Raw genomic sequence first — 60,948 nt, forward strand, 5'->3', positions numbered from 1 at the left:
TAAGAGAGGTAGAAGAAAAATGGGGAAATGAAATGAGAGTGATGCAAGAGAATTATGAAAAAACACTCAACAGCTTGGAAAACTGCTTAAAAAGTAGAACTGCCCAGATGGAAAAGGAGATACAAAAATCCACTGAAGAAAACAACTCCTTAAAGAGTACAATTGGCCAAATGGAAAAGAAAGTGCAAAAGCTAACTGAGGAAAACAACACCTTAAAAGTTAGAATTGGGCAAGTGGAAGTGAGTGACTCTACGAGACATCGTAAATCAATCAAACAAATTCAAAAGAATGAAAAAAAAAGTAAGAAAATGTAAAATGCCTTATGGGAAAAACAACCTGGAAAATAGATCCAGGAGAGACAATATCAGAATCATTGGACTACCTGAAAGCCATAATCAAAAGGAGGACCTGAACAGCATCTTTCAAGAAATTACCAAGGAAAACTGCCTTGATGGACCCCAAGGGCAGAATAGATATTGAAAGAATACACTGATTGATCCAACCACTTTGGAGAGCAATTTGGAACTATGCCCAAAGGGTTATAAAAATGTGTATACCCTTTGACCCAGCAATAGCACTCCTAGGATTATATCCCAGAGAGATCATACAAATGGAAAAAGGACCTACAGGTACAAAGATATTTACAGCAGCTCTTTTTGTGGTGACAAAGAATTGGAAATTGAGAGGAAGCCCATCAATTGGGGAATGGCTGAACAAGTTGTGGTATATGAATGTAATGGAATACTATTGTGCTATAAGAAATGATGAACAGGCAGACTTCAGAAAAACTTGGAAAGACTTGTATGGTCTGATGCTGAGTGAAGTGAGCAGAACCAGGAGAATGTTGTACACAATAACAGCCACATTGTGTGATGACTAATATTGATAGGCTTAACCCTTCTCAGCAATACATAGATCTAAGACATCTTCAAAGGCCTCATGATGGAAAATGCTCTCCACATCCAAAGAAAGAACTATGGAGTTTGAATGTAGATCAAAGCATACTACTTGCTATTTTTTTCTTCTGTTGTGTTTTGTTTCCTATTTCTGGTGGTTCCTCCTATTGGTTCTAATTCTTACCTACAACATCACTAATGTGAAAATATGTTTAATAGGAATATATCTGTATAGCCTATATCACATTGTGCACTGTTTTGGGGAGGGAGGTGGAGAGGGAGGGGGAGAAAAATTTAAAACTCAAAAGCTTATGGAAGTGATTGTTGATCATTCAAAATAAATTACTTAAAAATTTTTTTAAAAGAAATGAAAGAAAGAAAAAAAATAAAAACAAATGTAAAAGAAGAACCCACTGATCACCTCAGGAGAGAGATCCCAAAATAAAACCCCCCAAGTAACATTAAAGCCAAATTACAGAACTGTCAGGTCAAGGAAAAAATACCGCAAGTGGCCAGAAAAACATTTCAAATATCAGGGAGTCACAATCAGGATCACACAGGACTTGGCAGCTGCAACATTAAATGATCAGAGGTCATGGAACATGATATTCTGGAGGACAAAGGAGCTAGGACTACAACCAAGAATCATTTACCTGGCAAAATTAAGCATAATACATCAAGGGGGAAAAAAAAACATTCATTCAACAAAATAGAAGGATTTCAAGCCTTCATAAGGAGAAGACCAGAACTAAAACAAAAATTTGACCTCCAATAGCAAGACACAAGAGAAGCATAAAGAGGTTAGAAGGGAAAAGAAAACAGAAGAGACTCAACAGAGCTAAACTATTTACATTCCTACATGGGAAGATGATACTTGTAATTTTTAAAAATTATATCACTAACAGTACAGACAAAAGGAATAAACATAGACAGAGGGTATGGGTATAAGGCATATTTGAGGGAATGACATAAAAAAATAAGGGACAAGAAAGAGGAATAAAATGGGTGCAAAGGAAGGGAGAGCTACAATGGGGTAAATTATCTCACATGAAGAGAAGAGGAAGACTTATTACAGTGGAGGGGAAAATGGGGTGAGCGATGGGCATCACTTGAACCTTACTCTCATTGGTATTGGCTCAAAGAAGAAATAATATACACAATCAGATGAATATAAAAATCTATCTTACCAAAGGGGAGGAGATTAAATAAAAGCATGGGGGGGGACTGACAGAAGGGAGGGCAGATCAGGGGAGGTAGTAGACAGAAGCAAAACATTGGTGAGTTAGGAAAGTGTGAAAAAAGAGAGAGAACAAACAGGAGGAAGAATAGGATGGAGGAAAATACACAGGTAATCATAATGGTGAATGTGAATGGGATGAACTCTCCCATAAAATGGAAGTGGATAGCAGAGTGGGTCCAAAAACCAGTATCCTACAATATGTTGCTTACAAGAAACACAGTTGAAGCAGAGAGACACACAAAGGAAAACCTGGAAAGACTTGTATGAACTGATGCAAAGTGAAATGAGCAGAACCGGGGAAACACTGTACACAGTGTCAACAACATCATGTGATGATCAACTACCAATGACTCAGCTCTTCTCAGCAACACAATGATCCAAGACAAGTACAAAAGACTCATGAAGGAAAATGCTATCCATATCCAGATAAAGAACCGATGGACTCTGAAAGCAGATTGAAATATTTTTTCACCTACTTTATTCTTTCTCATGGTTTTTTTTATTTTTGATCTCTTTCTTCTTCTACAGTTGTGATGAATATGGAAATATATTTTACACTATAGCATATGTATAAAGTATATCAAACTGCCTGCCATTTTCAGAAGAGGGGAGGGGAGGGAGAAAAATTTGGAACTCAAACTCTTCTAAAAACGAATGCCAAACATTTTCTTGATTTGTAATTACAGGGGGAAATAGAATGCTATTTAAAGCAAAATTTAAAAAAAGAAAACAAAAACCAAAAGACATATTTGGTAACTTTGGAGAAAGTAATTTCAATTGTATGGTGAAGTTGGAAGCCACACTGGAGAGAGTTAAGAAAAGAGTGAGAAGAAAGGAAGTGTAAGTACCTACAGCTTCCTCAAGAAGTTTAGCCACAAAAGGGAGGTTACTATAGCTACTGGGGAGTTTTTGAGGATAAGGAGACAGAGGCAGTAGGGAAGCAGCCTATATAGAGGGAGAGATGGGAGATAACTGAGAGATTAAAAATAATCAAGGGGCAATTGGCTGGGGAAGATAGGATAGAATGGGATTGCTAGTGCTTTGCTTTGGCAAGGAGAAGGGCCACCTCTTTATGTGAGATAAGGATGAAAGAGAAGATAATGGCAGAAGGTATCTGAGTCCCATAAAATGGAAGCAGGTAGCAAAATGGATTAGAAACCAGAAGCCAACATATTGTTTACAAGAGACATACTTGAAACAGAAAGACACAGATAGAGTTAAAATAAAGGGCTAGAGTAGAACCTATTATGCTTCAGCTGAAGTTAAAAAAGGCAGGAGTAGCAATCATGATCTCAGATAAAGCAAAATAAATATTAGATCTAATTAAAAGAGATAGTCAAGGAGACTATATTTTGTTAAAAGGTACCATAGACAATGAAATAATGTCAAAAATTTTTACAATAAGTTTCTCCAGTAAAAACTTAATTCCTCAAATACCCTGAATATACAGCCTGAGTACAGAACTGGATCAAATCCATAAAAGTAAGAGCCATCCCCCAAATGATAAATTGTCAAAGGATATGAACAGGCAATTTTCAGAAATCAAAGCTATCTATGGTCATATGAAAAAATGCTCTAAGTTACTATGGATTAGAGAAAGGTAAATTAAAATAACTCTGAGGTACCTGTCAGAAATGAGAAATGCTAGAGGGGATGAGGGGAAATTGATACACTAATGAATGACTGGTGAAGTAGTGAATTCATCCAACCATTGTGGATAAAAATTTAGAACTATCCCCAAATGGCTATAAAATTGTACATACCCTTTGACCCAGCAATACCAATACTAGGTCTGTATCCCAAAGAGATCAAAGAAAAAGGGAAATGACCTATATATACAAAAATATTTATAGCAATTCTTTTCCATTTCCAAAGAATTGGAAATCAAGGAGATTCTCATCAATTGGGGAATGACTGAACAAGTTGTGGCATATAATTGTGGAGCATTTTTGTGCTATAAGAAAAGATAAGAGGAATGGTTTCAAAAAAAACATGGCAAAATTTGTATAACTGATGCAAAATGGATTGAGAACCAGAACATCATTGTGCACAGTAATAACAATGTTGTAATGATAATCAGCTACCCTGATCAATACAATGATCCAAGACAATTCCAAAGGACTCATGATGGAAAAAATGCTATGCACTTCTAGAGAGAGAACTGATGAACTGAGTGCAAATTGAAGTATAATTTTCTTACTTTCTTTTTCTTGCTTTAAAAAAGATGGCTAAAGCTGTAAATTTTTTTTCAAACTGTTTCTTCTTTAACAATATGACTAATATGGAAATATGTTTTACATGATTGCACATATATAACCTATATCAAATTGCTTACCATCTTAGGGAGGGGAGAGGGAAAGGAGAGAGGGAGAAAACTTGGCACTCAAAATTGTATTTAAAATGAATGTTAAAATTGTCTTTACATGTATTGGAAAATATAAAATACTATTTTTTAAAATATAGCTAATAAAGAAATGTTTTGCATTAGTTCACATGTATAATTGATATCATATTGCTTGCCTTCTCAGTGAATGCAGTAGGGAATGGGAGGGAGGGAGAGAATTTGAAATTCAAAATTTAAAAAGAAAAGAATATTAAAATGCTTTAAAAAAAGGTAGGCATCTGAGCAATGTGAAATGAGGAGAGAAGAAGAGGAAGTTCTTGGTGAGTGACATCAACTTTTTCAGTGAAACATGAGACAAGGTTCTCAACCGAGAGAGTGTGGGTAGGGGGATCATGGGAAGTTTGAGGAGAGATGAAAAAGTTTAGAAAAGTTGCTGTGGTGATGAAGATACAGGAGATAGTGAATTGATTAGGAAGGTACAAAAGAATTGCCTCATGGAAATAAGGACCTACTTGAGATCATAGAATATAAATTTGTAATTGACCCAGTCAGCATAGCTTTGTGATTTTCTCCATCTCTGTTCAGCAACATGAAGCTAAAGCAGCAGATGGTGCAAATAGTTGAAGGCTGAGACTTGGTAGAGCAAGACGAATGATCAGAAAGTAGGGCAAGGGACTGAGAGAAAAGGACATAGTAGAGTTGAAATGGCTCATCAAGGAGTCAAGATGGTCTGAGAAAGAACTGAGGGGTGGAAGCACTGGAAGTCAAGGCAAGGTCAAAGAACAAGGTTTGGATGGGTAGAATGACAACAGGTCTTCAGATAAAAGAATTTTAGAAATAATGAACATGGAAGAATACAATGAAAATATTCTTCTCAATTAAAATAACACTGAAGAAGATGTATTACTACCTGTTTGGTGGCTATGTTGTAAGGACCATCGGGACTTTCCATTCTACTTGCAACTGAGACCTACTTGTGTTGTCTCCCCCTATTAGAAAGTGAGCTGCTTGGGACCAAGGACAGTCTTAATATTCTGTTTGTATCCCCGGCACTTAGCATAAGGCTTTGCACATGGTAATTCCCTTACTAAATGCTTTTTCATTCAGTCATTGATCTATATATCTAGCCCCAGTCTCCTTATTGAACTCCAATCCCACATTACTAACTGTCATTGGACATGTCAAATTGTAAGCTGCTAAAACCAATATGTCCAAAACAAAACTCACTATTTTCCCACCTCCAAACTTCTCTATTGCTGTCAAGGGCAATACTTTCCTCTCATTTACCCAGTTTTAAAACCTCACACTCATTATCCTTTCTACACTCTCATTTACTCATCCCACATACCCAGGAAGCTGCCAAATCCTGTCATTTTTTTATCCGCTACATGCCTCACACATGTCTCCTCCTCAGCAATCACACAACCACCACCCTGGTTTGGGTACTCATTTCCACTCTTCTGGACAATTACGATAGCCTTCTATTTGATCTCCCTGTTTTTGCCCATTTCAAACCATCCTCCATGGAGCTGCCCAAGTGATTTTCCTAAATCATAAGCCTAATTGTATTACCCTTTTTCTCATTGGCTCCATTTCAAATTCCTCTACTTGACAGTTAAATCTCTTCATAACCTAACTTTCTGCATTTCCAGTCTGTTTGTACCTTGCTCCCCTTATCAAACTCTTCCATTCAGCTGTACTGAATGCTTGCTATGCTATACCCACAGTACTCCAATACCCCCATTTCTGCACTTTGCACTACTATTCTCCATGCATTCCCTCTGTGATCTTAGAATCCCTGGGTTTTCCTTCAAGATGCAACTCAAGCACTGCTGTCAACATGAAGTCTTTTCCTGCTACTCCCATGCCGCTGTAGCCCTACTAGTGCTAATGGTATGTGCATGTAAATACAAATATACACACACATATACACACACATGCATGTATATGTACATATATACATATATATACACGTACACATACATATACATACACACATATATCCTATATGGCCTAGTAACGTATGGTGAACCTGCAAGACTGATTTACCATTACTTATGCTAACTGGTTTAATGGAAACATTAAAATTAGAATATGCTTCTCAAAGCTAGTAATCAAACTTTACTAAACAAATACATGCAAACATCAGCTTATATTGTGTACCTATTAGACAATAAAAATATTAACCCCACTAGGAACAAGCCACCACCCTAATTTCCAAGTGTTTTCCAGTAAGCATGTCTCATACTGATACTCAGTGATAGGGTTATTTACCAAATTTTCCCGTTGGTGACCTATCTGTCCTTTTTGGGGATTCCATATATTTGCTAGTTGTTTATGAATACATGTGATATTTACCAACCTATACCACAATTACACTTACCTTAATATTGCAAAAACAAATCATACGAAACAAACATCAAGACATTTCATCTGAAAATAGTGGTCCAGCACAAAATGGAGCCACTTATGTCAAGGCAACAAACTTATTCTAATTACAATCCCTATTTATATACTCCCATGTCATCCTCCCCATTAGAATGCAAGCTCCTTGAGGTCAGGTACTGTTTCACTTTTTTCACTGTATCTCCAGAATTGACACATAGTAAGCACTTAATAAATTCTTGCTCCTTGATTAAATCCAGGCCTAGAGGACAGGCAGCCTGTGCAATGGTGTGGAGGCAAAAGATAAAATGTCTTCTGCAAGGGACAGTAAGTAAGCCATGTAAGTACAGGTAGCACAGGCAGCTCAGCTGCATAGCATTTAAGGCACTGTACATTTGTCAGGAAGACCTGACAAATCAAATGCAGCCCCTGACACTTACTAGCTGGGCGATCCTGAGCAAACCACTTAATCTCTGTCTGCCTCCGTTTCCTTGTCTGGAAATGGGGATCATAACAGTACCTATCTCTCAGAATTGATGTGAAAAAAAAATGAGATAATATTTGTAAAGCATTTTATAAATGTTAGTTATTGTTACTAAGCAAGTTTGCTGAAACATAGAGGGTGTATAGGGGAATAATGAAGAAATCAGTTTGGAAAAACAGTTGGAAGGTAGATCATGAAAGGTTTTAAATGTCCATTACAGGAGTTTGTTTTTTAATATTAGAAACAAGAAAGAGCCCCTAGAGTTTCCTAAGCATAGGAGTAATAAGATCGAAGTCGTGCTTCACTCAGTCAACAAATGTGAAAGGGATTATGCTAGGCACAGTGGGCCCAAAAAGAAGTATAGACATGGTCCCTATTCTCAAGAAATTTGCAACCAATTTGAGGTAATGGGCAGTGCAAAATGACAGATAATAAGTATCATAAGAGGTCAGGGGTGGTGGTGAATTAGGGTGGTCAAGGAAGGATATCGCTTAAGTGAGAATTTAGCTTCATGTTGAAGGATGGGTAAGAATTAGGCAGAAGAGAAGGGATTCTAGAAAAGGGAAATTATGTGAGCAAAATTGTTATGGGGAGAGTGTATGTTTGGGTACAGTGACTAAATAGAGTGCTTGGAGAATTTTTATAAGTAGGGAGAAAAAAGGTGAAGAGGACACAAGTCACTTGAGTTGGAAAATAACATAAGCAAAGGCGCAAAGGCTCAAAGGCTCAAAGGCAGGACCTGCAAGGTTCTTTTTCTTCCTTCCTTCTTTTCCCTTCCTCCCTCCCTTCTTTCTTCCCTTCCTTCCTTCCTTCCATCCTTCTTTCCTTCTTTCTTTCCTTTATCTGGGTTGCCCAATATTGCCTAGGCTAGAAGTACAGGGGCCACTCACAGTTCATCTGATCAGCACAGGAGCTATCACCTATTCCATTTTTCTAACTTGATCCAGTTCAGTCTTCCTTGGGCAGCTTGCTGGCCCCTCCACTCCCAGGGCTCATCGTAACAGTGCCAAACGTAGTGCATACACCAACCACCTTTAGCCACACTGTAACTCAGAATTCCAGAACTCAAGCTTGTCCTCAGCCTCCGCCTCACCAGCAACAAGGGCTACAGACAACTGCCTCCATACCAGTCTGAAAGGTTTTGTTTGTTTGTTTGGTTTTTTAAAGCAACATAAGCTTCAGCAAAACGCAGTCTCCCTCTGCAGCTCAAGCAAACATTCTGGATTCAGCCACAATATTCATGCTATGTAACTTTAATAAAGGTTATTTGTGTCTAATGGGTCTCCCTGAAATCCATCACCCAGAATTACATCTTCTGAATGGTCCGCCCTCAAATTTGTTTGTACTAAATAATAATTGTCCCAGGAAAAAAAAGATAGCTGATATTTATATAGCACTTTAAAATTTGAAAAACACTCCATGATCTATTATCTCTTTTGAGCAGTACAACAACAATTTAGCAAGATAAATGTTATAGATATCTACATTTTACAAATAAGTGAATTGACGTTGAGAAAAATTAAGTGACTTGCCTATGGTCAAACAGATAACAAAGATTCTACCACAAGTCTCTGCTGACTTCAGGACCACTGCTCTTCCTGTTACTTGCCTCTCATAAATCACCATTACTTCTCCACACTTTTAAAACCTGTTACAGTAAAGCACCATACAGCAGAACATTGGTCCTTCATTACCTGTGATGAGTCGTGAAGACAGACCAGGTGACTTCCCCCCAAATATGACTACCTCACAGCAGGACAGGGCCAGTAAATTCTAAAGCCAGGTGTTGAACCTATATGAAGAAGTTACCTCCTACACTATAAAAAGGTGTTCACTATTTATGAGACAGTTTGGGGTCCCTCTTTCTCTACTACTTACCCTTCCAGAAAGGAGGAAAGGGAATAACACTACTTTTCATGGAATAGTGGAAAGAAAGAGTCCTAGAATCAAGAAGAAATGGGTCCACACCCCTCCCTCCCCCTGCCAGCCACTACCACATTAGCAGTGTGACTATAAATCCAGTTCTAAATCTATAATTATATTACCCCATCCCTATCAGGGCTGCACCCTTCCCCCTCTTCTAATACTTCTAATTCGGGCTTTGCTCATATATCTAAATGTTGACTAGACTCGGGGCTAGAGGTTTCTTTCTTCATTTACTCAACACATATTTATCAAGCTCCAAGCACAGCATCGTGCTGGAGCTGAGGGGAATAAAAACTAAAACAAAGACCTGGTTCCTGGCCTGGAGAAGCTTACAGTTAAGTAGGAAAGATAGAATATTTGGAGTAAATTCAGGAAGCAAAGATCTTTTTCAAAAACATTTAATATGCGGAAGGCATTGATTTTGTATACACTGATAGAGAGGTGGGATAGAGGACCCAAACCTCATCTCCTGTTCCCTCATTCCCATCTGTGAAAGAACTCATGTTTGCCAGCATATTTTTTTTAATGCAGCTTCTTCCCTCCCCCACTGTCTCCCACTCCTCCCCCTACCCTCCCACCCCACCACACACACATCATGGAGAGTCCCAGGTCTCTCTTCCTTTCCCAAGAAATAACTTTCCTTAAAAGGAAACAAAGCTGTCTGCTGGGACTTGATTGGTTCAAGTCTCTCTTGACAAAACTTCTTTCCTCCCTCTCCCATCAGGAGACAGGCTCATGCTCTTCTTGGGACAGGGACTAGTTTTCCCTGAAAGGAGGATGAAGCTATTCTGGGACATGATTGGCCCTGCCTTCTCTGGTGAAGCTTGCTCATCATCGCTCAAAGGCCTAAAAACTTCAGCCGTGTAGAGTGTAGGCCTCTCAGAATTGATAGGTGCCTGAGAACATTCAAGTCACTATGTCCTTTACCCAGGAGTAAATGTTTAACTGGTTCTTCCAAAAGAAAATGTTTTGTTTTGTTTTGTTTTGGCCATTTCTATAGGGAGCCTAGGGAGAACACATGCAGAAAAAATGGTACCACTGTAACCTTGTTGCTTATCCTTGCTGTGGTAGGGCAAGAGAAACTTTCTTTTGTAAACTGTAAATTGTGTGTCTCATTTCTGAACTGAGAGTGTTGTCAAAGCCACCTCCCACACTATCTTCCTCAACCCTACTCCACCTATGTTCTACTCTAACCATGTCCACCCCTTCTATGGTGCCCTCGGGAATCTCCTTTCCATAGGGAATGGACTTCCCTTTATTCCCTTTATTCTAGACCTCATATACTTTCCATCTACTTGCTTTCAGAGATCTGGCTTCCCCTAAATAACACTTCATCCCTAGCCATTCTCTCCAGTACTGGCTGTACCTTTAACATACACTGCTAACACTCCGGCCCTGGAGGGGGAGTTAGAATACCCACTCTCACTACCAGACTCTGCCTTTTCTGCCATCACTCAGCATGCAGTCACTCCTACTTTGGAACTCACCTTATAAAAATTGTCCATTCTATTCAGTTCATGGTGGCTATTATATACTGGCCCCTAGGTCATTGTCTCCTATCTCAAGGATTTCAGGTCACAGCTCACTGTTTTCTTCTCCTCCCTAACTTTTATCTTTATTGAGGAGATTTCAATGGTGATGTTCCTGTAAATTCCTTACTCTCCCAACTTTTCAATCTCCTCAAATTCCATGACCAAATTACATTCCACCTCAACCATGCATAGGGATTGTCCCATTCTGGATCTCACAACTGCCTACAATTGTCCTATTTCCTTGATCAAAAACATTGAGGTTCTTCTGACTCTAACCTTTTATCATTTCATTTCTCCCTATGCCTCACCCCTCCTAAATTTATTTTGTGTCACCCTCATGACCTCCAACATTTCTACCTCTCAATACTTTTTCAGGCCATTACACCTGCCTTGATCCCACTTTTTTTCCCCTCCCCATCTTGATCCTGTGGTTAACCAATTCAACTCCACCTGCCTTTACTCTCAAATATCTTGCAGCTCATCCCTTGCTAAAACCCAGCTCTGGACTACTTCCACCATCCACTTCTGCTTCTACTCATGTGCTTCTAAATAGAAATAAAGCAACTCACATAACCATACTAATTGAATACACTATAAGTTTGTAATTATTTAACTTTAATTGGGTCCTCACTGCAGCAAAGCATTCCCTTTTTTCCTTCATAATTCCCTTTTACTTCCCACAGAAGCAAATCTAACCATTTTCTTTTCTCCTTAAGCTTCCCACACCTCCCCCCTCATCCCACCCTCTCACTTGAGAATGATTTATTTTACTGAGAAAGTTGAGGCTATTTGTCATGAGCTTCCTAATCTCCCTTTCTCTTCATTTCAACCCCCACCCTTGACATCATCCCCAACTCTCTCCCAATTATCAAAAGACCCAGTCTCTCAATAATTAGGCATCCCTTCTCCTTGCCAAGGCCAATTCCTCTACATCCACCTTTGATTGCATTCCCGTTGGTCTTTGCCAGCAAATTGCTTAATCAATCATTCCCTCACCATCTCTAACCTTAAAATTCTTCCTATTTAATGGTTCCTTCCCTCCTGCCTTCATACACATGCAAAATTTCCCCTAATTAAAAAAAATCCCTCCTAATTAGACCCTACCATCCTCTCAAACTTTCATTCCATATCTCTCTTCCCTTTCTCAGCCAATTTCCTAGATAAAGCTGGCTACACTCATAGCTTCTATTTACTCTTCCCTCATCCTCTTAGTCCCGTATAACCAGGCTCTTGCCTCATCACTCAACGTGATTGTTCTCTCAAAGTCACCTTAATTGTCTAATTAATAGTCTCTTAAAGTCATCCCTTAATTGCTAAATCTCATAGTCTTTTCTCAGTCCTTATCCTGTCTGACTTCTGCTGCCATCTGACACTATTTACCACGTACTCTTTCTAGATGTTCTCTCCTCTCTGGGTTTTAGGAATTTTACTCTCTTTAGCCCTAGTTCTTTGCCAGTTTGACTGCTTCTCAGTTGTGCAATCATTGTCTCAGTCATGCATCTTAATTGTAGGTGCTTCAGGCTCTGTCTTGGGCTTTGTTCTCTTCTCTCCCTGCACTGCCTTGGTGACCTACAAGCTCCCATGGGTTTGATTATCATCTCTATGCCATGACTCACAGATCCAGCCCCAGTTTCTCCCATTTAATCATGCAACACTAACTGCCTATTGGACATTGACAATTGAATGTCTCATAGAAATCTCAAAAGCAATATGTCCAAAATAGAATTCATTATCTATCATTTCTCTCATCCTGCCCTTCTTCCAAATTTCCCTATTTCTGTTGAAGGTAACACTAGTTTTCCAGTCTCCTAGGTTTGTAATCTTAGCATTATCCTCAATGACTCACTCTTCCTCATTCCACATATCCAATCAATTGCTAAATCTTGTTTCTACCTCCATAATATCACTTACAATTGACTTCTCTTTATTCACACAACTATGACCTTGGTTCATGCCCTAATAAGCTCTCATCTAGACTACTGCAAAGGTCTTCCTGCCACAAGTCTCTCTCCATTTCAAACCAATGTCTACACAACTGCAAAAGTGCTTTTCTTTACTCAAAAACCATCTTTCCCCTGTTCAATCAATTCCAGTGATTCCCTATTGCCTCTGGGATCAAATGTGAAATCTTCTGTTTATATATAAAAACTAATTCCAAGCTATCTTTCCAGACTTATTATACATTACTTCCTTTCCCCTGAGCTATGATCCAGGTAAACTGGTATTTTCTCTGTTCTTCATATATAACATTCAATCTTCCATCTTCCAACTCTGTGCATTCATACTGCCATCCCTCATACCTGGCATGCAGACCCTCCTCACCTCTACCTCACAGAATCCCTCACTTCCTTTAAGGTAAAGCTCATGTATCATCTTCTACATGAAGCCTAATTTCCAGTAATTAGTACCATCTCCCCCACTATCTTATATTTAACTACCTTCTATTTATTAATATTTATTATCTTTAGTTTTTTATTTATTCATTTATACTCACTACCAATTGACCAAAGTCTTTGGAATTGTTAAATGGCTCAATGTCAGAAATAGAAATGGTTTTACTAATGGAAATGACACCAAAAGAGATGCATCACCCTCTACCTTGCCACTGTATCCTAAGGACCACTGAACTTTTCCATCTGTCTTAAAGCTGAAGTCTCCTATGTATGGCACCATCATATTAGAATGTGAGTTCTTTGGGACCAGGCACTATCTTGCTTTTCTAGTTGCATTCTCAGTTGTTGTTGTTGTTGTTGTTGTTGTTGTTCAGCCATTTCAGTCATGTCAGACTTTTTGTGACATCATTGGGTGTTTTCTTGGCGAAGAAACTAGAGTGGTTTGTCCTTTCCTTCTCCAGCTCATTTTACAGATGAGGAAACTGAGGCAAATAGGGTTAAGTGACTTGTCCAGGGTCACAAAACTAGTAAGTATCTGAGGCTGGATTTGAACTCATGAAGATAAGTCTTCCTGGTTCTAGGCCCGGCACTTTATCCACTGTGCCATGTAGTTACCATTCTAAGGATTTAATAAATATTTATTCATTCTTTTATTTACATTCATTCTGTATATATTGATACATAAATACTTGTCTCCCGTGTTAGAATATCTGAGAGTAGGGATTATGTGATTTTTTTTATTTGTATCCCTAGCATGTTACTAGTAACAAAGTAGGACTTAATAAATGATTGTTGATTGAACTTTTCATGATCTGAGATGCACTCCTCTGAACAGTTTATCAATGTCCTTTCTGAAATGTGGCAACCAGAACTAAACATAGTACTTCAAATATGGTCAGACTAGAGTCAAATGAGACTATCACCTCCTGATACTTCTCTTAATGCAGTTTAAGATTACATTAGCTTTCTTAGCTGCTACAGAATATTGCTGACAAATATTAAGTTTGCAGTCCAGTAAAATCCTCAGATCTTTCTCAGAACAACTGTTACCTAATCATGCCTCCCTCATATCTTGTACTTGTGGGCTTAATTTTTTTGAGCCCATATAAGACATCACATTTATTCTATTTTTTTTCCTGTTCTTAACTTAAATACCAAATAAGATGAAAATTTCCATATATATCATAGAACAGGAAAGAACTTTCTACTAAACTGTGAATCTCTATTATGTAAAGCTTTTCAAGTATATAATCAATTTAACATGTAACTTTCAAATTTGTTCTGCCTTTCTGTGATTCCTTCTGGCTTACCCTGTATTCTCTTCCATTTGGGGGGAGTATCCTAATGATAGACCCTTCCTACTTGCCATTCATCCTCCAACTGAAAAGTAAAACTTTCATAACAAATATATAAGGGCAAGCAAATTTCCACATCGTCCATGTCCAAAAATGTATGCCTCACTCTGAATCTATGAATCTTGAGTCTATCACCACTCTTTCAGGAGATGTCTAGCATGCTTCATCATTGACATTTTGGAATTCTTAAGTCTTTCAAAGTTATTTTACTCACTCTACTTTGTATCAGTTCACATAAAACTTCCCAGGATTCTCTGAAACTATCTCTTTCATATTCCATTATGGTAATATATCATAATTTGTTCAGCATTCCTCAATTGATAATAGGTTCTTAAGTTTTTTCAAGTTTTTATGCTTACTCTGCTCTACATCAGTTCACACATGTCTTCCCAGGATTCTCTGAAACTGTTCCTTTCATAATTTCTTACGGCAAAATAGTATTCCATTACATTCACATATCACAATTTGTTCAACCATTTCCCAGTTGATGGGGATTAGTCTTCAATCCTTTGTCACTAGAAAAAGAGATGCTATAAATATTTTTGTAACTATGGTTCCTTTCGCTCCTTTGATTTCTAGGAGTATGGCCTAGTGTATCCAAGGGCATGCACAGGTTAGTGGCTTCTTGGGCAAAGTTTAAATTGCTTTTCAGAATGGCTAGACCAATTCACAGTTAAAGCATCGAGCATTTATTAAGCACTATGCTAAGTGCTAAGGGATACAAAGAAAGAAAAAAACCAATCCCTTCTCTCAAGGAATTTATTAATCTAATGGGAAGACAACATGCTAACAACTAGGTACAAACAAAATAAATTAATGATAATCTCAGAGAGAAGGCACCAACGTCAAGAAGGACTGGGAAAGGCTTCTTGAAGAAGGTAAGATTTTGGCTCATATTTGAAGGAAGCCAGAGAAGCCAGGGAAGCCAGGAGGTGGAGATGAGAAGGGAAAACATTCTAGTCATGAGGAACTACCAGTGAAAATGCATAGAGTGAGGAGCTGGAATATAGTGTGTGTTCACTCAGGTGTTTGAAACATCAAAGAAGCCAGTGTTACCGGATTGTAGAGTATGCAAATGTGTAAGAGTGGAAAGGTAGAAGGAGGGCCACATTGTGAAGGGCTTTAAAAGCCAGGGTATTTTATGTTTTATCCTAGAAGTAATAGGGAGCCATCTGAGTTTATTGATTAGGGGAAGGGGAGTGACATAGTAAGACCTGAGCTTTAGGACGATCACTTCGATAGCTGAATGGAGGACGGATTGGGGTTCGAATAGACTGGAGTACAAAGATAGGAGATAGGTCCACCAACAATACACCAATCTAGACATTCTCCCACAGTCCCTCTAACATTGGTCATTTTACTTTTTTTTCACCTTTGCCAATTAGTAGGGGTGAGCTGGAACCTCAGTTACTTTAATTTGTTTTTCTGTAATTTTTAGTGATTTGGAGTATATTCTCACATGGTCACAACCTAGAATTTCATCATTTGAAAATGTTGTTCATATCATTGGATTGTTTACCAAATGTTTTTATAAATATGAATTAGTTCCATATATTTTGCAAATGAGTCCACTATCCGAGAATCTTTCTGAAAAGATTTTCTACCAGTTAACTATACTGATTTTACTTATGCAAAAACTTTAAACAAATAAAACTGTCTAAAATATCCCCTGTGATGCTTTCTACCCCTTGCTCAGTTATATACTGTTTCCCTACCTAATAGAACAGAAAGGTAATTTCTTCCCTGCCCCTTTAACTTGTTTCTGATGTGACCTTTTACATCTAAGTCATTTACCGGCTTGGAGTTATCTTGGTTGATATATCACATGAGATGTTGATCCATACCTAATTTCTGCCAATCCCTATTAGATTTAATATTATTTGATTTGCCCAACAATTTAGTCTGTCAAGCTTTTTTTAAATCTTGATTGTCATACAAAATCTTAGCACTCAGCCTTGTGCCATATGCAGGTTTGAAGAGCATGCTATCTCTGTCTTTATCTAAGTTACTGATAAAAATGTTCAACAGCTGAGTCAAGTATAAATCTCTTTGGCAACTTCTCTTGAAGCTTCCTCCACACTGATAATCAAATCATTCTGACTAGTGTTTGAGTCCAACTATTCAACCAATTCTGAATCCAGTTAGCCCATATTTCTGACTCTGTTCCATAAGAACAGTAAGAATTTTACCAAATGCTTTCCTTAAAATCTAAGTAAACTATATCTACAGCATTCCTTTGAATCACATAAATTTTATATTTGGAAGTGTGGACTTCAACAGACATCTAATGCAACTCAATTGCACAATTCCAAAGATTCCTTTGAACACCCTCCAGCTTATCTACCAGCTTAGTAACCTTATTCCCAAATAAATAAACAAATAAATAAGATTAATTTGATGTGAACTGTTTGATAAAGCCACGCTTACTTTTGACGATCAATACTTCCTTTTCTAAATATTCTCTAACCATCTCTTTAATAATATCTTCTAGAAGTGAGCTATAAATTAAAGTTAAACTCAATAACTTATAGTTTGCCGATTCTATTCATTTCCCTGTTTTGAAATTCTGAAATTTGTCATCTTCCAGTCCTGTAGCAGCCACTCTATTCTCCACCATCTCTCAGATTTCACTGACAGTAGCTCAGCAATCACATCTGTCAGTTTTTTCAGTAACCTAAGGTCAAGGTCGAGTGATTTGCATTCATCAAGGACAGTTGCCAAGTACTCCCTTACTATTTGTTGATCTTGGGTTATCAGCTCTCTGTGAGCCATTTTTGTTTTGTTTTGTCCTTTTCAGTTCAAAGATCATTGTCTTTGGCAGAGAAAACAGAAGCTGAGTAAAAGCTGAATAGCACTGCTTTGGCTCAGTCATGTTCATCCCATGCACCCTGGGTAGCATGATCTTATCTAGATCTTACTATCTTTTCCACCAAATACCTTAATTTCTTTTCTTAACCTTAGGTTTTCTTGCCCACCTCAGCCAATTCTGAGCTTTCACACTCTTGACACTATTTTTTTTTTTGCTTTTTGGTGAGGCAATCGGGGTTAAGTGACTTGGCCATGGTCACACAGCTAGTGTTAAATGTCTGAGGCTGGATTTGAACTCAGGTCCTCCTGACTCCAAGGCCAGAGCTCTATTCACTGCGCCACCTAGCTGCCCCTCTCAACATTATTCTTAATAAGACCATGCCATACTCTTGTTATTTGTCCTGCAACTTGCCCTTGCTTCTGTCTTCTGTACTTTTAAAAAATCTAGGTTGGTTGATGAACTCCCTATGTAGCCACACAAAGTCTCTTTAGACAAAGGGAAGAAGGTTCAAAAAAGAAGGGTGGAGACATTACCACAGCTTTTATGGACCACAAAGAAGAAAAGTTTCTCTACAAGAGTCAGTCCTTCCTAATACTCAGTTATTATTTTATTTGTTTTCATCAGTCAAGATCTGCCTTCTCACCTTCTCTCTCTAACACCCCTCTAACCTAAATGAGAACACATGAAAAACAAAACCCATTACAAATGTGTAATCATGAAAATAAATTTCCACATCAGCCATGTCAAAAAAAATTTGCCTTATTCTACATTTCAAGTCTTTTACCTCTCTTTCAAGAAGTGGGAAATGTGCTTCTTCATTAGTCTTTTGGAGTCCTGGTTGGTCATTATGTTAATAAGAGTTCAGCATAATAGTATTCTATCACATTTATATACCATATCTTGCTCATACATTCCAAAATTTATGAACATCCATTCAGATTCCCATTCTTTGCCACCTCAAAAAGTTATATTTCTGTATATCCTTAGAATGTTTTGCCTAGGACTAATCCCTCCCTTAAATGTACCCTCACTCTCCTATTTTTCTGTTGAGTGAAATATATTTCTGTACCCAACAATATGTGGCATGTATACTTCTGTATACTTCTTCTTTTAACCAGTTTAGATGAGAATATGGTTGAATGGTAGCCACTTCTTTTCATCACCTTCTTTTTGTATAGATGTCTACTTGGGAACCCTAATTATAAGATAATTTTCCCTATCCTTCCTTTCTCTCTCCCACTCCCTTCCTCTCTTTCCACTCTTTTCCCTTAAAAAAAAGTATTTGTTTATTTTTTAGTTTTCAACATTCACTTCCATGAGATTTTGAGTTCCAAATTTTCTTCCCATCTCTCCCCTACCCCTACCCCAAGACAGCATGCAGTCTGATATAGGCTCTACATATACATTCATATTGAACCTATTTTCACATTTGTCATGTTGTAAAGAAGAATTAGAACCAATGAAAGAAACCATAAACCAAAAAAAAGGGAAAAAAAGAGATCAAATAATGTGCTTTGATCCGCATGCAGACTCCATAGTTCTGTTTCTGGATATGGACAGCATTTTCCATCATAAGTCCTTTGGAGCTGTCTTGGATCCTTGCATTGCTTATAGGAGATAAGTCTGTCAAAGTTAGTCATTGCATATTGTGACTGTTACTGTGTACAATGTTCTCCTGGTTCTACTCATTTCACTCAGCATCAGTTCATGTAGGTCTTTCCAGGCCTAGTCTGATCTGACTACCCCCACATACCCTGATGATGATAGGATTCAGAGGAACCAGTACCATTTCCCCATATTTGAATGCAAACAGTTTATTCTTGTTTAGTCCTTTATCGTCATTTATTTATGCTTACCATTTTATATTTCCCTTCACTCCTCAATTTGAACTCGAAAGTTTCTCCACAGCTCTGGTCTTTTCATCAGGAATGCTTGGAAATCCTCTATTTCATTAAAGGTCCATTTTTTCCCCATAGCATTATATGCAGTTTTGCTTGGTAAGTTATTATTGGCTACTGTAAGTCCATATCATTTGGCTTCTAAAATATCAAATTCCAAATTCTCCACTCCTTTATAGTAGTGGATGCTAAGCTGTTTATAATCTTTACTACGGCTCCTCAGTACTTGATTTCTCTCTTTCTGACAGTATATATGTATGTATATACACATTCATATGCACATACATACATATATATATATATATATATACACTCACATATATACTACATATGTGTGTGTGTATATGTATATATGGTGACCAATGGATTCTAATTATTTCCATTTTACCCTCAGGTTCTAAAAGATCTTGGCAGTTTTCTTTTAAGATTTCATGAAATATGATGCTTAGGTGGGAGAGGGATAGGAGGGAAGGAGAGAATTTGGAACTCAATATTTTTAAAAATAAATGTTTAAATTTTTTTACATGTAATTGGGAAATATTTAACAAAAGAAATAAGAAATAGGTTTTTTAAAAAAGAAATACATCTAGGCTCTTTTTTTGGTCATAGCATTCAGATAGTCCAATGATTTTTAAGTTTTTTTCTCTTCAGTCTATTTCCAGGATAGTTGTTTTTGCTATGAGATCCCTTATGTTTTCTTCTATTTGTTCAGTCTTTTCATTTTGTTTTAATGTTTCTTGTTGCCTCATGACAACGTTGGCTTCCATTTGGTCTATTCTAATTTTGAAGGAGTTTGTTGCTTGGGCGAGGTTTGGTACCTCTTGTGCCAAACTTTTTATTCTTTTTTCAAATCTTTCTTCCATAGCTCTCATTTCTTTTCCAATTTTTTTCTAAAGTACTTTCATTCCATTTATAAAAACATTTATCTCTTGCTTCATTTTTTCCAGGAATTCTAGCTGAGTTTGTGCCCCAGCTGTGTGTGTGTGTGTGTGTGTGTGTGTGTTTTCCTAGATACTGCTTGTAAATTTATTGGAGTCATTCTCTTCTGAGTCTTGTGTGTCTTTGCTCATTACAGAGCAGGATTATTTTTTTTGTTTGCCCATTCTTCCAGTCTACTTCCTGACTTTGCACTTGATGTTAGGGGCTGGGTTTCACCCCACTTCTGGAGAGAAAGTCTGTTGCTGCTTTCTTGGGAGTACTGAATATTGTGTTATTCCAGGATTTCAGAGACAGAAACTGCAAGTGTTCAGTGCTCCTTAAGTGGTCTGGTCCAGGGCAAAGTCTGGTTACTCCAACCCTGGTGGTCTCAGCTCCCCAAGTTCCTGACCTGGGTTTGGTTCTGTGCAAAACTGGGGTAGACTGTGCATACTAGATTAAACTTGTCCCTTCTCAGCTATCTGGAAAAGTTGATTCAGAGGGGCAGAATTACAGACTCCCCTTTGTTCTGTGATTCCTGCCCTGATCATTTCTCTGTAGGCTGGGCTAGATACTGGAAACGGGGCCACTTGGGGTCTGAGCCACTCTGCTTGCTTCTAAACTACTAGCTACTAGCATCTCTTTTCTCTGTACACTGCTTAGGGTCTCCCTATCTAAGAACACCACCTCCCCCCATAGGCCTTCTTCTCAGTTTGACCTAAATCTGTGACCCAGAACTGGGTAGTGGATGAAAAAGCTGCCAGTTGGTACCGTCCCTGGCACAGTGCTCCTGCGTGGGTCTAGAACCTTGCTTCCCCTCATGCACAACCTTCCCCTGGGCACTGGGATGCTTGAATGCAGCATGCTCAGTGTAGCCCTGTCTCCTTATGCCAAGATGGCCTGGACAAATGAGTCACTCTTTTTCTGGATGTCCCTAAACAAGATGTAGTTTAGTGCATTTTTTGGAGGAGTTTACTAGGGGAGCTCACTGTCCTGCTTCCTAACACTCTACCATCTTTGCTTCCCCACCCTAATAATTTGCAATTCTTTTGAGAACTGTTTGTTGTTATCTTTGACCAATAGTTCTTGTTCCTATCCCCATATATCTTGAATATCAGACCCTTATCAGAAATAGTTGATACAAAAGTGTTTTCCCCCAATCAACTGTTTCCTTTTTTTAAATTCTAGTTGTACTAATTTTGCTCACTGTCAGTTTCATGCCATCAAAATGATCCATTATCTCTTTTATATACTTTATGCCTTGTTTAAAAATTTACTCTTGGGAGCAGAGCTAAGATGGTGAAGTAAAAGCAGTAACTTGCTTGAGCTCTCCCCCAAACCCCTCCAAATACCTATAAAAATGGCTCTAAACAAATTCTAAAGCAGCAGAACCCACAAAAAGACAGAGTGAAACAAATTTCCAGCCCAAGACAGCCTGGATAGTTGATCAGAAAGGTATATTGTGCACAGCTGGTAGAGGAGCTCAGTTTGATGTGGGTGCACAGGCAAGGCAGGCCTCGGTGAACTTGGAGGCGGCCTCAAAGGACTGAATCATGGGCAGCTGTGGTGGTTTCCAGACTTCTCAACCCACAAATGCCAAAGACAACTTAGAAGGTCAGTGGGAAAAGTCTGTCTGCGGTGAGAGAGAGAAGCACAGTCCCAGCCCCAGTTCCCAAGCGTGGCCCCGAGTGTCAGCTGCTTCTGGAGCTTCCGGCCCACAGACTGAGGGGGAATCGAGTGGCTGACCAGAGGGAGATTGCAGGGATCTCTCTGCAGGTGCAGGATTCTCTTGCTTTGTCCGTGCGAGGATCTGGGTCACAGTTCTGGGTGGTGGTCCTGGGGCAAGGAGGAGCACTGGCGTGGTGGAGCTTGTCGTGGAGGTGCAGAGAAAATCCTCCTCACAGACAGAAAGGAGTGCTTGTGGTCACTCACAGTCCAGAGCACAGGCAGGAAAAGGAGTAAACACCTCAGTCCTTATCATACCACCTTAAAGGAACTGAAAATTTAATAGGTCCCTAGAAGTATCTCTGAAAACAGCTGCACAAAACCCCTGAAGCTTGGGACAGTACATTCTCTACACTGGAAGCAGACTCCTACCTTAACAAAGAGTTTAAAACTCAAGTAATTGGCTGGGATCATGAATAAAGAAAGGTCCAAAAAAAGTCAGACCATAGAATCTTTCTTTGGTAACAAAGAAGATTAAAACATACAACCAGAAGAAGACAAGAACGTCAAAGCTCCTACAACCAAAGCGTCCAAGAAAAAATATGAATCAGTCCCAGGCCATGGAAGAGCTCAAAAAAGGATTTTGAGAAACAAGTAAGAGAGGTAGAGGAAAAATTGGGAAGAGAAATGAGTGATGCAAGGAAAATCATGAAAAACAAGTCAACAGCTTGCTAAAGGAGACCCAAAAAAATACTAAAGAAAATAACACCTTAAAAAATAGCCTAACCCAAATGGCAAAAGAGGTCCAAACAGCCAATGAGGAGAAGAATGCCCTAAAAAGCAAAATTGGCCAAATGGAAAAGGAAATCCAAAAGCTTACTGAAGAAAATACTTCCTTAAAATTTAGAATGGAGCAATTGGAAGCTAGTGACTTTATGAGAAATCAAGGCACTGTAAAACTAATACAAAAGAATGAAAAAATAGAAAACAATATGAAAAACCTCACTGGAAAAACAACTGACCTGGAAAATAGATCCAGGAGAGAGAATTTAAAAATTATTGCACTATCTGAAAGCCATGATCAAAAAAAGAGCCTAGACATCATCTTTCAAGAATTATCAAGGAAAACTTCCCTGATATTTTAGAACCAGAGGGCAAAATAGAAAGAGACCCCCAAAGGAAAACTACTAGGAATATTGTAGCCAAATTCCAGAGTTCCCAGGTCAAGGAGAAAATATTGCAAGCAGCCAGAAAGAAACAATTTAAGTATTGTGGAACCCACAATCAGGATAACACAAGATTTAACAGCTTCTACATTAAGAGACTGGAGGGCATGGAATATAACATTCTGGAGGACAAAGGAGATAGTATTACAACCAAGAATCACCTACCCAGCAAAACTGAGTATAATCCTTCAGGGGAAAAAATGGTCATTCAGTGAAATAGGGGACTTTCAAGCACTCTTGATGAAAAGACCAGAGCTGAATAGAAAATTTGACTTACAAATACAAGCCTCAAGTGATACATCAAGAAGTAAACAAGAAAGAGAAATCATGAGACTTAAGATTGAAATGTTTACATTCCTGCATGGAAAGATGATATTTATAATTCATGAGACCTTTGTCAGTATTAGGATAGTTGGAGGGGGAAAAATACATGTATGTTGACAGATAGATAGATAGATAGAGGGCACAAGGTGTGTTGAAGATGAAGAGGTCACATCTGGAGAATAAAATTAAGGGGTCAGAAAGGATTATACTGGGAGAAGGAGAAAGGGAGAGGTAGAATGGGATAAATTATCTCACATGAAACAGACAAGAAAAGGCTTTTACAGTGGAGGGGAAACGGGAAGGTGAGAGGGAATGAGTGAATCTTATTGTCATTGGATTTGGCTTAAGGAGGAAATAACATACACATTCAGCTGGGTATGGAAACCTCTTACCCTTCAGGAAAATGGGTGGGAATGGGGACAAGAGAGCAGAGGGATGATAGAGGGGAGAGCAGATTGGGAGAGGGGGTAATCAGAAGCAAACACTTTTGAGGAGGGATAGGGTCAAAAGAGAGAATAGAATAAATGGGGGGTGGGATCAGTAGGGTAAATAAAAAGGACAAAGAAATCAAAAAGTACCAAAACAGAAAAAGTCACCAGATTTAGACACCTACACAACTCAATTCAGCAAGTGTTTATTTATTTAATGATCATATTCAGAAGGGAAATAAAAAATTAGATTAAAAAACAGGAGTTGTTCCTCTTGAAGCTTAGTTTTTAGTAGAACAAGACGTTAATATGTATGCCTATAATACATTGTATTTGTAGAATAACTACAACAAAGAGTTGCAAAATAAAGTGTTTTCTGAGATGCTCAGAAGATTCTTACGGTCAGAGAAACCAGGGAAAGGTTCCTGGAGAAGATGGTATTTGCATTAAGCTTGAAGGATATAATTAGGAGCTCAGGAAGCAAAGGGGAGTGAGGCCAGTCCAGACACACAGATGATTACAGTAAAAGCTGTACTGCTGTAAATGCACATGAGGGGAAGGGGACGAAAGGAGGCCTCTTTTCCAACTGACTTCAAAAAAATCAAGGAAAGTTTCCTAGAGGAGATGGCATTTGGATTGGGCTTGCAAATTTACGTAGGGCTTAAGGAGGCAACGAAGGTACGGGAGAGAGGTAGGTACGATAATCACTGGTTCTCCCCATAACCTAGAGTCGTGGCGGGGACTGTGACATTGGGGGGAGTGACCTCGCTCGGGCCCCGCTTCCTCTTGGGTGACTTTCAGCCCGATCATTTCCACGACCACGCCCCCAGTCCGCCCAGCTGGGAGGGACGCTCTGGCCCCACGAAATCAAGGCCCTTCTTCCCACCTCCTCTCTATGATGCCGATGACGCTACTTTCCCCAGTCCCTTCGACAACCCCTGCTCTCTGCAGAAGAGACGGAGGTGGAGGGAGAATGAAACCTGGGGAATGAAACTAAGGCTCAGGCCTCCCAGCCTAGTCTGGAGTCACCTCCGGCACAGGCCCGCCGCTCTGCCCCGCCCCGCTTTCCTTCCTCTCGGTGGAGCCCTTCCTTCCGGTTGGGCTCCAGCTCTCTGATTGGTCGGCGGGGCCGCTTCCGGCCGTTCTCCCTCCCAGGGAGCCGCCGCGGTTATGCGGCTTTCTGTGCGTATCAATTGTGTTCTCTCCGCACCCCGCTCTGTGGTGGTAACAACATGTGGCGACTCCCAGGGATGCTGGGCCGAGGTGAGGGGACTTCGAGCAGAGACAGGGATCTTATCTCCGCCATGTCGCGGGGCCCCAAGAGCCACTGGAAGAGTCAGAGCGGAAAACGTGGCGAAAGGCCGAGAGGGGCCCTGCCATGATGGAATGGGTGGGGGCCACCCCGGGAGTGGGCGGGGCCTTAAGGAAGGGGGCGGGGATAGTACGTAGGGGTGGGGTTAAGCTGGTGTATGAGTTTACCTTTGTGACCTTGGGCAAGTCACTTGTCTTTTTCTCTAGATGGGTTTCCTCATGTGAAAATGGACATAATACTTGCACTGCCTACCTCACAACACCGTTCTGTAAACTTTAAACACACTATAATATGATCATTACCATTAGTGAGCATAGCCAATCATCAGTGAAATGATATTTGCAAAACTCTTGGCAAAAACTCCATAATGGATGAGAAGCTTTCAAGAATTAAATTTTGATTTTCCAGTTTAGTGGTCTTAACCAATCAAGCTATGGGATGGGGGGAGGGGAAGAGGGATACTTTGTATAGACAGATGAAATAATAACCAAACAAATGGTTATTCCCTTCCTCCTTATTAAGTAGGGAAAGCCATAGAGGAAGAGGCCAGAGTCAAGGGCAGGACCTGAATGCTAAAGAAGAGAAGACAGAGGGAAGCTGGGTCTAGGAAAGAAAGCTAGTGAATCAAGGAGAGGTCATTGGGCCCTCAGGGTTTGGGGTCACTTTTTCCCAAACGTCTAAGGTGCCACCGCTGCTCCCTTCTCTTGTATGATTCAGGAACCAGTGGAAGCAGGGGTTATCCTCAACATCTGAGTGGCTGACTGTCCTTATCTCCGTCTTGTTAGCCCTACAGCACCTGCCTAAGCACAACCTTCGTAGTGTGACTCCTGGGGCTCCCAGCCAGGATGAGCCTCAAATCACTTGGTCACCACGGTCCATCCCTGTGCCCAACCATAATAGGTAAGTATAAGAGCTAAACCTGCCACACACCCCCTACCCTTCCCCAGGACCCTACCCCCCACCTATTTAACAGACCATGAAGATTTCCTTTGATTTCTATTTAGGCATGAGGCCCATGCTCTGGGTGTGGGCTATGGCCCAAGGTACCAAGGCTGGAAAAATGCATTCCAGTGGATCTCAGGCCGCCTGTCCTGTCACAGAATGTGGGATGCTGTCTCATGGGTATGCTTTCCCTGCATCTGTCCAGAGTATATCTAGGGTCTAACTTTTGAAATATAGCCGAGAGATGAAATGATGGGGTCATCAATATGAGTAGACAAGTAATTTGTTATCTGGATCAAAGGAGATAATGTATGTAAAGCACTTTTCAAGCCTTAAAGCACTTTATAATGTAAGTAGTCACTATTAGACTGAGTGTAGATAGATAGCCTAGGAGAGGAAGGGGGAGGGAGTCAGCAGTCTGTGAGAAGGTTGTTAAAGTGACTCATCAACTTCATTTTCTATAAATTCACTTTTACTCTTCCTTTCCTTTTTCTTATACTTTCTTTTTACTTTTTCCTCATCTTCCATTTTTCTTTTTCTTTCATTTTCTTTTGTAGACCTGCCAGTGGTCCTTGTTATCATTTCTTTAACCCTGCTTAGGTTAAAGAAACTGCTAACTTAATATCTCTCTCTAGTGATTGCATGTGTGTAAAATCTTCCTCTTCCTCAACAACTAATCCTAACCCTACTGTTTGTTTCTGTACAGTGCCTGACATTTATTGGCACTTCATACTTTACAAATTGATTGGCCTAGGTGCTAGACATACGAAAAAGTTTTAAAAAGCCTATCCCCAAGGGGACTTTGAGTCTAGTTTGGGAAACTGATTCTAAACATAAAAATGATAACTAATAATGCATGATAGTATATGTGGTACAAACCCGTATTACAAGAGTTCTTCGTCTATCAGAAAAAAAAATTTTTAAGGCAATGACTGATCTGTCTTGTAACCTGAGAGTACCTTGCATGTACTGATTTCAAGACTCTGTGCCTAATGAAGTAAAAAAGTCCTCTAGGGTCTATGACGGCAGTGTGAAATGAATTAGGCACATGTGCAGAAAACACAACCTTCAGCTGGAGATAAGAGAAATCTCCTGGCTTCATAGGCAGTAACAGAGAGTAAAGGCATGTCAGGTGATGTTTGGGCCCAATCTTAAGCCAAGACACATTCTTTCCCATTCCATTCACCTCTCCCAACTGAGGTCTTAGGGTTGAGCCTGAGGCCATTCAGTTCAAACCTTTATTGAGTTCTTGCTACATGTAATGCATTATCCTATGTCAGGGGTTCTTGACCTGGAGTCCAGCAATAGATTTCAAGGGTTCTGTAAACTTGGATGGGGAAATAAAAAATACACCATTATTTTCACTGACCTCCAACTGAAATTAAGCATTTCTTTCAATTGTGAATGTAGGCAACAAATATTATTTTGAGAAGGACTCCAAAAGGCTTCGCCAGACTGCCAAGAGCTCCATGACACACAACAAGATGAAGAAGCCCTGTCCTAAGTGCTAGAGATGTCACTGTTGCTTTTGTAATCCAGGTCCCAGTCTACCCACATTGATTCCATTTTCTCAAACACCCCTATGGGCTGCATCTGTTTGCAACAGCAACTCCTCCCCCCTGTAGTCCATTCCTCTCTAGGAAGCAGGAGCCCCATGGGCTCACGAGTAGTATCTAATTCACACAGCCTCCTTTTGAGGAACAAGATGAGCTAGGGAACTTATTCTACCCCCCCCCTTTTTTTCCCCTTCAGTTAAGCAAGATAGTATTGTGCTCAAGGTTACGCAGCAAGCTGGCACTGGAACCCGACCGAGTCCAGCACTTTGTTCACTAATCTAAGCGATCAAGGGTAGGAACGTTATATGTAATCCAACAAAGAGAATGTTCTTGACCTTCAGGACACAGGAGGAGCCTTTTTATTTCCTTACATTTTCAAAAATTGTCTCAACAGTTTTTGAGTCCCATTTATCATGTAAAGATGTTTGTGAGGAAGTCATCCTCCAGGGCTGGGTGAAGTAAGGGTTGTCCTAACAGGAAGTCATGACCTGTTACAGTAACCTAGATTACAGAGGAGCCAGTTTATTTTTCTTTTTGCCTGTACCCAGTTGGGTTTCTGACAGGTTTTTCTTTTCTTTCTCAGGGAACCCTGGCTGTTCTGGCCCTGCAACTGGCCAAGCAAGTCCAATTTCAGGCATCATTACCTGGTTTCCAGAGACAAGAACGGTGCTCTTGGCACAGTCACCTGGACCAGATCCGTTTCTCCCCTTTGCTGTGCCAAGACTTATGTAAGTTATCTCTTGGACAGGCAGAAGGAGTGGTTCTGGAGTTCCTCTTGGCCAGGATGTGGCTATGGGACACACCCCAGGAAAAGAGCCATCAGCTCTTCCTCATTAGGGGGTCAGAAATGAGGTCAGAGGAAAGTGAATGTGGTAAGGTTATATCCACCCAGGGCGTAGGACAGCTCCACCCTTGAAAGTTCTTCTATCCTATTCAGCCAAGAGAGGGAGCTGAAGAGAGGCTGCTGACGGCCTCCTTTGTTTTGTTGTTGTTTTAAAAGATTTCTTTATATTAAATTTTATTTTTTCAATCATCAAGCATTTATTTTTTCTACCTCCCACCTCCCTCCCCCCGCAAAGAAAACAAAACCCCCATAACATAGACATAGTTAAGCAAAATAAATTCCCACACTGGCCACTTATCTCATTCTGCATATTGGCCTGTCACTTCTCTGTCACAAGGTGGGCAGCATTCTCAACCACTGATTCCCTGGAATCTCAATAGATCATTGTATTGATTAGAGTTCTTAAGTTTCAAAATTGTTTTTATAATGTAAATGTTGTAGTATACCTGGTCTTCTTTGGAAAATAATTTCCTACCAATCCCCAGGGCTATCCAGTTATTTTATGGCACACATGATTTTTAGATTTTCACACTACAGTAGTTGATATGGGACAGATCTGGTGTTTGTTAGGTCAGGAGCAGAAATCAGCCCTCTTCTGCCCCCACCATTTCAGTCCTCAGCCAGTGGCCCTTATACCTTAAGGAATATCCCATGCAGTCAGATTACGGTAGGCAAATACTTTGAATGGTCCCCTGGAATTTGTTGTAATGAGATCTGACTTACAGTTGAAATGATAAGGGATGAGCTCCTGAGGGAACAAATGTGTGAGAAAAAGCCACAGGTCTCATCCAATGTTTTAGGCAAGAAGCAGGTGCAATGGTGTGTCCCATCCCCCTTCTCCTTCCTCCCTCCTCCCAATCTTAGCCCTCTTCTTTGGCCTGTATTTCTTCCTGAAGACTCAGTACAGACAGGGGAAGTAGGAAGCCTTCCAGACAGTGCTCCCTCCCCTTTCCCTGCCTAATTGGACATTGAAACCTCTCCCATCCCCTCCCCTCTGGGAGGAAGTCTGTCCCCATGGCACCTCAGACCTCCAGGCCACTCCTTGCTTTCCACTGGTGGTCACCTAGGTTTCTTCATATATCCCCTCACACATGGCCACTCATGCTGCTTGGATAGATGGGAGAGTCACTGACTGTAGTCTCTCCTATAGGTGGAAGGCCACCATTTGATCTTAGTAATATTCAGCTTCCCACTATACACTAAGGTCTACTAGGCCTTACCATCTGCCCCACCATTATGTTTCTTAGACCCTGGCCATTGCCATCTGGCCTGCCAGTACACTCTAAGGATCCCCAGGCCTTACTCTTTGCCCTACAGCCAACCCCTTCATACTCCTCCATCCACTTTGTAACAGAACGCTCATATATATGTTGTCTCTCCCAGTTAGAATATGAGCTCCTTGAGAGGACTGACTGGCTCTCTTTTCTATTTGTATCCTTGATGCTTAGCATATAGTAAGCTCTTAATAAATGATTTTTCATTCAGAGGGAGCCTTTTGGGGATGTTAACAGTTAATGATTATAAGATGAGAAGTTGGAAAGAGATGAAAAGGAGGGAAATGGTAGCTTCCCAAAACTGTAGACTAGTCAGCTTGACATCAGTCTTTAGCAAAATTCTAGAGCAGACAGTTTGTGAGCATTTAAAAAACAAAGAAATAATCATCACATAAGTCAGTATGGGTTCACTTAAAAAAAAAAGTCATGCCAAACTAACCTGATTTCTTTTTTTTAATAAGCTTACTAAATAAGGGGGATGCCAAAAAACATTGTTTATCTTGAATTTTCCAAGGCAGGTAGCCTTATCCCTCATGATCTGTGGAGGCCTCAGAGAAATGGATTCAGATCATTGAACGATTGTACCCAAGGAGTATTTATTAATAGACATATGTCTTTCTGCATGGTAGGAGGAGAGGTTCTCTGTTATTGTGAAAGAAGAAATGGACTCACTCTGTATGACTCTATCTGACTTACTCTATGTGACTATAGAACTAGTATTAGATGCAACTTATACCAGACAAGTTTGGGCTCAGTTTTGACAGCTCTCCCAAAATAAGTGTTTAACTGGTCTATCATGCCCCTGACAGGGATATTATAGAAAGGATTCCTACATTGGGAGGACAGTTTGCATAAATAGCCACTAAGACCCCTTCCAATGATGATTCCTTAGGAGGAGACAGAGAAGGAGTGGCCAGAGATAGGAAGTACCAGGAGAGCCTGCACATCATAGAGTCATCAGAATACAGAGTTAAATTCTGCCCCAGCATCCTTAAAACACAATGAAAGGCTGCAGTCTAGCCCTGGGCAGTACTTTACACACATTTTATTCTTACCAGTTTCTCCCTGGCATTTTCTAGGGTTGAAGAAAAACATTCTCCCTACAAGTAATTCCCCAGCCCCCTGCCACACTTGCCTTGAGAAACCCACAGAAGAGCAGAAAGGACCTGACCCTCAGGACCCTCAACCCGAGAGCCTTGTTTCCAATAGCTCCACGAGGACAGCCAGACTCAGGGGTCCTTGTGAAGCAGGTAATTGAAGTAGTGTCTCTTGGAGTCAATAAGAGGAGATCCAAAGGGCGGGGTCTGCACTGGTGAACATTTGCTGCTAAATGCCCCAGGACAGAGCAGTGGGCATCCCTTTGCTACTGTGTGCTTCCTGGACTCTGGGAAACAGGGTGTGGATCAAAGCGAAAGACTCATTCCCTTTGCTACATAGCTGTGTGTCTCTGATCTTTCCCCAGAACCTGTCAGCCTTGCTTTCTTGGATGCGAGTGGAGCAGGCCAGTGTCACACCAGCAGAGAGAGACTGGTATTGGTGAGATGTCTCCACTCAGAGGCTTATATTTGTCCCCTGAGCAGGGAGTTGGGGCATTCACAGGGCCTGGGGAAGGATCTGTCTTTACTCTCCCAAACTGACCCTTATGGCTGTTTGTTACTCAGGAGCAGGAGGAAACAGAGACTCTTTCCTTAGAGGAAGCCATGTTGTCCTTGCAGCAGCAATTCCAGCTCAGTGTTTCCATCGCCCTCAATTTCCTGGGTAACTGATTGCCACCCTGGGATGAGGTAGGGGTATTGAAAAAGGGAGAGGACACCGAAGGTAATTGAATGATTTTCTGGTATAGCAGAAATGTTGGAACTCTGGATAGGGGAGCTAACTTCCCTAGTATAAGTCATGGAAAAGCAAGAGCCATGGGGTGGAACAACATACAATCTCCAGAAGTACTCAGAGAGTCTGTGCCCACACCTAGAACGTCCAGGTTGGCACTCCCTGCCCTAAAGTAACTAAATATGGGTCACAGTCTCAGAATCCCTAGGAAGCCAGGGAGCCATCCTGTTGGAGAGGGTTAAATCCTTAGATAAAGTGTTAGGATAGAGGCTACTTCTTCCTTCCTGTCTTGTCCCCTTCTACCCCCAACTCCTTGCTCTGTGCCTGGAAGGGGTGGGCTCTTATCAGTCCTGCCAAAAGAACTTAGAACAAGTAAGGTGGTGGCTGGAGTTAGACGGGGGGTTAAAATGAATCTGGCTTTTGCATCATCACCTTTGAGTGATTCGAGCAGAAGGTAATCTCTTCTGCATATAACATGAAACTGTTAAGAAACAGTGGCAGGCATTATATGATTAAGTGCCAAAAAGCAGTAGTACAGACAGAAAAGATTAGGAATTCAGAGAAGGGAAAGATCCATCTTGGGCGGAAATTGTTTAGAGAAGTTGAGACTTGAGCTGAGCCCTGATAGTTGAAGAAGAAAGAAAAAGCATCCCAGGCATTCATCAGCATGAACAAGGGTTTGCCTTTGGAAGGAGTATGGTCCGTTTCTTCTCTGTTTTCTCTTATACTTTTAGGATCAGAAGTAAGGAAGGAACCTCTCATCAGGTGATTTGTGCTCTGGATCCATGGGGTCTTTGGCGAATGTTGTGGGAATTTCACAGCATCCCTTCTGCCTTGTGATCTCTTACAGGGACTGAAAATATGAGAAGTGGCAACTGTGAAGCGGCATACTCTTACTTCCAGAATGCTGCGGACCGGGGCTATAGCAAAGCCCAGTTCAATGTGGGCCTGTGTCATGAGCATGGAAAAGGGACCCAGAAAGACATCAGCAAGGTAAGTGAAGCCTTCTGATTGATCCCCACTCCTCCTCTGTGCCAGGCTGCTAAGGGGGCTGATCTCACACTATGGGGAACAGCCCTGGCCCAGCTGGGAATAAAGGATGGCCTGGGGAGAGTCTCTCCCCCAGTAACAGGGGAGCCTTCCAGGGATGAAACTGAATGTGGTGCCTGTCCGTTTGTGGCAGGCAGTTTTTTATTACCAGCTTGCTGCCCAGAAGGGCCACCAAATGGCTCAGTACCGCTATGCCAGGTCCTTGCTGAGTGACCAGGCCCCAGCGAGGGAAGCTGATAAGCAGAGAGCAGTGGCCGTGTTGAAGCAAGCAGCTGATGCCGGCCTGAAAGAGGTGAGACTCCTGTCTGAAGGTGGGGAGGTCCCTGTGGGCAATCATGGCAGGGATTGAGATGTCCTTTTTCCGGCCTCTGCCTCAGGCTCAAGCCTATCTGGGAGTGCTGTTTACCAAGGAACCATTCCAAGATGAACAAAAAGCCGTGAAGTACCTTTGGCTTGCAGCCAGTAATGGGGTAAGTGGGGAGTGATATAGGAGCCTGGGCTGAGTCCTCTGGAGCTCTAGGAGGGCAGGAGTAGGAAGGGCAAGGGGGAGTAACTCAGTTACTAAGCAATGGGAAAGAGAACTAGCAGGCAGGGCCAAGCTTCACTGACGTCCAGTGAATCAGCTTGTCCTGCAGTCTCCCCATACCCAAGGCCGCTTCTTCCTTCATTTCTTGGTCAGCACCCAGGCAGCTTTGCCCTGCATTCTTGGGCAAAAGAATTTTTTTCACTTTCATTTTGTGAAGACATCTCAGGTTACCAACCACTATCTCCTTCTGTTCCTGTCTTTGCTCTCAGAGAATCTGATGAAACCTTTTCTGGGTTGAAATGGACCTGAATTTTAATGTGTGAGTGTGTAAGTTAGGAAGGAACACCAAGAAGAAGGACTGGCAGGGAACTGTTTGTCACCTTGGCCAATCACAGTGCAGTGAGACACTGCCTCTTACGTAACCATGGCAGCAGCGCCCGAGGCTAGGGCTCTCCTAACAGGTCCTTGGTATTCGTCCAGGCATCTATTCTATGACATAACAGTCTCGAGGGATGTTGTTTGACTCAGAAGATATTTAAATACCTTTAAGAAGGTGTGTAAAAACAAGCCCCTAGTATTTATTGTGAGGCTAGAAGATAGAGTGATGTTTTATACGTACTCAGTTTTTTCATCTGATTAGGCATTCATTGGTTAGAAAAGTCTCAGTAAGGAAGCTCCCTCTCCCAACACCAATATGCAGCTGTCCTGTAACGTGGAGAATGGTCATAGAAAACTGCCCAGGGGCAATGGGAGGGTACGTGCAGTAGTATGTTGGGGCTTTAATGAGCAAGTACCCATGGTCACACAGCCAGTGTGGGTAAAAGACAGGATTTGAACCCCCATGCCTTCTTTCGATACTCGGCACTGCCTCTTAGGTAGTTACAACACATGTAAAACAGACCCTGTTCCTGGCCTAAATAGAAGTGAGGAGAAGCTACGTTGTACAGTGGATAAATTGCTGAACTTGAAGGCTGGAAGACCAAAATTCAAATCCTGCCTCAGATACTTACTACTAGTCTGATGCTGGGCAAATCCCTTAACCTTTCTCAGTTTCTTCATCTGTAAAATGGGGATGATATAGGGATTATTATGAGGATCAAGTGAAATAGCCTACCGAAAGTGCTTTGGAAGCCTTAAAGTACTATATGATGCTAGTTGTTATTTATTAATTAGCACAGGGTTGTTTTGTTTTGTTTTTCAAACATTAATTCTCATAAAACTGGCCTCAGGCAAGGGTGTAGGAGCTTTAATTTCCAGCATCTTAAAGTTGCTCTTTATTCAGACTTCTTACCTGGAAGCCCCACAGTACCTAGTATTACGTGTCCAGAATATATATATACACAAGGTTTTTAGAATGTTCATCCCTAATCTGTGTGTGTTCAATTCATTCCCTATCACAATAAACGTAGCTGGCTGACTTTGTTCTCCAGATTTCCCATGATTCAGGTTGGCTGCTTGTCCTTCATTCACTTCTACGTTCAGTAAGCAGAGTTCCTGGTGAGGGAATCTCCACAGTCCATAGCGTTTGGTGCCTCTCTGGGTAACCTCTGGCTCTCTCTTCTTTGGGCTAGGCTGGCTATGATCTCAAATTCTTCTGGATAATCTCTGATTTTCTTTTTTGTGGTGATGGTTCATTGGCGTGCGTAGGTGTTGCCAATGTTGGGTCTTGGTTCTTCCTTATACAACTTGGGTGAAGATTACTGACTCCCAAACCCTTTCTTCTCTTCTTCTGCTTTAATATGTCCTGCATCTACGATCCAGCATATGTGTGTATGTGTGTCTTTTTTAGGATTCTCAGAGCAAGTACCACATGGGGATTTGCTACGAAAAGGGCCTCGGAGTCCAGAAGAACCTAGGAAAGGCCATGAGATATTACCAGCAGTCAGCTGCTCTAGGGAATGAGCCAGCTCAGAAGAGGCTGACGACGCTCTTCTCAGCACAGCTGGAGGGTACATTCAACCCCAGCCCCTCTGCCTGCCTCACCCACAGTTCCTTAAAGGAATGGGGGTGAATCATTAGATCCAGGCCACGTGGCATGGTCAGAAGGACAGATTTTTCCCTTTCCCAAGAAACAGCTATCCCTACATGAAGGCCTAAATACATCATCATCCCTGGGGATGGAGAAGGTAGTGGCCACTGATAATTCCTTCTTTATGTCACTTTTTTTACTATTTTATTTTATACCTCACACTGGGTAGTATTGTGGGTGTTCCATATGCAGCCATAGTTCGCATGATTCCTATAATCCCTACAAGGAATTATCCCATTTTTCACACAGAGGATCCTGTAGGTTGTAGGCCTAAGGTCACTTACTTAGTCAGTGACAGAGTTGGAACTAGAACACTGATCTTCTGACGCTAGTCCAGTAACCTTTCCACTGTATTACCAGCAGTCAGCTGCTCTAGGGTTCCAGTCCCTGGTGGGAAGACCTGGTCACTGTGTTAGGACTTGCATTTATACCCTGTATCTTTCTTCTTTGAATGCAGTGGAGAATTATGGAGTAGCATGTCATTGATGAGGTGTCCTCCAAGTGTCAGGAGGATTGGGGTAGAATTGGTGCGCTGGGGGAGGCAAATCTGTGTTGTCTCTCTTAAGATCCCGCACATTAAATGTTATAGTGGCTAGAGCGCTAGGCTTGAAGTCCTGCCTCAGACACTCACTGGTGATATTACCTTGGACATCAAGGTTACACCTTGCTGAGCTTCAGTTTCTTCATTTGTAAAATGAGGATGTTGGATTTAGTGGCCTCTAAGGTCTTTTCTGACCCCAAATCTATGATGCTATGATTATTTTTTGCAATTTTATAAGTCTTAGAAAGTCGCTTATGATACCAAGAGTTACACAACCGTTATGTGTCAGAGGTAGGTCTTGAACAACCCAGGTATTCCTGCCTCTGAGGCCCCATCCACTGTGCCACACTGCCTCTCACAAAACAAAAATTTAAAAAAAACAAACCAAGATCCTATTTATTGAATGATAGTTCTTATCTCTCTTCCTTACAGCTTTGGGGCACAATAGTCCAACACTTAAAGGTTTAAGGTCCTTCTCTAGCCCTTCTGTCTATACTCTGGATACAGCCCTGAATGGGGCTCCCCACCTTCCCCACGCTTGGAGCACCGGAAGCCTTGGACTTCTTGGCAGAAATGATCGTCTGGGATCTAGCCCTGTAGCTTGTAGTGTGACAGAGCGCCCAAGTCCATACCCTTTTGAGATGCATCTAGTAAAACTAGGATTTGGATAAGGTAAGAATATGGTTATGGAGGAGCCTCCAAGAGGATAAACCTTGGGGTGGCTTGAGGGGATAGCAACAAAAATAGAAAATATGGGGCATCTAGGTGGCGCAGTGGATAGAGCTTTGGCCTTGGAGTCAGGAGGACCTGAGTTCATATCCGGCCTCAGACACTTAATACTTACTAGCTATGTGACCGTGGGCAGTCACTTAACCCCAGTCACCTCACCAAAAAGCAAAAAAAATATGTATAGATATATCTATATATCTATAGATATATCTATATATCTATATATCTATAGATATATATATAAAAATTTTAAAAAATAACCTTTTGCTCTCTTGTGAGGAAATTGTAGTTGGGGATAGCATTCTCTGGTATGGGCTGGTTCGAAGTTCACTATAGAGAATTGAGAGTGATTCCCACCACCTGGTTTCAGAGCTTAGCAAAGTAATGTATATAGAATCTTTTCCAGTCCCAAAACAGTAAGGATTCACTTCTGTTTGGCTTGTGTTTTTTTGGTTTGAAAGAGGATTTCCAATCAGAGCTGTTCCCTGAACATATCTGTTTGGTCCCATGACAATCACTTCAGTCCCAAAGATGGAAATTGTGGGAATCCTTCACTGACATTGGACACAGCCTTGGGCCCGAAGGAGTTGGTGCTGCCCAATCAGATCCTTCTGTGAAGACCTTGAAGAATCTCTTTATTTTCCCATGGAAAGTGGAAAACTGAGTGTGAGTTCTATGAGCAAGACAGTATGGTTTTTCGATAGCCTCACTTGGGACATTATATAACATTAAAATCTCTAATGTTTAATGAAATCAGCCAGTTAAAACCAGAACTAGGCTTTCTTATCACTTCATCCCCTTTGAATGTGAATGGAAGATGAATGGGAGAAGAGAGAGGGCAGCCCAACCTTCATAGCTCAAATCTTTCCATTAGACATTTTAAAGTCACATGACTAGATATTGTTCCAAAGGGAATGCTTGGAAAGGAATGCATCAACCTTGTTCCATTGACTTCCTTATTTCTTGTTAACAGCCCAAATTAATGATTTTACCAATAACTTCTCTTTTTAATGATATTCATCTGTGTTTAATGAAACATATTTAGGTAAAAATCAAAGGAGTATGGATGTACATAGATGGCTGAACTGATTGATATCTAGATAAATAGAGAACATTTTACAAGTTCACAAAGGGTTTCAGGAAAAAAAAGATTGGGATATATTGTCAAAATTATCCTCTTTCACATTCCCCTGTGTTGCTTCAAGTTTATTTGTCTGTCCATCCCTTCATTGAACTTTACTGTAGACCTCTCTCAGTAGGTCTTCCCACACCTAGTGTCTCCCAGAGTTTCCTGGAGTTGTGATGGCTTAGCTCCCCCAGCCGTTTTTATAAGTCTTCTCACAAAATATCAGCCGCATTGGGGAGTGGGGTTATCATCATTGGAGAGACTGCTGCAGCCCCTCCCCCATGGCTGCATCATAGACATCATTGAGACCAGAATAATTGACATTTATGTAGTACTTCAGGTTTGCAAAGCTTACAATTTACTTACAGTTTTTTACTTAACAATATTTTACAATTATCTCATTTGATTTTCACTAGGTAGATACTACAGGATATTATCCCAATCTAAATGAGACTTAAGGAGTTAAATGACTAGCTCATGATGATTACACAGCTGGTAAATCTTGGAAATAGAAGATCTTTTCTGACTCTAATTCCAGTGCCCTTTCTGTATGCCTCTGCTGCCTTCATCCAGATGGGTTTAGATAGCACAGACAAGCCAGAGACCTTTTAGCATTAAAGCCCTATTATCTGATGACTCATCACCAGATCTTTGAAAGGAAGGATAGGGCAGAGCAGCCTGGTCAGCAGAGCCTGGGCTGGACTTTTGGGTGACTGTTGTCTGGCTGACTTAATTAGTCCCCTGTGCCTTAGCTTCCTTATCTGGGCTTATATTTGCCATGTGCCCATAGCTCACCGGACTAACTGTAAAAAAATAAAAACGGGCAGCTAGGTGGTGCAGTGGATAGAGTTCTGGCCTTGGAGTCAGGAGGACCTGAGTTCAAATGCAGCCTCAGACACATGACACTAACTGTGTGACCCTGGGCAAGTCACTTAACCCCAACTGCCTCACCAAAAAGCAAAATAAAATAAACCCTGCCTTACCTGCCTAAGTCCTTGTAATTGAACTTCCTTTGTCTTTCCAGTTCCTTTGGGGTTTGCTTTTCTCAGGAACCCAAGGAGGATTAACTGGCCTATGTGTCCGGTGACAAGTGCCCTTGCCCAGACCATTCCCTCAATCCCTTCTAACCCACATTTCTTTAAGTTGAAATCCTGCTCATCTTCCACCATTCATGTGATGTCTTGAACACTTTTGCCTTTCTTGTGGCATTTGTCACACTTGGCATTACCTTGAATTTGTCTCCCCGTTAGCCCTCAAATTCCTTGAGGTGATGGAGAGACATCACTGTGAAGTTATACCTTACAGCCATCCATCAATCAATCAGTAAACATTCATTAGCATCTGCCATGTGCCGGGCACTGTGCTAAGGGCTGGGAATACAAAAAAGAGGCAGAAGACAATCCCTGACCGCAAGGAGTTTATGATCTAATGGGGTGGGCAAAGATGAAAAAAGATGACAGGCCATTGTTAGATTGTAGGAGGATGGGAACAACAACGTTCACTGCTGGGGGAGCTGTAAGTTGGTCCAACCATGGTGGAAAACAGTTTGGAGCTATGAAAACACCAGCTCTGTGGCTCAGCCATCGTTGTGTACCTCCGGGTGCTTGACACTGATCCTTGCAGAGAGCCAGCGCTCAATCAATGTTTGCTGGGTGGAGAGGGTAGAAATGAGGTTAATCATGTACGGATGGCTGTCAGGTCGAAATCTGGTCACAAGGATGACTGCCTGTCAGTCTTCTAGCTGGCTCCAGGTGCCATCTGCCATCCTGCCTGTGCTCGGTAATGGTGAATAGTGGTAAAGAGTACATGTGGCTTGCCATCCCAGGGGAGAATGAGTGCCGTCCTGGTGGACTCTTAGGGAGTGCTGTCCAACATTCTAGCTGTGACATCTTTACCTTTCCGTCACCCAAGTTTGTCATGAACTTGAACCGTTTTGTGCTGAAACTATTGCAGCCTCCTTTCTAAACCCTCTAGGTTAAAAGGGGGTTAGTGTAAGAGATGTTTCCATGAGACGGGGAGAAGAGGGGGCTAGGTGTCACAGTGGGTAGAGCTCTGCACCTGGGTTCAGATCTGGCCTCAGTTATCAGCCATGTGACCTGAGCAAGTCACTCAGCCTGTTTGCCTTAGTTTCCATAACTGTAAAATGGGGATGATAACAGCGCTTTCCTCCCAGAGTTGTGGTGAGGATTAAAAGAGATGATATTTGTAAAAAAACAGAACACTTAACATAGCGTCTGGCAAGTAGTCGGTTCTCTATATATCCTTATTCCTTTTCTTCAAGAGTGTGTCCTCTGTCCCTTTACCCCCAGTTCCCAACAGGATAGATTTTTCTTTTTTTTAGGAAATTGGAGTTAAGTGACTTACCGAGGGTCACACAGCTAGTGAGTGTTACATGTCTGAGGCCGAATTTGAACTCAGATCCTCCTGATTCTAGGGCCAGTGCTTCATCCACCATGCCACCTAGCTGCCCCCAAGGATAGATTTTTTAAAAAAGCACAGCTCCTCCCGTCTGCTGCTGTGCTCCAGCAGCCCACAAGAGGTCAGGCAGAGAAGAGTTGAGAAAGCTCACTGCCAGAATGATTCAGCCATTGTGTTCTCCGGCACCATGTGTCACCTCTCCACACATCCCTTCCCCCCCAGGGAGCCTCCTATACGCAGGAAATCTATGCAGCTGAGTGGACAATATGATCTAATGGCAGCACTGGGCTGAACTTCAGAAGACCCGAGACCCCATCCAGGCACAGCCTCTTTGGAGAAACTACCTGAAGTTTTAGAGTTTTAGTTTCTCCTCTGTAACATAAAATGCCACTTTACATATTCAAAGTATAATTATCTTTCTTCCTCCTGACTAGGAGAATGGCTATATCATTCTCTGATCATAAGTTCTGTACCCATAATGAGGAAGAGCAGAGGAAGGGCTCGTATCCAGAGGGCATGCTGCTAATGGAATTAAACAATTGAGCTGCCTGGAAATTTCTACGACAATGATGAGTTTTAAGATTTGCTATTTCACGGTTCTCTATATTTGGGGGGGGGAAGGGAACAACTAAATCTGTGATTTCATTAAGATAGAGAAGACCCAGGAAGAAACTCCTTCTGCTGATGGAAATTAGGACCTGATGTGCAGTTTATAGTCTTAGAGAGTTGTATGGGGGCACAGAGAGATTAAGTGATTTGCCCGAGGTCACATAGCCAACATGTGTCAGGGGCAGAATTTGAACCTAGGTCTTTCTGACACCCAGACCAGCTCTCTGTACTTCTCTACATATAATGCCTCTCTATTCAGGGGTGGGGCACCTGCTGCCCCAATGCAACACATGGCCCTCGAGGTCCTCAAGTGTGGCCCTTTGACTGAATCCAAACTTCACAAAACAAATCCCCTTAAAAGAGGATTTGTTCTGTAAAACTTGGACTCCGTCAAAAGGCTGCACCCAAGGACCTAGAGGGCCACATGTGGCCTCAAGGCCGTGGGTTGTCCACCCCTGACCTACACACACACAAACACACACACATACATACAATTTTCTCTTTCTTTAGTTCAACACAATAAGCTTTTGTTAAGTACCTATTATGTGTCAGACATGTGCTAAGCACTGGGGAAACTAAGAGAGAAAAAAGACAGTCCCTGCCCTCAAGGAACTTACAATCTAATGGGGGAGACAACATGCAAACAAATATATGCAAAGCAAGCTATGTACAAGATAAATTAGGAAATAATCGGCAGAGAGAAGGTACTAGAATTAGAAGAGGCTGGGGAAGGCTGCCAGTACAAGGTGGGATTTTAGGACTTAAAGGAAACCAGAGATGTCAGTAGTTGGAGCAGAGGAGGGACAGCATTCCAGGCACAGGGGATAGCCAGAGAAAATGCCCAGAGGCAAGAGATGATGTGTCTTGGGCGAACAGCCAGGAGGCTAGTGTCACTGGATCGAAGAGCGCATGTTGGAGACGGAAAGGTAGGAGGGGGCTAGGTTACGAAGGGCTTTGAATGCCGAACAGAGCACTCTGTATTTGATCCTGGAGGCAATGGGAAGCTACTGGAGTTTATCGAGGAGGGGCGTGGCATGATAGGACCTGTGCTTTAAGAAAATCACTTTAGTGGCTGAATGGAGGATGAATTGGAATGAAGAGAGACTTTAGGCAGGGAGACCCACCATCTGGCTATTGCAGTAATTCAGGCATGAGGTGATAAAGGCCTGCCTTAGAGTGGTGGCTGTGTCAGAGGAGAGAAGGGGTATATTGGAGGGTTGTTGCAAAGGTGAAATCGACAGGCCTTGACAATGGCTTGGATATGGGTGGAGGGGGTCCTGAGACACTGAGGAATCCAGGATGACTTTTGAGTTGTAAGCCTAAGGGACTGGGAGGAGGGTGTTACCCACTATAGTAATAGAGAAGTCATGGGGTGGTGGGAGGGTTTAGAGGGGGAAACTGAGTTTGAGTTTAAGACGTCTACTGGACATCCAGTTCAAGATGTGTGAAAGGCAGGTGGAAATGAGATGTTGGAGGTCAGCAGAGCGTTTGGGCCCAGATATGTAGATCTGAGAATCATCAGCATAGAGATGGTAATTAAATTCATGGGAGCTGATGAAGTCACCAGGTCAGGTAGTACAGGGGGAGAAGAGAAGAGGGCCCAGTACAGAACCCTGAGGAACACCTATGGTTAGAAGGCACGATCTTGAAGAGCAGGAGAAGCCAGATAGGACCACTAGGATGAGAACCAGGAGAGAGTGACGTCTCGAAAACCTAGAGAGAAGAGAATTGCAAGGAGGAAAGAGTGGTCAACCATGTCACTGGCTGCAGAGAGGTCAAGGTGAATGAGGATGGAGAAGAGACAAAGGTTGGGTTTTTCAAAGGAAGCTTTACTAGGTAACCATTTGATAGATTTCCTCCTACCAATAGGGATTTCATGGTCTTCTCTATAGAGACTGAAGTGAGTTAGATTTTGGAAGACTGGACAAAGTTTAAAATCCAACGTATGAGAAAGGATGACTTACTCTTGCACACAAATATTCTGAACCGTGAAAATAAAGTGTCATCAGAGGCCAATTCTTTGCCTAGTCATAGAGCTCTTGATCTGGCCCCTCCCAACATCCAACAATCCAAATTAAGGCCATCTTCGACGTATTAAATCTCAGCTTCAGCTTCTGATAAGATCCATTAAACCAAGTTGCTTTGGAAGTATTTTATTTTTAAGAGGTCTCCAGAGCGAAGCTCGGGCAAGTTCACTGCTGGCAATAGCCCAAATTATTGGCTATTTCTCATCTCCTGAAGTGAGAAGAGTTTAATTTCAGGTGTCCTGTTATATATAGACATCAGTATTGCCCCTTTAAATGCCACGTCAAGGAGGACCGACAGGCTGAAGGCAGAAGGCATCTCTAGACAAGGGATCTTTGGTGGCAGCTGACTGAAGTGTCAGGCTCTGGTGAATGCATAGACAGTGTAAGCGTGTGTACATAATGGTGCACACCACTTTGGGGGCAAGTCATTAGAGGCTCCTCCTTTATTTCCCCAAATCAACTTGGGCCAAGTTGGCCAAAGATTTTTTGGAGGGGATGGGCAAAGTGAACACTTATTCTTCCCTTGCTTTTTATGTCTGAAGGGAGGTGACAACCAGAAATTTATGCTACCTTATCAATGAACCAATTAACACTGAAGAACCCCCAGAATTCAGGGCCCTATACTGGGGTGACTCAAGTCTGTATCAGATGAGGGACAACTGAAGTATTGTTTTTCATGAGAATGTCCATTCACACACACTCTTTCTTTACCTGCCATATGTATTTTGCTGGCAAACACCCAATTTCAGTCTAGCACCCATTCTTCAGCCAAGGCCTTCAGTAGGTTGAGCCCTTCTTTAAAGAAGTCTGCTTTGTCCACTCGCTGACACTGGCAATCCTGGAGATGGGCCTGGTTCCTTCCTTGGAGCAGCTTTAGGATGCAGAGGCAGCCAGGAGTTTTCTGTCTGCCTCAGGTTAGGTTCCTTCATGGTGAGGTTAGAGATTTCAAGACCTACCAATGGGACTCATCACCTAGCACCAAACCCGACAAGCCTTAAGGTGTGGCCTGAACACACAAATATGCCAATACTCCCCCAGACTCTGGGGTGGGTGGCTTAGGTTCCTCCAGCCAGAGAGCCCTGTCTAGGCTCACAGGCCCCTGCTGCTATTGCTGCTGCCAGTTCTGCTCTTGGTTCCTTTCTTTCCGCTTGGACCTATGGCTTCGGAGCCCAGGGCCCCACCTCCAGCAAGGTCTAATCCCAGAGTCTTGCCACAGGCTGAGAGGCGCTGCAGCACCTCAGAAGCAGCCACAGGGGCGTGGCTGTTTTGGGACAGCAGCATCTCAAACAGGGAGCTCATTTCTGAGAGGAAGGTGCTGGCCAGCTGGTTCCCCATCGAGTTCATCTCAGAACCAGCTGATTTACCAAATGTCTGGAAGGTTCTGGGCTCCTCCATGGCAGTGACTTCTCGACCCTGGCTAGCAGCTGGGGAGTCTGGGGAGAAGACATTGTCTCTGTAGTTGGTGTTAAGAGGCAAGGACAGCCTTGCCATCCAAGCCGGGTCTGGGACATTCAGCCGATCAAGGGCCAGACCTGTCAGTGAGAGAGAAACAACAACCATGCTGTGATACAACAAAGTGCCAAGCAGGACGAGGGAGGAACTGTAGGTCAGGAAAAGGGTAGTGAACAGTACAATGTGGGGAAAGGAAGTGACTGGAAAGGATGAGAAAAAGAAAAGAAGGAAAAGAGCCCAGATAGGTAAAGTGTTTGGGGCAGGAAAAGTCAATGGTGAGCAGAGGTACAGGGAAGAGGCAAGTCAAGACTAGAGTAGTTAAGAATGTGAAACTAGGTTTCAGGAACACAATGTGACTTTTGTGTTGGTTATGAGTTCCAGGTTTATTTGTCTGTTCCCTCTTCTTGCCACCCTCTACCACTCCTGTGCAGCCAGATCTCCTACTCCCTTAAAGGGAACTTTTCTCTCTTCTGGGTACCATAAGGTTACTTTGAACTGCCTTCATTATACAGACTGAAGCATGCTATTTTTCACTTTCTTCTTTTCATTCTTTTTCTTTTATTAGAATCTTCTTGACCAAAATTACTTATATGGAAATGTTGCACAGAATTGCACATGTATAACCTATATCTGATTGCTTACCATCTCAGGGAGGAGACAGGGATAGAATTTGGAACTCAAAACTTAAAAAAAAAATGTTGAAAAATTGTTTTAACATGTAATTGGGTAAATATATATATATATATATATATATATATATATATATATACACACACACACACACACACACATAAATATATATACACACACACATAAATATATATATACACATATATACACACATATATATATATACACACACACATAAATATATATACACACACATAAATATATATATATACATATATATGTATATACACACACACACACACACCCCTTCATTAGCTTTGATTTGTCTGATAATGTTCATTCAGCCCATGGCCAAATCGGCCCATCTTCTCTACTCTTGAATGTCCTCTGTGTGATGGCAAACTAGGCCATCTTTTGCCTCAATTCTTACCTAGTCTTTAATTCTGGAATGGGCACTGCCCCAGACAAACTGAGGCCTGGGAAAGACCTTAGCTTAAAAAGGCCAGGGTCTGGGGCAGCTAGGTGGCATAGTAGATAGAGCTCTGACCTTGGAGTCAGGAGGACCTGAGTTCAAATGCAACCTCAGACACTTGACACTTGCTAGCTGTGTGACTGCGTCATACAAAATAAAAGGCCAACGTCTCCCACTGCATCTGGGGCCACTGCCAGTCATCTTAAGCTATGTCTTGCCACTGGACTCTGATGACTCTGGAGGAGAGTGAGGCTGATGACTGCACAGCTCTGCCTCACTTAAATCCAATTCACTTGCAAGTCAACACATCATTTTCCCGATGTCATGGATCTTCTTCAAGAAGCAGGATGAACAACAACAGTGAAGGCCCGTTCCTCTTCCCTGTGTACTTACTCTCTCTAACCCACATCACAGGAGCCTGGCTTCCATCTCACCCCACCCTAGGCTATGTCCCACACTCCTGTTTGTTTCCCAGTCCAGCTGATTGTCTGCTTCTGAATAAAGGCACTAGTATTTGCTTTAAAATCAGAAAAAATTGAAACAGTCCCTATCCTCAAAGAATTTACATTCTATCAAGGGAAATAACACATACCCATATAAGTAAGTGCAAAACGCATAGAAAGTAAATAGAAGGTAATTTCAGTGTGCAGAGGTCCTAGCTGCTGTAGGAATCAGGAAAGGCCTCATGGAGAAAATGGCACTCAAACTATAAGGTGGGGATTTCAAGAAATGAGGAGGGAGGGCATTCCAGGCACAGACATGGGTGATGGAATGTCTAGAGGGCGGATCAAGATGTAGGCCAAGAAGTAGGCTGGATGGCAAAGTATATAAAAGAGAGTAAGGTGCAGAAGATCCTGAAAAGGTCAAATGGAGCCTGACAGTGAAAGACTCAACTGCCTAACAGAAGAATTTGCATTTTATCTTACAGGCAGCAGGAAATTATTGGAGCTTTCCAAATAGGGGAGTGATGAGATTAGACCTTTGCTTTAGGAATATTACTTTAGCCGCTAGGTGGAGAATAGATTGGAGAAAGGAGGGACATGAGGTAAGGAGACCAACTAAGACAGGGGTGGGGAACCTGTGGCCCTCTAGGTCCTCAAGTGCAGCCCTTTGACTGAATCTCACTTGAGGACCTAGAGAGCCACATGTGGTCTCAAGGCTGCAGGTTCCCTACCTCTGAACTAGTGATCAGGAGTTTTGTAAGAGTTCCTTTATCTAGTTCATAGATCACTTTTATTATTTATAACAAAAGATAACTTAGGTTTTGGGGGTTTTGTTCAAGCATGTGTTGTTTCTTCAGGGGAATATTCCCGCAAGTGCAGCTTCTGCTCTTAAATTTAGTAACTCTAGTCCCAAACACTAGGGTTTCATTATTTCCTTGAGATTTTTGACCTTCAATTCATTCCTCCAAATGAATTTCTTTGGTATTTCTTCTTTTCTTTTCTTTTTTTTTTTTTAAGGCAATTGGGGTTAAGTAACTTGCCCAGGGTCACACAGCTAGTAAGTGTCAAGTGTTTGGTCTGATGGAAGATTTGAACTCAAGTCCTCCTGACTTCAGGGACAGTGCTCTATCCACTGCGCCACCTAGCTGTATTTCTTCTATAAAGTAATCCTTCAGTGGTTCAGTTGGCACTGAATTAGTAAATTAACTGTCATTTTGATTATATTGGCTCAACCTACCTACCCATGAGCATTTAAGATTTCTTCAATTATTTAGGTCTGTTTATTTCTATAAATAGTGTTTTATAGTTGTATTCATATCACATACTAGGGTTTTCCTGGCTGAAAACTTCCACAAGTTTCTACCTTATTTGCTACTCTACAGCTCTGGCCTACAGATGTGTCAGTTGCAGCCTAGGCCTTGGGCCTGGCAGGGAAGCATTCCCTAGAACTCTGAAGACAATTCAAAGACCTCCCTCTCATTACAGAAACTGGTGTTAAATGGAAATGTGTTATACATGAGTAAGGAGCCTGCTGTGGGGGGGAAGTGATGATTGAAAGAATATCCACTATACTTCCTAGGCCAAGTGGTACCATGGGAATAATACCAGGTCTGAAGTCAGAGGGTGTGTGTTTGAATCCTGACACTACTACTTACTACCTATGTAACCTTCAACAAGTTACTCAAACCCTCCGGGCTGTAGATTTCTCATCTGTAAAATAAAATAAAGTGGTTAGACTAGATGACACCTGATATCCCTTCCAGCTCTAGATCTGGAATCCTAAGACTCCAACACCTCCATGTAAACTGCCTCATATGTACCAAAAATATTCCAAAAACCTTCTTCTCTCCTTAAAGGACTCTGGAAATGGTGATGGTGGTAGAGGTAAGGGAAAGCCTGCTCCTTTCCAGACTAAGGTGAATTATGAGACTGGTTGTTAATGATTGTGTTTCATGTAAGGTTGGCACCCAACATGTGAAATGTTACATGTGGCTTCCTAAGCTGTTACAGTGCTTGGAGGGGTCTTTGAGACCATAAGGGGACATTTCCTTCTCCCTTCCCCAGTTTGATCGGGGTAAAAATCTTTCTTACAAAAATATGGAAAAATAAGAGACCAGAAGATTCAGAATGGTAGTGTCTATATGAGAAAGTGAAAATGTTATATTTGGGAAAATTCCATTCAAGCCTCAGTTGTTTAGCCCCCAAATTCAGCATCTTCATTGCCAATGGAGGGCCCAGTAACTATTCCTCATCTTAGATCTAGAAAATCTTCTAGCCAGGCCTAGAGTTGAGAGGTGGAATTGTCTCTTACACAAGTATTTCCTGCACAGAGCATCACCACCACTCAGGCCTACCTATAAATTGATAAGGTCCAGTACTTCTCTTCTGAGCTAAATACAGGTACTGTCTATCTGCAGCTGATGCTGGGCTCTGCTGAGGATGAAAATGATCTTTTTAGATTTGCATTCCCCTCTGCAGAGCTAAGCAATGTCCTTAGGGGCTGCTGGTTTATCCTAAGTCTAATAGAGAAAAGGAATAAAGGGGGAAATGGGGAGAGAGAGAAAAAGGAAAAAGATAGAATGAAGAATTACATAGAGAGAGTCACCTTCAGTTTTACTTTTAATCAGTCATTGGTACAGGATGAACATATTATAACTCCAGAGCTAAAAACACATGAATTTTCACTAGAACTCAGATCTGTTACTTTTGTTGTTGTTGTTGTTGATTTGAGGACACTTCTGGGTTGAAAGTCAGGAGGTAGATGGGCAAATATCCCTTCCTGGTAAATTTCTGCCTTTTAGCTTCTCCTCCCCACCCACCTTTAGCATCAATCACATTGGCTGCAATGACTTCTAAAACTAGTCACAGGGAATAGGTGCCTAGAGCACAAGAGTGAGAAGAGAGAGACAGAATGGTGAGGGACATCATTAGACTTGGACTCAGCTTTCTGCAAAGAATGAGTTACTTTATACTGACCAGATGTTTTCCAAAACACACAAATTTTGCACAGAATTGCTGCTGTACTCCACAAGACTTACTATTTTGTTGCTTATTGTCATACTATCATAGCTCTAGAACTGGAAAGGACCCTTGTGGTCATCTAGTCAGTTCAAACCTCTCATTTTACAAATGAGGAAATTAAGGCCCAAGTGACTTGTTCAAGGTGCATTAATATTAAGCAGAAGAGCCAGAATTCAAGCTAAGCTTCTCTCACTCCAGGGCCAGGGTTCTTTCCATTGTATCATGCTACAATTTGCTAACACCACTTAATTTTTCAAAAATTCAATTTAATAAACATTTATTAAGTGCCTACTATGTGCTAGGCACTATGCTAAACACTAGGGATACAAAAAAGGGCAAAAGACAGCCCCTGCCATCGTGGGCAGCTATGTGGCATAGGAGATAGAGTGCTGGGCCTGAAGTCAGGAAGACTTGAGTTCAAAAGCCTCAGACAGTGTGACCCCAGGCAAGTCACTTAACCCTGTTTGCCTCAGTTTCCTCATCTGGAAGAGGATCTGGAGAAGGAAAAGGCAAAGCACTCCATCATTTTTGCCAAGAAAATCCCAAATGGGGTCAGGATGAGTCAGACACAACTGAAATGACTGAACAAGCCCTCATAATTTACAATCTAATGGGGACAATGACATGCAAACAAATATATACAAATCAAGTTACATGCAGGATAAGTAGAAAATAATTAACAGAGGAAAGGCATCGGAATTAAAAGGGGCTGAGGAAGGATCCCTATAGGAGGTGAGATTTAAAGGTGAAAAGCACCAAAAGCATAAAATATTAAGGCAGCAAAAGCATTAAGCTTTTTAAAAGCATTAACTTCAGATTTTGGTTGTGAATAGGTCACTGCCAACCCTGAAACACCAAGTCATTAATCCCAGTGTGACCTTGGAATAAGAATACTATTTGTTGTTGTTGTTTTTTTCTTTTTAGGCAATTGGGGTTAAGTGACTTGCCCAGGGTCACACAGCTCGTGTCAAGTGTCTGAGATCACATTTGAACTCAGGTCCTCCTGACTTCAGGCTGGTGCTCTATCCACTGCGCCACCTAGCTCCCCCTTGGAATAAGAATACAAGTAGCAAAGGAAATTCTCCATTAGACTATAAACTCCTTGAGGGCAGGGCCAATCTTTTGTCTCTTTTTTGTATCCCCATCATTCAGCACAGCCAGACACACAGCAGGTGATTAATAAATGCTTATTGATTGATTCTCTGCCATCACTATAACCCCTTTTGATTCTCTCCTCTACCATCATGTCCTGACCACCCTGAAGGAGGAGAGAGAGAGAGCTGAAAAGGACCTGGTCATTGGATGTTTGAAGTCTTATAGAAGAAACTGATAAACAAGTGCCTAACTAATTAATAACAGCTGTATAGGTACACGAATCCCTTAAAGAATACAGCTGGCTAATGCTTCTCTCCGGGAAAAGAACAATTAGCAAATTCACAAATTATAGTTATTGTCGAGGCAAATTTGCAAAATTCAAATATACTTATGAAAGGCAAAGAACAAATTAATCTGTTCATTGGTGCTTTTGGTATCCAATCAAAGTATAACTTAATTTAAACTTGCTTAAATGAGTAATTACCTTGCTTGAAGTTTAAAAGGAAACACATCTAATGATTTTGCTAATTGTTCTTCCCAACTGTGGCCACAATAGTATTTCACATAGTAAGTGCTCAATAAATATTTGTTGAATTTGAGTTCTGAAAAAGGAAGATCCTGAAGGGATGGAATTAATCAGAGTCAAATGAGGTCAATGTTGATCAAAAGAAGCCCTTTACCTGTTTGTGGATCAAACAAGCTCTCTAATTCTTCCTCCAAGAGTTGTTTCACTGAGAGGTCCAGCTCATTGTCTGAATTCCCATCCTCTGCTTCATGTTCTCCATGGTCACCCTCCTTGGCACTTTGCCAATCTGTCTCCAATCCTGCATTTCTGCAAAGGAAACCAAATCACCACAGGAAGTGACAGACTTCCTAGAGTTTTCTTTCTTTTTCTCATTGTAGAATTCAATTTGACAAGTATTGAAATGCCTACTATCTATGCAAGGCTCCCTTTTGGTTCCTTCTCCAGTACATTCTGTTCATGGTTTCAGAACCTACTCAGAATATTCAGAATAACTACAACTTTGGTTAGAAAACATATCCAAGTCTACTTCATGGGCTGTTGTCTTCATTGGTGGTCTTGTCACCATGACCTAACTCAAAAACTTTCAGTGGCTTCCTATTGCTGACTGAATAAATTCCAAACTCCTTAGAATGTCATTCCAGGCCCTGTACAGCCTGGCCCCAAACTACCTTTCTAGCCTTATCTCCCACTTTTCTTCATATTATACCATATGTTCCAGTCAATCTGTATGACTTACTAGTCTCTATAGTTACCATGTATTTTCCTACCCTTATCCATGCTTTTCCTTCTACCTGGAAGGCCCTCATAGCAGAAACACATTTACTCCACCTCTACCCCATTTTATCCTTTAGAAATTCTGTGCATTCTTCAAGGTCCAATTCAATGTTGCCTCCTCTAAGAAGCCCTTCCTAACCCCTCTAGTATACTTGCATAGTACTTTGCTTATACCTCTCTTATAGCACTTATCCTATTCCACCTTGTATCCTGTTTATCTGTGCTCATATCTCTTCCCATTAGATTTTGTTTTTCGAGGGCAGCTATGATATCTTGTCCATCTTTACATGTTCCATGGTGCCTGCCACAAGATCTTGCCCATACCAGACACTCTATTAAGTGCGTATTGAGTTGAAGTGAATTGAATTTCCACTCCTTCCTCTCAATCACATATATTCTCCAAGTGAAACATGAGAAAGATAATTTCCTAGGGCTGATTCCATGTGAAATAACTGTTACCCAAGAGCAGGGCCATTTTCAGAGGAGGCTAAATCTAGCTTGCTAATGAGTTGTGAGTCCTCAGAAATAGTGAAACCCACTCAAGGGGACAAATACCCACACTTAGCATGAACTATTATTCCTGCCCTTAAAGTTAGGCTTAGGTGAGAAAGCAAGAAGGGAATAAATTTATTAATACAAAACAAAACATATCCTGTGTGCAAAAGGAGCCCAAACACCTCTTTCATCAGCAGACAAATTAGAGCATCAGAAATGAAATCATTTCCTTCACAGCTCTAGGACCTAAATATAGTGGCAAAAGCACAGCACAGCCTGGGACCAAAGAATGGCAGGGGGTGGGGGACCAAGCCTGGAATTCTGACTCAGAAGAGCAAAGACTGAAGATCAAGGAACATTGGAAATCACTGACCAGAGAGAAATGAGGCTAGGAGGGGCTGGAGTTGGGAGGATGGCCAGGGCAAAAGAGATGGGCCCAGGGTTTTTGAAGACTCTTCCTTGAGTAGAGCTGAAGGTTACGTGTTGCTTACCTGACACTACCGGTCTTGGCCGCGTATTTGTTTCCTCTGTGGTTTGGTTTGGGTTGAAATTGGCCCTGGTGCAGCAAGGACAGCAGCTGGGATATTTGCTGTAAGACAGGAAAAATCTGTTGACTCTACACAATTCCCCCCAAGCACACTTCCTTGCCGGATGTTTCCTTCAATACTGTGCTTTCTTTTTATAGTGTTTCCTCCGGCTTCAGATGTTTGTGTGATTAGGACAGGGGGACAATGCAGAAGTGACAGAGACCTACACAGGCAGATTCCCCAAGCTCCCTTACTTTACCCAGGAAAGCTAGTGCAAGCTAAAGGAGAGGGGAGCTGAGAAAACACATTATCCTGCCCTTTCTTTGTCCATCTTTCTCCTACGAACACACACACACGCACACAGAGCACAGAGCCCCCTGCAAGGTGAAGTAATGGTCCTCACCAATTAGGGAGATGGAGATGGAATGTATGATGGAAGAGGAAAGACATTTCTTCAAAACAAACTTTTAAAAAAAATCTAAGTCAGGCACTGGTAAATTGACACACAAGATTTCTTTGCAAGTGTTGTTGAGTTAATTGCTGTCTTAAGAACAGATGAGAGAGTTCAGACAATCTAAGTGCCATGCACATACGTATACTGATATGACAAAAGAATAAAGCAACAGTAAGGTACAAATAAAAAAGGGAAGGAAAAGAAAGCAAGCCTAATATTATTTTGGCAAAAATGATTTGTTCATTTGTTTTCACTAACATTTAAGCTGCCTGATCAAAAGAGACTTAAGGCCATGGTGCTGAGAGAAGTAAAGCAGACTGGGACCCAGGACACCTGGGTTCCCCCCCCATCTCCATCATCCCCTTGCTGTGTGATGTCAGGCAAGGGATTTAACCTCCCTCAGCTTTTGGGTTGGGCTCCTCAACTGAAAGACAAGGCTCATGATACTTACCTTATCTCCCTCACAGGCATGAAGATTAATGAGCTATATTTTTAAAAAGTGCTATACAAATGCAAAAAGTTTTTCTCATTTTTGTTACCAGAATCAGTGCTTCAGCCTTAAGGGAGATTCTCCAGAATGACTGATTGTGTTTCCTCTGAACTCAGCTCCTTGGGCCCAAAGGAAGAGAGGTCTGAGAATTCCCAATGTCAAATGTGACTTGGAAGTCAGACCCTTGAAAGGGGAAAAGAGAAGCCTCTAGGCTGGGATTTGACTATGACTGTGAGGTTTTTAAAGAAGTAAGGGTCAGTAGGTCAGAGTCCCATTTCCTGGAGCACACCCGACCCCAGCCCCAAAGAGCCAGGACCATTCATCAGCTGCAGCTGGAGAAAAAGCTGTCTCTATTCTAAAAGCGCTATCTGCGGCAAGCCATTTCCTCCTCATCTTATCTACTTGTATGACAGATAAGAAAACAGCAGAGTCACAAGCCACTTAACATAGTAAAATGTCTTTTTAATGCCTCCTCCCTTCTCTCCAGCCTCCTTATTAAGTAACAACCCCCAAGACAAAGTCTGCCCTTGTCTTTGAGCTGCTAGGGAGGGCCATTTTGATGTCTGGGGCCCACGTTAAAACTACCCAAAAGGGAGACTGGCTATTTGCCTGGCAGTCTGTGAGTCTGAGTTTTTGGCAAGTTCTTGGGGGAAGGTTGAGGAAATAGCTCTGTCCTTGGAGGCCAGGAAATTTGCTTGGTCTACTTGGCCATTTTGTGAATGTAATGTGGTGTAAGAGGAAAGAGCCTTGGATTAGGAAGTCCTCGATTTGCTATTGACTAGCTGAATGACCTTGGGTGACTCTCTTTCCCTCCTGAGCATCAATCTTCTTAACTGTTAAATGATGGTAAATTTACCTGCCCCATTTACTTCACAAGAGAGCTGTTAGGATCGAATGAAATCTGAAGGGGGTTGGGAACTATGTGCCATAAACAGAAAGCACCATGAACATAATTTAATATAATAGATTTACAGAGAATCTAGTCTAATCCTTTCACTTTACAAATGAGGAAACTGAGGCCCAGAAAGGTTAAGTCATTTGCCAAAAATCATGTAAGGAGCAGAGCCAAGAATAGAACCCAGGTCCTTTGACTCCAAATCCAACAGTCTCTCCATGACTCTCACCAGCTGATTTCTCTTTTCCTGGATTTAATGGATTAGGTTGTCTTCCTTTCTCCTCCCTCCTCCCTGCCCTCATTAAAAAACAAAACAACAAAACAAAAACAAGCCTCGGTTTCAAGTCCAAATTATTCATCTTTGTTTAGCTGCCTTTAAAAAAAATTTGTAATTGGTTGGAAATAACTACAATTTAAACATAGAGAAATTACAAATTCAGCAGACCAATTTCAGTGCTCTAGTAAGTGGCTGAAGTACAGCCTTATCCATACTGGGCAGAGCCACACATCCAGTGAACTTGCACCATTTGAATTGGATAAGCAGCTTTACTTAAGGGAATCCTTATTTTCAGTCATTTTCTGTCTGCTACATATTATACGACAACAAAGAGTTAGGTCAAATATAAAACACCACTACACCTGAGACAGAATCCATAGCCATACTCTTTTATATGGATTAACTTCGTTTTTCCTCTAAGAGGGTGCTTGTGTTGCTAATACCTGAACTGGAGGGGAGTCGATGGTGAGCTCTTCCATGGGGTTTCGCTCTGTGAAGGCAGCCACCGACAGTCGGACCAGGCTGCGCAGGATCTGGTGGGGGTGATGTTCTTTGTCTGGGTCAGCTTTGGCATTCAGATTTCGCTGCCTCCTAAGTGTCGTAGTGGAGGCTGGAAGGGCTGGTGCTGGCAGATCGCTCCCCTGCTCTTGGGATGGCTTCATCTGGGGGCTCCCCACGTTCTTTGAGGCCTTAGGGTGGCATGTTGTTGGCTGAGGATCTGGGAGGCTCAGGTTTTCTCGAGAGGCGTTCCTCTGCCTCGGATGGTGGAAAAGGAGATTGTAGGTGTCTTGCAGTACCTCTCTATCCTCGGGGGAAGCGCCCTGGTTCCTTTGGTTCCGAAGCGTCCTGTACAATGTTGGGGTTAGATATGGAGCCTGCAGTGGAAAGTCCCAACCTGTTTCTGGGACATTTTCCTTCCCTGCATCCTTGTAGGGCAGCCCAGGTTCACTCAGCTCTTCTGCCTGGCCCCTGAGCACCGGCACTAGGTGAATGTCAGTTTTCTGGATTTGTTTCTGGGGTCTCTTGGGCTGGTGTCGGTAGGTTGACTCCGCTTCTCTGCAGTTATAAGCTCTGTCCTCTTTCCGGTCAGTTCTACAGATGGACACAGTCAAAACAAGAATCGACAAGAAGATGGCCAACAACACAGCCAAGCAAATTGCCGTCACTGCTGAGATGCTCAAGGGGCTAGATTCCTGGGCCAGATTCTTCAGGTGATCAAGGCTATTGGTGAAAGTGACTTTCACCAAAGCCCTGGTCTCCAGGGGGGGCCTTCCTTGATCAGTGACAACAATCATCAGTTCCCATTCGCTGCCAATGAGGCTGCTGGCATTGGTGGCATTGATGTACAGCTGCCCCATGTGAGGATCAAGGAAGAAGAGGCGCGCGTCATTTCCACTCCAGATGGCATAGAGAAGATTTCCATTGTCCCCAGAATCTGCATCAATAGCTACAATGGTCGTTAAGAGAAACAGCTGTGGCCTAGAGGTCACCAAAGAAGATGTGCTAGAGCGGGACGCTCGAAAGGGGTCAGGGTTCTCAGAAGAGACCACAAGGTGACCAGTGGAAGAGTTCACCAACACAGAAATAGAGGCTGCCCCATCACTGAGAACAGGCTGCACCACTATGGGAGGATTGTCATTGGTATCCAGGAGGCTGACCCTCACAGAGGCACTAGAAACAAGCTGAGGCTGACCTTTATCTTCTGCTATTACCAGAAATTGAAAACTTGTTATTTGTTCATAGTCCAGCGTAGTAGATGCCGAGACCTCCCCCGTGTCAGAGTCAATAGCTACCAGATGGGAAAAAGGAGATTCCTGGATGTGGTAAGAGACTTTTCCATTGCAGTCCAAGTCAGCATCATGAGCCTTCACAGTGATGAGATAGGAAGAAGGTAGATTATTCTCCCAAACGGAGATGTTGTACTTGCTCAACTCAAACATGGGTGCGTTGTCATTGATGTCACTGATCTCAATAGTGAGATGTTTCTTGGTTGATAACGGCGGCTTCCCCTGGTCTTGGGCCAACAACGTCAAGTTATATTCAGGCCACCTTTCCCTATCCAGAATGGCATTGGTCAGGAGCATATAAGTGTTACCATTGGTTCTTTTTAGTTGGAAATGTCCCTGTCCTTGGCTGAGGGAGCAATGAACCAGGCCATTGTCCCCAGAATCTAGGTCACTTGCTATCACCAGGGCAATGAAGCTGTCCCTGGGAAGAGCTTCAGATATCACAGATGGTTGAGAGGCCCATGTAATATGTATGCTTGGGGAGTTGTCATTGACATCTAGAATCTTGATGAGGACTTTGCAGTGAGCTGGAATCGGGTTGGGACCCAAGTCCCTGGCCTGTACATCTATCTCATAAGCAGGAGTTTTTTCATAGTCCAGGGGCCGACTCAGAATGATCTGACCTGTCTTGGCATCAATACTAAAGGTGTCTTGTACATCTGGTGGCACATGCTTACTGAGGGAAAACTCAACCTCCCCATTTGGTCCTTCATCAGGGTCAGTAGCCGTGAGGTTTATGAGAAGGGTCCCAGGGACAGTATCTTCCCCAACTTCTAAAGCCAAGGAGCTCTCTGCAAACATGGGACTGTTGTCATTGGAATCCAAAACACTGACCTTAACTAAGCTGGTACCCGACTTGGGGGGATCCCCGTTGTCAAAGGCCGTTAATACCAAGTCAAAGGATGCATGCAGCTCCCGGTCCAGCTCCTTAACCACCACGAGCTCTGCATGTTTGCTTTCATCAGGGCCCAGAATCACCTCCAGAGCAAAGTGCTCACTGGGAGAAAGTGAATAGGAGTACAAAGTATTAGGGCCAGTGTCAAGATCCCAGGCTCGGTCCAAGGGAATCCTGGTCCGAAGAGAGGCACTTTCAGAGATCTCCAGCTCCTGCTCTGCTTTGGGAAAGCGGGGGTGGTGATCATTGATGTCCAGCACCTGGATCTCCACGTGGATCAAAGCTAAGCCTGCTGTGGCCAGCACATCAAAGGATATCAGACAAGGATCTTTCTGTTTGCAAAGCTGCTCTCTGTCGAGCCTCCTCCCGGTGCTGAGTAAACCATCTTTGGAGTCAACCTGAATGGGGAGCACCTGAGGTAGCTGCAAAATCTGGAAAGCCCCTTCTTGCCTGCTTCTCTCCTCCCAGCCCAGTTCTTTTGACAGTTTCCCTATCACTGTTCCATATGGCACTTCTTCTGAAACTTGGTATTTTACAGTGAGAGTGGCTATCTCCTGACTATCTGCTGAAAGAAAAAAGAACCAGCACAAACCAGAGAACTGAAGCCGTAAAAAGAATGCCATGCTTACCACCCTATCAGATGGGATTTGGAAGAGCATAAAGTCCCTTGGGGGCTGGAAATATCCTCAGGTGTTTTCTGGGGGTGTGTTTGGCCTTGTCCTCTTGTCACCAAACTTGCTAGCATGATCAGGTCCCATATTCAGATGCTGAAAGAAATAGCAAGATTTCCAGGCAAGTCCATCTTCATTTGAAGAGAGCAGTGAACCTCAAGTTTGGAGGAAATCAAAGAAAGCTTCACTTTTGCACCAGTCCCAACACTTGTACAAAGGATGGAGACAGTCCAGCTTAAAAGGGGACTTTACCATGTGAAGTGGGATATAGGGAATTCAGACTCCAAACAGTTGCGAGAGCAAGGAAACAGAGAGGCTGCTTTTTCCTATGGAAACCCCACCTACAGGAAAGGGAGGCCTGTGAGTTGAAATGTCAGTTAGAGAAATAGCATTTCCCATGAAGGCTGAGCATGAGAATCCAGCACGGGCTCAGAAGATCCTCTGACGGGAAGGTGCTGTCCAATAACTGCTCTGCTACTGCCAGAAATCAAGCCCTTTCCCTAGAGGGAAAAGGGCTCCATGGAGCTATCCCTTCCTAGACCATGCTCCTCTCCCTGCAACTGTTTCCAGCTGCATGTCATGCCCCGGTGTGGTCACAGCTGCTACTCCTGCCCTCCGCCAGAGACCCACTCCCTCACCTTTTCCCCACTGTGGCACACTGAACATGACTCTCTGTCTGGGCACTAACTACCATACTCTTTATTTAACTCCTTTCTCCCTCAATTACCCTTCCCCCAACTGCTAATCACATAATTTCATTGTTCTTTCTGTCCTGTTTTTATTCTTGTTTGGGGGATTCCTCCATCTTCCACTTTACCATCTTTTCTCATACTATTTTTAATCCATTCTCTTTCTCCTTCAATTTCTTCTATCTCAATCCTATTTATGACCAACACTTCCATTGACCTCTAGTTTCCCCCCCCCACCAACTCCCACAAATATTTTCAATGACTATTGTATAGGTACACCCACCCTCCACCTTCCTCCCACCCTTGAGGGAAGGGAAGGAAGGGAATAAGCATTTATATGTCACCAGGTACCAGGTAGTGTGCTAAGACCTGAGAGGTGGGGCAGCTATGTGACTCAGTGGATAGAGCACCAGCCTTGGAGTCAGGGGACCTGAGTTCAAATCCAGCCTCAGACACATAATACTCATTAGCTGTATGAGTTTGGGTAAGTCACTTAACCCCAATTGCCTCACCCCCAAAAAAAAAAGTCTGAGAGGCTAGGTACTATTATTACCTCCATTTTTACAGTTTAGAAAACAGGTTAAGTGACTTGCCCAGGATCATACAGCCAATAAATGTTGGAGGCTCAATTTGAACTTCTGGCTTCAGGCCTAGAACTTTACCCACTGCACCACTTGCCTCTAAGCAAATTAGAAGGTTGGTTTGAGGGATGGGTTGGGTGGAGAGTAAGGAGTATGTATAACTTTGCATTGTTCCTATGGAATTAGGTTATTTTTCATGGCTTTCCTCCTCAATCTCAGGTTTTGAGTGTCATAGGGATTGACTGACATGGTAATAATCCCTCTCTAAATTTCCTGGATTCCATGTGTCATATACACATAGTAAAGATGGTTTTGATCCTTTTCTTTTTGTTTTACTTTCTTGCCTAGGGTAAGCCCATTTTTCATTTCTTCCTCAGGTCCAAGAGAGTGCAGATGCCCATTGCTATTTCCCTATCCATTTTTGGCACAATGATTATATGTCTTGGATTTTCTAAAAAAAAAAAAAGTCCTGATTCCAAGAAAAGGAAATATGCATTTATGAGGCTTTTCAAAAGGAAGATCTTATGTCATACCATGTGTTCCAATTCTTGGTTTCAGAAATATGAATCACTTTAACTGTGAAAAACAAGAAAAGGCTGCCTGCCATATATTCTTGCGTCCACAAAGGAGCTAGAGAGCAGACAGTGCTGAGTATTCACTGCCATCTGCTGACCACAGGCTTTTATGACACTCCTACCATGTTGCCCAATTGCCACCTGGCGGCCAAAGACTTAGAAAGAGGACTTGAGATAAAGCTGAGTTCCAGAAATGTTTTAGGTAAAGCCTGAATTGTTTCAATAAGCAAAAAATCTTTCCAGGGAACTGCTTTGAAGGAAATAGTACTCATTTGCATGTAGAAATTCCAGTATACTTATTTTTTAATCAGCCTAATTACTTTATAATCATATGCTTTTATATGAGCAGTATCACCACACACTTATTATCTAGAGATATTATTTACTACTGCTGGTGTCAGTAGGAAAAATATATCTCACTTCCTTACAAGTTTTCCTCAGATAATGAATAAGATATCAAACCTCAAACACAAGATGGTCATGTACCATTTTCTCTAATTTTAATTTTTTAAACTATAGAACAGATAAGCAAGTTAGTTTTACAGCCTGTACTTCTATCCAAACTTTTGACGTCTCTCATTAAATGTGTTATTTAATATATATGTGTTGGGTTGTTTTTTTTTAATAATTCTGCACTTAGTATTTTTGATAGTCCTGTACATGGCAGAATATTTGGATATATATGCAGGTAATTTCATTTGTCAAAATGGGAAAAAATTTTAATACTTTGAATTTACTTAACATATAATAATAGTATCCAAACCTCACCCCCCCCAAAAAAATATAATAATAGACCAGGCAGGCAGGCAGGCAACAAGAGAAGCACCTATTTATTAAGCATCTATTACGTGCCAGGTGCAAGTTCAGTATTTGGGATTCAAAGAAAGGCCAACAGGAGTCCTTGCCCTCAAGAAGCTCAGTGTAATGGGGGAAACAACATGAAGCAACTACAGATAATCTTCAACTTTCTTGGGAATAACATTCCTAGAAAACCATGAGAAAGTAAAAAAATCAAATGTTAATACATTGAACCTATGAGAAATAAGGGTTTAGGTTTCTGTGACCAACAAAAACTCTCATCTTTTGCTAGAGATTGCTGAAAATATACTTTTCTACATACAATTCTTCCTAACAAAACATTAATTCTGATAATACGTACTTTTCCTAACACAGTAACCATGAAATAACCCATAAAATACAGTACACAAAATAAAATTAGTAACATGCAAAACATTTGTTCTTGTTAGTTAATTCCGTAGAATTCTGTGACCTTTTGTGCTAACATCTCAATAAAAAAATTTCCAAGAAACCCATTGATTTCAGACAATATATACTTTTCATAGCACATGAAATCTATAGTACCATAAATAGCATAAATTTCATCTGATATTGTTCAGTCACATCCATCTCTGTGACCTCATTTGGGAGTTTTTTGGCAATGATACTGGAGTGGCTTGCCATTTCTTCTCCAGGTCATTTTACAGATGAGGAAACTGAGGCAAACAGAGTTAAGCGACTTGCCCAGGGTCACAGAGCTAGTAAGAAAGTATCTAAGGGTGGATTTGAACT

The 60,948-nt window shown here is 41.9% G+C and overlaps 2 protein-coding genes across 3 annotated transcripts; one reads left to right on the forward strand and one right to left on the reverse strand.

Moving 5' to 3' along the window:
- Positions 1 to 24,937: 24,937 nt before the first annotated feature.
- DELE1 (DAP3 binding cell death enhancer 1) lies at positions 24,938 to 38,567 on the forward strand. Of its 2 annotated transcripts, XM_021005068.2 has the most exons (13): positions 24,938 to 25,083; positions 25,918 to 26,032; positions 26,137 to 26,254; positions 28,214 to 28,358; positions 30,828 to 30,998; positions 31,211 to 31,284; positions 31,410 to 31,506; positions 32,426 to 32,568; positions 32,759 to 32,917; positions 33,003 to 33,095; positions 34,941 to 35,100; positions 36,154 to 36,393; positions 36,912 to 38,567. In XM_021005068.2, exons 1-12 carry the CDS (start codon positions 25,053 to 25,055, stop codon positions 36,390 to 36,392), a joined length of 1,545 nt encoding a protein of 514 aa, XP_020860727.1. In that variant the 5' UTR covers positions 24,938 to 25,052; the 3' UTR covers position 36,393; positions 36,912 to 38,567. The 2 variants fall into 2 exon arrangements, with proteins under 2 accessions (XP_020860727.1, XP_078006625.1); XM_078150499.1 differs by lacking the exon at positions 24,938 to 25,083 and having other exon boundaries at positions 25,967 to 26,032; positions 26,115 to 26,254.
- Positions 38,568 to 38,978: 411 nt separating this feature from the next.
- PCDH12 (protocadherin 12) lies at positions 38,979 to 58,028 on the reverse strand. Its single transcript, XM_021005156.2, has 4 exons — positions 54,625 to 58,028; positions 52,030 to 52,127; positions 50,424 to 50,575; positions 38,979 to 44,162 (listed from the first exon to the last, which is right to left on the reverse strand). The coding sequence occupies exons 1-4, from the start codon at positions 57,520 to 57,522 to the stop codon at positions 43,720 to 43,722; spliced, it is 3,591 nt and encodes a 1,196-aa protein (XP_020860815.2). The 5' UTR covers positions 57,523 to 58,028; the 3' UTR covers positions 38,979 to 43,719.
- Positions 58,029 to 60,948: the final 2,920 nt, after the last annotated feature.

This window comes from Phascolarctos cinereus, unplaced genomic scaffold, assembly GCF_003287225.1.
Source record: "Phascolarctos cinereus isolate Bilbo 61053 unplaced genomic scaffold, phaCin_HiC Scaffold_2;HRSCAF=192, whole genome shotgun sequence".
Lineage (NCBI taxonomy): Eukaryota > Metazoa > Chordata > Mammalia > Diprotodontia > Phascolarctidae > Phascolarctos > Phascolarctos cinereus.

Coding starts and splice junctions, on each gene's coding strand:
- DELE1 (XM_021005068.2), top strand. CDS start 25,053: ATGTGGCGACTCCCAGGGATGCTGGGCCGAG. Junction 26,033..26,136: donor CCTGTGCCCAACCATAATAG/GTAAGTATAAGA, acceptor ATTTCTATTTAG/GCATGAGGCCCATGCTCTGG. Junction 35,101..36,153: donor CTTCTCAGCACAGCTGGAGG/GTACATTCAACC, acceptor TCTTCCTTACAG/CTTTGGGGCACAATAGTCCA.
- PCDH12 (XM_021005156.2), bottom strand. CDS start 57,522: ATGCTCTTCCAAATCCCATCTGATAGGGTGGTAAGCATGGCATTCTTT. Junction 50,576..52,029: donor GCCAAGACCGGTAGTGTCAG/GTAAGCAACACG, acceptor TTTCCTTTGCAG/AAATGCAGGATTGGAGACAG. Junction 44,163..50,423: donor CTTGTTTGATCCACAAACAG/GTAAAGGGCTTC, acceptor TCTCACTGACAG/GTCTGGCCCTTGATCGGCTG.